Genomic DNA, 72,089 nt, shown 5'->3' on the forward strand with positions numbered 1-72,089 from the left:
ACATCCCTGATGCTCACAATTCAAGAATTCTTTCCTCACCTATTACCGTTTGGCCATGAATTACACTTGTTTGAGGGTAGGAAATTTTCCTCGCTCAGATTTCTTCAGATTTCAAACTCTGGAAATGAGGCACTTTTTTTTCTCTCGTCATATCTTTTTGATTGATTTCAACAGAGACCTGAAAATTTCCATGACTGTTCACCAAAGCCTGCTGTTTCTTACGGTGAAAGAATGATTTTGATGCTCCATATAGATTTAGAGTTACAAAACGTTGTTTGAGGGCAAGTCAAGGCAGTTTTGCTTCGCCTCTACTCAGTTACAGTGTATTACAAGTCATATATCTTCAATAATTTATATTTTATCTCTGAATTATGAAGGCCTGAAGTTTTCCCCATCTCTTCTGAACAAATCGGTGTCAGAATGAGCGTTCTAGCCCCTACGGTTAGGAAATTATGGCCATTTGTTCGAGGGGAATCCTGAATGTGAGAAATACACTGCAGAAAACTCATAGCTGTCTCTGTGTCTGTGTGTGTAAGTGCTGATTACAGCAGGTGCAGCCAATTTAGCTGACCTAGATATACCAAGCCCAGACTCTTAACAGCCCCTGTACACTTTGCTCTATGTGTATGTGTGTGTGTGTATATCAATATTTCTCCCATGTTAAAGTATTACTCCTCCATAATAGTATTTGTGCTAAATCAAAGTACTTCTACTACATCTTAGTACTTCTGCTCAATCATAGTATTTCTGCTAAATCATAGTATTTTTGAAAAATCATGGTATTTGTGCCAAATCATGGTTTGGGGGCAGAACCATAATATTTATTTTATGTTATGAGATTACTACTAAGTGCAGGAATGTCTCTTATGTTATAGTTTATTTGCTGAATATAGTATATCTGCCAAATCATAGTATTTATCTCGAATCATAGTATTTATGCCAAATTACAGTATTTCTGCTAAAAAGCAGAAATAGTACCTTTTAGCAGAAATTTCTGTCAAAAGGTATTAGTTATGTAAAAAAATCGTATTTCTGCTAAATCATAGTATTTCTTCCAAATCACAATTTTTGTACTAAATCATAGTACTTGTGGCTATTCATAGTACTTGTACCCAATTGTATTATTTCTGCGATATCATCATATTCGTGTCAAATCATGGTATTTTTCTGCCAAATCATGGTATTTGTGCCAAATTATAGTATTTGTGCCCAATTAAAATTTCTATTATGTTATAGAATTACTACTAAGTCGTAGAATTTCGGTTATGTTATAGTATATCTGCTGAATATAGTACATGTGCCAAATCATAGTATTTATAGCAAATCATAGTATTTGTGCTAAAACATAGTATTTCTGCCCAATTGTAGTATTTGTGCAAAAACATACTTATGCAAAATCACAGTATATCTGTTATGTTATAGTATTACTACTAAAGCATAGTATTTCTACCAAATCATAGTTTTTGTACTAAATCATAGTACTTGTGCCAAAATATAGTATTCATACCCTATCATAGTATTTCTGCCAAATCATGGTATTTTTTTGCCAAATCATGGTATTTTTGCCAAGTTATAGTATTTGTGCCCAAGTAAAATTTCTGTTATGTTATAGTATTACTTCTAAGGCATAGTATTTCTACCAAATCATAGTATTCCTTCAAAATCATAGTATTACTGCAATTTCATAGTATTTGAGCAAAACTGTAGTATTTGTGCAAAAACATACTATGTCTGCAAAATCACAGTATATCTGTTATGTTATAGTATTACTACTAAGGTATAGTATTTCTGTCAAATCATAGTATTTGTACTAAATCATAGTACTTTTGCCTATTCATAGTATTCATACCCTATCATAGTATTTCTGCCAAGTCATGGTAATTTTTTTGCAAAATCATGGTATTTGTGCCAAGTTATAGTATTTGTGCCCAAGTAAAATTTCTGTTATGTTATAGTATTACTACTAAGTCGTAGAATTTCGGTTATGTTATAATATATCTGCTGAATATAGTATATGTGCCAAATCGTAGTATTTATAGCAAATCATAGTATTTGTGCTAAAACGTAGTATTTCTGCCCAATAGTAGTATTTGTGCAAAAACATACTTATGCAAAATCACAGTATATCTGTTATGTTATAGTATTACTACTAAGGCATAGTATTTCTACCAAATCATAGTATTCCTTCAAAATCATAGTATTACTGCAATTTCATAGTATTTCAGCAAAATCGTAGTATTTGTGCAAAAACATAGAATGTCTGCAAAATCACAGTATATCTGTTATGTTAAAGTATTACTACTAAGTCACAGTATTTCAGCCAATTCGTAGTATTTGTACTAAATCATGATACATGTGCCAAATCATAGTATTTTTTGCAAATCATAGTATTCGAACCAAAACATAGTATTTGTACAAAGTCATAGTATGCCTTCTAAATCATAGTATTTCAATAAAATCTCAGTAGTTTTGCTAAAATGCAGTATTATTGCCAAATCATAGTATTTGTACTGAAACGTAGTATTTCTGCCCAATCATATTATTTGTACTAAATCATAGTACTTGTGCCAAATCATAGTATTTCTGCCACATTGTGCTAGTTGTGCAAAAACATAGACTGTCTGCAAAATAATAGTATATCTATTATGTTATAGTATTACTACTAAGTCGTAGACTTTCTGTTTTGTTATAGTATATGTGTTGAATATAGTATATGTGCCAAATCATAGTATTTATAGCAAATCATAGTATTTGTGCTAAAACATAGTATACTTCCACATTATAGTATTTGTGTAAAACCAGAATGTCTGAAAAATCATCATATATCTGTGATGTTATAGTATTACTACTAAGGCATAGTATTTCTTCAAAATTATACTATTTTTGCAGAAACATTGTACTTCTGGTAAATCATAGTATTTCTACTAAATAATAGTATTTCTGCCAAATCATAGTATTTGTGCCAAAATATTGTATTTGTACAAAGTCATAATATTTCTTCTAAATCATAGTATTTCAATCAAATCTCAGGAGTTGTGCTAAAACGCAGTATTATTGCCAAATCATAGTATTTGTACCCACACATATCAGTTCAACTTATGTAACTCTTCTCAACAGCCCAACACCTCTTCTTCACCCTGTTTCAGCAGAATTGTGAGTGTTTTCACCCCTTTTCAGCACAAATTCCAGCTTTTTCAGGTGTTTTCAACAGAAATCTCTTTTTTAGCAGACATTCTGCTGATTCACCTGTTTTCAGTCCAACGTTCTACTTCTTTACCTCTTTTCAGTAGAAATTCTGCTGATTCACCTATTTTAAGTAGAATTTTCAGCCTTTCACCTCTTATCAATACAAATCTCAGTATCTTCTGCTCATTTCAGAGGAAAACTTTTCACCTCTCCTCTTTTCAGTACAAATTTGAACTTCTGTACCCCTTTGAAGCAGAATTTTTGCCTTTTCACCTCTTTTCAGCAAAAGTTTCTGTTTTTTCACTTGTTTTCAGCATAATTTTTCAGTTTCTTTAGTGCCATACAATTTTTGCAGCTTTTCATCTTTTTCAGTCATTTTCAGCAGACAGCTTAAGCGTTCCGGCATCCACACAGCATTTTCGCAGGAAATGCAAATTTTTCTAGTTGTGTGGATGCCCTAAAGGGCTTCCACACTATTGTTTTCCTGTTTCTCTTTATTCTTTATTATTATTCTTCTAGTTGCTTCCGTACACTTTTTGGCACTTATCTACTCCCTCAGTTTTTGTGCTATTTTCACCGTTCAAATCTTAAAAAATTCTGCTCTTTCTGCTCTTTCCGGCAATGACTTTTGGTGCTCATAACTTCTATACTTTTTGAGATATTGAATTTTTTTTGCAATATTTTTGCCCATTTCTGCCATATTATCAGTGGCCTCACTGATTTTCCTTGCCGGGTTGACCTGTGTTTTAGCTCAGTGAGATGAGCGTCCGTTCTCAGACTGGGAGGCGGGGTTCAAATCCGCTTATGGCAACATTTCTTTCAGTTAACAGTTAAACTTTTTTACTCTTTTCAACACAAATTTCAGCTATACAACCCGTTTTCAGCAGAATCTTCAGTTTTTCACCACTTTTCAGCACAAATCCCAGCTTTTTCAGCTATTTTCAGCAAAACATCTTTTCAGCAGAATTCTGAAAAGTTCTGCAGAACTCTTTTTTCAGCAGAAATTCTGCTGATTGAACTCTTTTCAGCAGAATTTTCACCTCTTTTCAGCCGAAATTCTGCTTATTCACCTCTTCTGCAAAATTTTCAGCCTTTTCACCTCTTATTAGCACAGATCTCAGCTGTTTTCAGAAAAAACTCTTTTGAGCAGAAATTCTGCTGATTCATCTCTTTTCAGCGCAATTTTCTGCTTTTTCACCTCTTTTCAGCAGAAATTCTGCTGATTTACCTCTTTTCTACAAAATTTTCAGCCTTTTCACGTCTTATCAGCACAATTCTCAGCAGCTTCTGCTAATTACAGCAAAATTGTCCGTCTCTCCACCTCTTCTTTGTGAGAATGACTTTGGCTCAGTGAGATGAGTAGCTGCCTTAAGGTCAGGAGGGCCAGGTTCGAATCCTGCACAGGGCAACATTTTTTTTTTTCACCACCATACAACTTTTTGCAACTTTTCATCTTTTTCAGCTTTTCAGCAGACAGCTTCAGCGTTAAGGCATCCACACAGCATTTTCGCAGGAAATGCAAATTTTTCTAGTTCTTTATTGTGTGGATGCCCTAAAGGGCTTCCACACTATTGTTTTCCTGTTTCTCTTTATTCTTTATTATTATTCTTCTAGTTGCTTCCGTACACTTTTTGGCACTTATCTACTCCCTCAGTTTTTGTGCTATTTTCCCGTTCAAATCTTAAAAATTCTGCTCTTTCTGCTCTTTCCGGCAATGACTTTTGGTGCTCATAACTTCTATACTTTTTGAGATATTGAATTTTTTTGCAATATTTTTGCCCATTTCTGCCATATTATCAGTGGCCTCACTGATTTTCCTTGCCGGGTTGACCTGTGTTTTAGCTCAGTGAGATGAGCGTCCGTACTCAGACTGGGAGGCCGGGTTCAAATCCCGCTTATGGCAACATTTCTTTCAGTTAACAGTTAAACTTTTTTACTCTTTTCAACACAAATTTCAGCTTTATAACCCGTTTTCAGCAGAATCTTCAGTTTTTTCACCACTTTTCAGCACAAATCCCAGCTTTTTCAGCTATTTTCAGCAAAACATCTTTTCAGCAGAATTCTGAAAAGTTCTGCAGAACTCTTTTCAGCAGAAATTCTGCTGATTGAACTCTTTTCAGCAGAATTTTCACCTCTTTTCAGCCGAAATTCTGCTGATTTACTTCTTTTCTGCAAAATTTCCAGCCTTTTCACCTCTTATTAGCACAGATCTCAGCTGTTTTCAGGAAAAACTCTTTTCAGCAGAAATTCTGCTGATTCATCTCTTTTCAGCGCAATTTTCTGCTTTTTCACCTCTTTTCAGCAGAAATTCTGCTGATTTACCTCTTTTCTGCAAAATTTTCAGCCTTTTCACCTCTTATCAGCACAATTCTCAACAGCTTCTGCTAATTACAGCAAAATTGTCCGTCTCTCCACCTCTTCTTTGTGAGAATGACTTTGGCTCAGTGAGATGAGTAGCTGCCTTGAGCCCAGGAGGGCCAGGTTCGAATCCTGCACAGGGCAACATTTTTTTTTTCACCACCATACAACTTTTTGAAACTTTTCATCTTTTTCAGCTTTTCAGCAGACAGCTTCAGCGTTAAGGCATCCACACAGCATTTTCGCAGGAAATGCAAATTTTTCTAGTTATTCTTCTAGTTGCTTCCGTACACTTTTTGGCACTTAACTACTTCCACAGTTTTCTGCCGATTTTCTCAGTTCAAACTCTATACTGTTCTGCTCTTTCTGCTCTTTCCGGCAATGACTTTTGGTGTTTATTACTGTTATACTTTCTAAAATATTACACTTTTTCCTTTAATTTGTCCCATTGAAATGAATGGAAAACTTCCACAATTCTGCTAAAACTTGCTTGTCTTTGAAACTTAACTACTTTGTCATACTTTCACCTAGAAACTCCATTCAAACTTTAAAATGTTCTCAGATTATTGGGCTATTCCTGTCTGATTCAGCTTTTTCAGATCTTCTACCGTTTTAATCTTATCTCTCTTTAAGTTTTCAGTTGCAAAATTGTGATTTTTCAGAAAATACATGCGTTGCTATGGTTGCTATGCAATTAACTCAGAGTGTGCACTCGTCCTTTCTGAATTTTCTCTTCATGTCTGAACAACTTCTTGCTACTCGCTCAATTTCCACTCAACCCCCACAAATTATACATCAAAACGTAGGTATTTTTGCTGGCTTTCAGAAAATGTCACTATCATTGTTGTGGGACTTATAGACTTTTTGCAAATCTCCTCAGAGTAACATAAAGTCTCAAAACTCTCCATAGAAAGTCAATGGAGAGTTTGTTCAAAATCAGCGCTGGATTTCTCTAATGAGAGGCATTTTCAAATCGTCATATCTCCTTAACGAAACAAAGTTGAGACATGACGCTTGTGCCAATATATCTTCAGGCATCCCTGATGCTCACAATTCAAGAATTTTTTCCTCACCTATTACCGTTTGGCCATGAATTACACTTGTTTGAGGATAGGAAATTTGTCCTTCGCTCAAATTTCTTCAGATTTCAAACTCTGGAAATGAGGCACTTTTTTCTCTCGTCATATCTTTTTGATGGATTTAAACAGAGACCTGAAAATTTCCATGACTGTTCACCAAAGCCTGCTGTTTCTTACGGTGAAAGAATGATTTTGATGCTCCATATAGATTTAGAGTTAGAAAACGTTGTTTGAGGGCAAGTCAAGGCAGTTTTGCTTCGCCTCTACTCAGTTACAGTGTATTACAAGTCATATATCTTTAATAATTTATATTTTATCTCTGAATTATGAAGACCTCCAGATTCCCCCATCTCTTCTGAACAAAACGGTGTCAGAATGACGGTTCTATCTCCTACGGTTAGCAAATTATGGCCATTTGTTCGAGAGGAATCCTGAATGTGAGAAATACAGTGAAGAAAACCCATAGCACTCTCTGTGTCTGTGTGTGTAAGTGCTGATTACAGCAGGTGCAGCCAATTTAGCTGACCTAGATATACCAAGCCCAGACTCTCAACAGCCTCTGCACACTTTGCTCTCTGTGTATATGTGTGTGAGTATCAATATTTCTCCCATGTTAAAGTATTACTCCTCCATAATAGTATTTGTGCTAAATCAAAGTACTTCTACTACATCTTAGTACTTCTGCTCAATCATAGTATTTCTGCTAAATCATAGTATTTTTGAAAAATCATGGTATTTGTGCCAAATCATGGTTTTGGGGCAGAACCATAATATTTATTTTATGTTATGAGATTACTACTAAGTGGAGGAATGTCTGTTATGTTATAGTATATTTGCTGAATATAGTATATCTGCCAAATCATAGTATTTATCCCAAATCGTAGTGTTTATGCAAAATTACAGTATTTCTGCTAAAAAGCAGAAATAGTACCTTTTAGCAGAAATTTCTGTCAAAAGATATTATTTATGTTAAAACATAGTATTTCTGCTAAATCATAGTATTTCTGCCAAATCATAGTATTTGTAATAATTCATAGTACTTGTGCCAAATCATAGTATTTGTACCCAATCATAGTATTTCTGCAATATCATTGTATTTGTGCCAAATCATGGTATTTTTTTGCCAAATCATGGTTTTGGGGCAAATCATGTTATTTTTGTCCAGTTAAAATTTCTGTTATATTATAGTGTTACTACTAAGTCGTAGAATTTCTGTTATGTTATAGTATATCTGCTGATTATAGTATATGTGCCAAATCATAGTATTTATAGCAAATCATAGTATTACTGCCCAAACATAGTATTTCTGCCAAATTGTAGTATTTGTGCAAAAACATAGAATTTCTGCAAAATCATAGTATATCTGTTATGTTATAGTATTACTACTAAGGCATAGTATTCCTACCAAATCATAGTATTCCAAATCATAGTATTACTGCAATTCCATAGTATTTGAGCGAAATCGTAGTATTTGTGCAAAAACATACTATGTCTGCAAAATCACATTATATCTGCTATGTTATAGTATTATTACTAAGGCATAGTATTTCTACCAAATCATAGTATTCCTTCAAAATCATAGTATCACTGCAATTTCATAGTATTTGAGCGAAACTGTAGTATTTGTACTAAATCATGGTACTTGTGCCAAATCATAGTATTTTTGCAAATCATATTATTTGAACCAAAACATTGTATTTGTACTGAAGTCATAGTATTTCTTCTAAATCATAGTATTTCACCCAAATCTCAGTAGTTGTGCTAAAACCCAGTATTATTGCCAAATCGTAGTATTTGTACTGAAACATAGTATTTGTGCTTTGTCTCTAGGGGCCCCAATATATATTTATATGTAAACATATATAAATAAAGCCATGTTTCTTTTACATTAATAATTCCTTTTGTGCATAATTTTATATTGATAATAAATTAATTAAAGCAACAAAAAAACCTGAAGAGCCGAAAGAGCCGGGTCTCTTTAGTGGGCCTAAAGTGAAAGTGCCAGTTCCCTAAAAAAGAGTCTGAAGAAATCTGCCACAACAAGCCAAAACTTCAAATGTGAATGCAATTTGTTTCTCAGTTTTAACTGAAGCTTTTCATTGAACTACCAAATAAACACATATATAGACACTGTCGCAAAATCAATCAACTGTAGACCAGACAACAAATGATAGAGGCCCCAGAAAAATGCAATCAGACGATGAGTTTATTAACCCAGGAGAGGCAACATCAGCACATGTCTTCCTCTGATGAGAACACAAGGGGTACAGTTTATATAGCAATGAGGATCACGCCCCCACGTCAACAGAATACAAAAATACATAGGTGACAAACAATCAATCATCTTGTACTTTTTTAATGGCTATAAACAGACATATAACTTCTCTATTCTATAATAAACTTAACACCTCAGGGTCCTCTAAGGCCAATAGGGCTAATTATTGACCCTCGTCACCAATCACTAAGTAAAGTACACTGCCGCTGGTCCCAAACATGAAGTAGAAGACGCTTGGGCCTTCGCTCAGGCCTGCTACTAAACTAATGTGTATTGTAAGCATGCATGCAATTAACCAACTATGTTCTCATCTTCCCTCAACATGTATCACCTGGACACTCTCACCAGATGAAGCTTAAAACCCTTTTGGATGGAACATCAACTCTAAACAAGCACAGATATGCAATGTGTATAAAATGAACTGAACCTGTGAATAGAATGAATGTGATAACAAACATATTCAATATAACATAAACCCTGTAAAGTATATTAAATGATAAAATAATACTGTAAAACATGTTATCAACTGCATTTATCATAAGGCAGATTATATGGTAGCAATAAAATCTCTGAATCCCAACAACACTTAGCTCCGTACAGTCATACCAGCAATGTTGTGGATAGGCGTAGCTTTTGGGCACGTGGTGTCGGTAATAGTAGTAGTGATTGCTATATCACCTGTTCTCAGTCCAAGGGAATTTTTGTGAATTAGTGGGTGATGCTGACCGACTTTTGCTGACCGCTCAAGCCTGGAATGTTTTGATCACTGTTTTTTCAATGGATTTTTAAAGATTTTTTTCTTTTTTTAAAGGAGTTTTAAACTGGAACTTTGAGTAACCTTTTAAGCAGCGGGCCGGAATAACCGGCCCGCTGTTTAACATTATTCCCCTATTCAGCTGCTTGGTGACTCGAAGGTTTGACAGTCGCCAATAAGCACTTTTATTTGATGTTTCACACCGTCTGCATGATCAGATACACAGGGCAAACAGCATGGGAAAAATAACTTTGTTCACAGACATATTGTAAAGATGTTAAAGTCAACATTTTCCTGCAACTAGGAAAAAAAAGCAGAAAACAACTTTAGGAATGCTTTAGGAAGTAATAAAAACAAAACATCACAAGGATTGGGGGGCTGTAACCATGAACACTTGTGGTCTATATGTCAAATCTTCTGCAGTTTTGAGATTCACTCAGTTATTCTTCTGTGTACAGTAGTGATGGAAATTCCGTCTCTTTTAGAGAACCAGCTCTTTCGGCTCCTAACCTGCTCTTCAGGTTGTTTTGTTATTATCAACAACAATATAAAATTATGCACAAAATGAATTGCTGTATGCAATGTAAAGGAAAATTTTTTTTATTTCTGTATGTTTATTATATAAATATGCTCTTATTTATTTACTGCAAATAACATTTAAAAATGATAAAATACAAAACCCAACTATGTACAATTCTACTTTTAACTATTTAAATTTTCAGCTTTTTTTCCTTTTAAACTAATTTAAAGTGAAACAACACTAAACCCTGCAAACCACTTACCAAAAATTATAAATTAATATGCAAAACAAAAAGAAAATGCACGTTCTCTGTCATATAGGCCTGGCATAATTTTTTGGGAGTGTTGTCCTGCTTGGAATTGCATACATAGGATTCAATGCATAAATAAACTTTCTGATTCCTTTAACATCCACAACTGAAAATAGTTGGAAATTATGTGCAATCATTTTTGTCAGCTCTTTATTAACTGAGTTCTGTCTTGCTGGGGTCACAGACTAATGCAAAATCTGTCTCATATAGCTCTGGGTTGGTTTAGGTGGTTGTGGTTGTATACTGCATGATGCTGTAGAGGCAGCAGCAGCAGCAACAGTTGCAGGAGGCACACTGCCATCTTCATTAAAATTACACTCAACTGACTGTGTTTTATCTTCCCATTGCACTGATGGGTGGACCCTGGGTGCAGGTTGTTTGTGGAGCTGGCTCTATATGATATCCTTTTCTTGCACACTCTTGCTTAATATTGTCAATAAAATTGAAATGGTTCCAGATTTTGCTTCTTTTCTTGATGTCAATCATTTTCATTACTATACCTTTCTAGTGTGATGATGTTGTCTCTTGTTGTTGCTCCTGGCTCACTCTCTCCATCGTGCTCTGTTCCTGTGCGACTGTGAGTGTAACTACCGCCCGTCCCCCCTCTGCTGGGCAAAGTTAAGGCTGTGTTTGCGCCCCTCCACCCTCTGCTCAGCGCAAACACAAGGCTCACGTGAGGCGTTAAGTGAAAAAAAAGTGAGAGAGTGTGAGACAAAAAAAAAAAAACACAGCTCCCAACAATGGTCCCGTCGTTCACGGTTCTAAGAGCTGTTTCATTTGCGACTGACACATCACTAGTGTACAGGAGGAGCACGGTTTCCTCTCAGAATATTTAGTTTAAGTTTGCAGCTCTCAGCAGAAGCCAACTTCAGCACCCAAGATGAACACCTTCTTGCCAAAATTTGCCATCAAAAAATACAGCATGTATGTCGCAATGATTGTGATTTTTGTTCACAATTATGTGCTTGACGAGGATTTAAACTGTACTTGTGATGCTGAGGGATCCTGCAATTCATACATGTGTCTACCTTTTTTTATTTTATTTGCTTTACAACTCTGGACCGACGAGCTTTTCAAGAGAGTCTGGAAATACTCATGTCCTATATATCGAAGCCCTATTTGCTGCAAATTTTTTGTGTTTTTTTGCATTCACTTTATGAAAGCAGTTTGCATTGGTCTGCTTTGGGTAGTGTCTGTGTTCATTGATGGAGACTGGTTTGTTTGCTGTTGGAATACATACAAAGAACATCCACAGTTAGGCTGCAAAGACAAAAAAAACATCACAGCTGAGGAGCAAGTTCTGATTGCTAAGCTGAAAAACAAATCCATGGTGAGTAAAGTTGCTATTCTTCATACATTATACAGTACCACTCTGTGCTGCTCTGTTGAGTTATTGTTGTCGAGAAGCTTCTTCAGTTCTAAGTCCCTTAGAACTGAAGAAACTTCTCGGATGAGAGGTGAAACGTCTTCAAGCAACTCAAAGAAGTCCAGACGCTTTTCTTTCCAAGCTCCTTAGAATATAGTGAGGTTGTATTAAGTTTAATTTGCTTAAATTTTAGTTTTATGGGTGTGGGTTTTTTGGGGTTTTTTTTGTAAATTACAAGTATATACGGAAGCGTAGAGCTGCCACCCAGACAAAAGAAAAAAAGAAGTATATCACGTTGTAACGTGAAAAATTTATTGTTCTAACAAGATACTTTTCATGTTTGTACAATATACTATCATGTACAAACATGATAGTATATACTATATACTTTTATACTATATACTTTTCACGTTTGAACAACATAATATCACGTTATTACAATATACATAATTATCACATTCGTACAATATAATATTTATATTGTACAAACATGAAAGGTATCTTGTTAGAACAATAAATTTTTCACGTTACAACGTGATATACTTCTTTTTTTCTTTTGCCTGGGTGGCAGCTCTACACTTCTGTAAGTATAAACTCATAGATGGTTAAAGTAGAATTCAGAATAGAATTCAACTTTATTGTCATTACACAATTACAAGTACAAAGGTACCGAAATGCAGTTACATCTATGGTTACATCTATGGTTACAAGCACAGATAATTACAGAATCAAGTGACCAATACAGGGAACTGGATGGTTTCACAGTTCTCTGATGTAATGTTTGGGATAACACAAGCAAATTTTGTTCCTATACAGTACACCCAATGAGTTGTTTTCTGTTTGATTTTCATATAACTGTAGTCCAAATTCCCGGTCCACTCTTCTTTACAACATTGCTTCAGTTTCCTGAGGCTCACAGATATTTGTCCATGAACAGCTCTCTAGGGGCAATTCAGTCTGGTTGAGGTCTAGAGTTTGACTGGGCAATGTTGGCTCTTTTTGTTTTCAGCCAATCTGTTGGAAATTTGCTGCTGTGCTTGGAACATTTTTCCTGTTGTTTGACCCAATTTGGGCGGACCTTTAGCTGTCAGCCAGACAGCCTCACATAAAGAGGGTTAGCTCCCTGATACCTTTCTGATCTTTTAAATTGGTACACTCCTGCAAGATAACTTAAATCTGTGGACCAGATGGTCCTGGCTGTCCCAGATTAAAGCAGATCGGGCCTTTGCTGTGACTACTCCTAAATTGTGGAACAAACTGTCCCTTCACATCAGGACCTCCGCAACACTGGAAACTTGTAAAACTCATCTGAAACCCCACTTTTATTCCTTGGCTTTTAAATCAGAATGAGTTTATATTACTTTTTATTTATCTTATTTCTTACTGAAATCTTCTAATTTTATGATTCTTTTTCTTAATTTTTATCATGTCTTTATATTTTTTATTTCTTTTGATTATTAAGTGTACATCACCTTGGTCAACACTGTTTTAAATGTGCTATATAAATAAATTTGACTTTGAATTCAGGATACTGTAACATACAGAGGAATTCCCGGTTCAGTCAAAGCAAGGAGCCAGTCAGGGTGCTAAACAGCCTCAAACCATCACACCTTCACCACCATGCCTGGTAATTGGTTTCAGGTGTTCACTAAATGTGGTGCTGTACATTACACCAGAGATCTTGACTTTGGTCTCATTTGTTCAAAGGATGTTGTTCCAGAAGTCTTTAGTCATCATTACCTGACGAGTTTGTTGCATTCTATTCTGGTCCACTTCCATTTTTTTCTCTCTCCTCTCACTTCTCACCTTCGCAACTTTATAGGTAGGACTTCATTAGCTGATGCACACCAGGTATGCTGGCTTTTGTAATTTTACTGTTATGAACTTTATCATTTGATATGCTAACTCAGGCCTCTAGAGTATGAGATTTAGTACTTGTGTATTTGTACAGTTTCGGTGAGTGTTAAACGTCTGAATTTGGGGTGAATTTGCTTGGACGATTGTAGCATTGTCTAAAACACATCTAAATGCTCCAGACCAAACTTACAAACAAAATTTTAAAGTCGAGCTCACACTTTATCACTTGACAAATTAAAACCTGAAGACAGTAACACAGCTCATAAATTAATATTTTCATACCTTTTAAACTGTCTATTGCTTTACTTAATTGTAAAGGTAGAATCTCACCAAGAAATTACAATGGATAAGATATCACTCACTCATATCACTCACAGGTGGAGAATGGTCAGGTGGAGCAACCAAGTCAAAAGAGGGAGAAACAGATGCGTTAAAAGAAATGGATACAGACAGCAATTCTTTCACATTTCACCTGTTTAACTAAATACATCCTCTTTTACAGTTTGTGATTTCAGAATATGAGTTTAAAATATCACATTTGTTCCTTCTCCTTCAGATTATTGGCTTGGGTATACTCTTGGCTGGCTTTTTGGTGGTTAGCCTTGTGTTGCCACTTGGATGGAAGAAATGCTGTGAAAAGAACAAGAAATGCTCAAGTTGCTGTGACAGAAAACTGCTATATGACCAAATGATTTTGGAGGAGGAAGAAAATGTATTCACAGAGATGATGAGAAAAGCAGCAAAAGATAAACTGACAGAAGAAATACAGAAAACACTCAACAGTGAACGTTGGGGAATCTTTTGATGTTGCTGATCATCTGATTACAAGCAGAACTCCACCAGGACGCAGGGTAACATCATGTTGCTTTTTGTTGAGTCCAGTGACTTTAAAAAAAATATGTACACCACTTTAGTCCAGATTTGACTGAAGAACAATCATCTGCTTTTTCTGTCTCTGTAGGAAGACATTTCTATGGAAAATCGGCAGCCAGAGGTAAATATATCATTCTGTTGTTCACCTGTTCAGGTTTGATTTTAATAATTTTGTTTTGGACCTACAAAAGTAGTTTTACATTCTGTATTATTTAAGCTCGTGGTTTAGGGTCCTAATTAGATTTGCACAGGAACATAATTTCTTATCATCACTTTGTCTCTTCTGTGCTGACTTTGCTTTGTTTGTATTCTATTCAAACTTAAGTAATCTAAGTTGTGTGTGTGTTTTATACGTAAACAGGGGGGGGCCCTAATGGATGAGCATGTTTGACAAAGATGCACAACAACAATGTGAGGAAAGTATCGCCACTGCGATTCTTATCAGAATTCAAGTTTCATTTTCAGTTTATAACAAAAAAATATGTATGTACATCACAAGTGAAAATATATTTTCACAAGTGAAAATATATTTTCACTTGTAATATCTTAAAGATTATAGTAAAATTTTTATGTTATCCTTATAAATACCATGTTACGGTGATACATGTATGTTTTTCTATAATTCAAAGCTTTTTATATGTCACATGAGTGTAGATTTTTAATGGTGCTTATTTTAACGTGTGAACTTGTTATAAGAATCATCTACAGAAAGCTTTTGAGTCACGCATGACTTTGTAGTTGACAACTTGCCTCTAGGCGTCTTTGCAGCCTTTCGTTGCCTTGGGAACCCCTTAAGATATTTACCATCCTTTTATATTTGAATCAACTGTAGTCTTCACTCTTGCTGGTGGCCTATCACTCTGTTTAGACCCCAAAGTTTAACTTTTGACCTGCTTACTTCACACTGACGTTGGCTATTTTGCTTCGTGTTGCTTTCTGTGTGACCATATCTTTAAACTCATGTCACGCTTTTTAACTGAGTAGTCCAAAATCAGTCAAATCCGCAGTAATCTGTCATTCAAGGTCAAGTAAGAACAAATATTTGAGAATCTAGTCTCGTTGGGTTAAGTTAGGATCGTAAGGAGACTGGCAGTGGTAACTCAACTTAAAGAATAAAAAAACCTCCACTCAGAATGAGACACTAACAACAACTTAAAGGGAAAAAAAGTGATTTGAGTGTATTCAACATTTAAATGGTCCAAAACATAGATGTGAACAAAACATTTAAATCATTTCAACATGTAATCTTCAACAATGTGCAATATATCACTTACAATGTCCATAAATGTATTAGGTAGACTGTCCATTCAGTTCAGTGCACTTAGTATTCAGTGTTCTTAATAAGTTTTAATTGTCTTTAGTCACTGGTTTGCTACGGAAACTAAGGAATTGTTAGCAGCTTCTACGACAAACATCACATCTTTGACAAACATATCCTGACTGGTTTTATACTCAGAAACTGGACTGTGAATCACAACTTAATCTGCAACTGTGAGACTCACCAGGATATTCTTCAAAGAAAGCGGTGTTCCTCAGGGCTCTGTGCTGGGCCCTAAATTATCCATATTATATATAAATGACATATGTAGTGTTTGCAAGCTGTTAAAATGTGCATTATTTGCTGATGATACCACTCTGTATTGCTCAGGTAAAAAAAAATAGAACAGCTTCTGAGTACAGTGGAAAAGGAGTTAAATATATTTTAAAAAACTGGTTTGATATAACTAAGTTATTGTTAAATATAAACAAAGCAAAATTTATTATTTTTGGCACTAGACAAATGAAAAATGTCTCTAAAATCAAAGTTGATGGAATTAAAATTGAAAGAGTGTATGAGAATAAATTTCTTGGAGTGATAATTAATGGTAAGCTAAGCTGAAAGTCTCATAAAAACCATGTGAAAACAAAAATGTCAAAAACTATTTTCATTCTCTACAAAACAAAGTATGTTCTCAACAACAAATCAGTATACACACTTTATTGTACTCTGTTGCTTCCATATATAACTTATTGTCTGGAGATATGGGGTAATGCATATAAAACAAATACTCTTCCTATTTTCAAGTCACAAAAAAGAGCTATAAGAATTATAAATCAATCAAACTATATAGAACCAACTTACATTTTGTTTATTAATCTAAATACCCTGAAATTGTATGATTTATTGAATATAAAATGGCACAGATAATGTATAAAGCACAAAATAACTTACTTTGTCGCAGTACTCAGAAGCTGTTTAAAGTCAGACAGAGTCTCAGTGATTTGAAATGATGTTGATGTGATGATGAGATGATGAAATGTGTTTCTGTTAGAGGAGTTAACCTGTGGAATAGTTATGACAGTGAATTTAAAAGGTGTAGTTAATGGTTTAAAAACATGTTTAAAAATAGAGTATTAGAAAAAATATAAATGAAGAATGAAAAGAGCAAAAATAATAATGCTGAAACTCTTGGTTGTTTTTTGCGTTGATTTAGTTACTTATCTAAGGTGGGAAGTTTTTGTTTTGTTGTTGTTTTTTTTTTTTGTTTGTTTGTTTGTTTGTTTGTTTTTGCATTGCTTTGTTTTATTCTTTGCTTCGAGCCCTGTGTACAGGAGCTGCATGCTAAAAGATCTTTTGTTAAAATGGTTGGCGTAATATGCACATGCTTCAGCCAATACCTTTTGATTAGCCTTGTCTATAGAAAACAATATGAAATGAAATAAAATTAAAATAATCATTCTTAGTGAGTGTGATCAAATGACTTTATGATTCTAAAAATGATTTGTGTTTAGATTACTAGTGACATTTGTAATCTTGACAGCCTCTAAATGTGTTATTCAATTTTCATTGCAATTTAATTAGCATGACGCCAAATTAGAGCAACAGTTTCCTTAAGGCACTTAATACTGTAAGGTAAAGACTTTTCAATAATAGGGAATCAAGAAAAGAAGCAAGTTAGGGCAGAGCAAGAATGAAATTGTCAAAGTTGAAAAAAGAAGAATGTTGTGTTACATTCAGTTAGAACAGGCTCCGGGCTGAGGACAGGCTGAGACAGGCTCTGGGTGGAAGGGAAGGAGTTATCAGATGAATGGGAAAGTACAGCTGAAGTGGTTATGGAAACTGTTACTGTCAGGTTGCTGGGTCATTGTCCCAGCATTTTGAGTTCATTTTGTATTTATGATTCCCCTTTGCTCCTTTTTGGAAGTGTTTAAGTTCCAGCTTTTACAGCTAGTGCTCTGGAATGCACACAAAGCCTTTTACAGCCTACTGAAGATCACACATCCTATCACTACACAATCGATTATACACCTCTAAGCATATATGGGTAGATATTTCTAAGCATAAATGACAATCACATTACAAATCCAACATAAACTAGCATTTATTATAATGTTTTGCAAAAGTGAAGGACATTTTTAGTCTTCTTTTGCGGCTGGCTTGGTGAATTGGTGAGGACAACGACATTTACAGTTTTGGAATCTGTGAGATCTCTATTTCAAACCAGGTGTAGTTTGTTCGGTTAGCTGTGACACCGTGCTAACGAGGCTCCGTTGTGTTGGTTTACTGAAATTTTGCGAAGTGACGTAACTGCTCTTTTAACTGTTTAGTGTCTTCGCTTTGTTTGGTGGTTTTAGAAATGGTTTAGATGAGGTTTTACATGAGATTCAGAGGTTTCTGTGGATACTACACATGTTGGGGATTAAATTTTCGGACCCCATGTTATAACCGATTAAACGCAATGGCATCGCTTTTGCCCCCGGTACCAGGCGTGGGGCTTAAGTGCTTAAGAGGTGTGGGTAAGTTACTTTAAAATAGCAACTTAGTTACATTACTAGTTACTTCTATCAAAAGTAAATCAGTTACTTCAAGTTATTTGTTACCTCTTCCCCAGTGAGCCAAATTGTGAGTAGGCCTTCTGATCCATTCTCCTCTGACCAATTTAATGCAAGCAAACAAATTGCTTTAGTGCCACCTTTCACAGAAAGTGAGGTTGATTCTTACTTTAATGCCTTTGAACGCATCGCAGCACTTTAAAATGGCCCAAGGATGTGTGGAGTTTGTTTCTGCAGTGTAAATCGGTGGGGAAAGCACAGGAAGTGTGTGCGAGCTTATCCATAGATGACAGTCTGGATTATGAAATTGTGAAATCCACTATTTTACGGGCTTATGAGCTAGTCCCTGAGGCATATCACCAAAAGTTTCGGTCATGTGAAAAATCTGCCAACCAAACACATGTAGAGTTTGCCAGGGAGAAGACTCTCTTGTTTGATAAGTGGTTAGCTGCAAGTAAAGTGAAGGACTTTGCTCAGCTAAGAGAATTGGTCCTGCTGGAAGAATTCAAAATGTGTCTTCCAGAGAATGCTGTTGTGTATCTCAATGAGCAAAAGGTGGATTCGTTGTCTAAAGCTGCTGTTCTCGCAGATGAGTTTGTGTTGACCCATCACGCTACGTTTTCAACTGTGCGCCGTGAATGTGCTCCGTTGTCTAAACCTGCGAGGAGTTTGAGGGTTTCTCCTAAGCATCAACCGCGCCCTGATCAGGTTCCCATGACTGTCCGTGAATTCTTTTATTGCCATGATACTGGCCATCTCATTGCCAATTGCCCGTCTCTTCGTCGCAAGGAGCAAACTCACACATGGAAAAAGCCAAAAAGTGTTGGTTTCATTCGGTCAGTCTCTACTCCTAACCCTGTCAGTGATGAACCAGGACATGACAGTCTTGACAGCAGTTACTGACCTTTCATTTCACAAGGGTTCGCTTCACTGACTGGAAAGGAGGAGGATCGCGTGCCGATTGTAATTTTGTGCGACACTGGGGCTGCCCAGTCTCTCATTTTGGAAAGCGCGCTGCCTTTTTCAAGTAACTCGTTTTGTGGTGCTGATGCTCTCGTGTGGGGAGTGAAAATGAGTGTGTTACGAGCTCTGCTGCACAGAGTTTTCCTACCGTCACCTCTCGTTTCGGGCCCGGTAACAGTTGGGGTGCGCGCTCGCTTACCCGTGCAGGGGGTTACTATGATTCTGGGGAATGATCTAGCCAACGGAAAGGTTTTCCCAATCCCTGAAGTAATTGAAAACCCCGTCGATGATTTTGTTTTTGTTTCTGAACCTGCTGCTGACAGTCTGCCCTCTGTTTTTCCTGCCTGTGTTGTCACGCGCGCCCACAAGCGCAAATACGGTGATGTTGACTTGTCTGACTCTTTTCTTTGTTCTGAAGCTGTTCCTGAGAAAGCTGAACTGCCTGTGGAAAAAGCTGAAAAATGTGTGTCTGATAAAATGCTACCTGCTACACCTGACCTGTCTTTTGAGGTAAACAAAACAGATTTTACTCATGCGCAACAGAATGACCCGACTTTGGCCAATTGTTTACTTGCCGCAAATTCCAGCGATCAGAGTCCCCGTGTTTACAGCGTTGAAAATGATGTGTTAATGCGTAAATGGCATCCTCCATCATCTAGTGATCTAGGCTGGAACATATTTCAACAAGTAGTTGTACCACAAAAATTCCGACCCCAAGTACTCAGCCTCGCACATGACAGTTTCTCTGGACATTTAGGAATTAGGAAAACTTTCCATCGTATTCTGCGTCACTTTTTCTGGCCAGGTTTGATGTCTGATGTGACTAAGTATTGCCGTTCCTGCCATGTTTGCCAGGTCAGTGGAAAACAGTGTTGGGAAGGTTACTTTTAAAATGTATTCCATTACAGAATACTGAATACATGCCCCAAAATGTATTCTGTAACGTATTCCGTTACGTTACTCAATGAGGGTAACGTATTCTGAATACTTTGGATTACTTAATATATTATCGTGCTGTTTACAACTACGTGAATGTACTATTGCTGTGATTTATTACTGTTACTGAAGGTCCGCGGCTCCGAACCGTAGTAAAGGGACCTCTGGCTAATACGGTGGGTTCCGTGTCGGGCTGGTAGCCGAAAACTAGCTTTACTTTGTTGTCTGGGTCAACTTTGCTTGCGGGAGACAGAGAGGCGTTGAAAGGCTGCTCCAACGGAACTTATTTTTTCCGAGGAAAACACGAACACAGTGTACAGTTGAGTCTTAATAGCTTACTTACAGCTGGGCTCGTCAGGCACTCTTCTTGGCTGCAGTGGTTATTATTATATTTACATGCTTCCAGCTCCTGTTTTTGCTCCGTGACAGCTTGGACTTTTCCTTTCTCTCCCTCCCTCGCTCACAGACACATAACGTGTATGGCAGTCCATTCTCCCTGCAGCACGGACTACACTGCCCATGATGCTACATTCTTAAGGGCCATGCCTGTAGCATTCTGCCTTTTAGCTTAGCACAACAACAACAACAAAAAAGCGCTCTCTCACCCAGGAAACACGCAGAGAGAGAGCGCGTCACCCTGTAACCATGGCAACCGTAACGCTGCCGCCTGGAACAACAGAACACAGCTGTCAAACAAACCCAAACAGTCCTGACCCGCGACAATATGAAACAGGGAAGTACCGCCGTGTAATCCATTTATTTCAACAAAGTAACTGTATTCTGAATACCACCTTTTTAAACGGTAACTGTAACGGAATACAGTTACTCATATTTTGTATTCTAAATACGTAACGGCGGTACATGTATTCCGTTACTCCCCAACACTGGTGGAAAACCCAACCAGGTTATTCCTCCCGCTCCATTGCATCCAATCCCGGCTTTAGGGGAACCATTTGAGCAAATAATCATTGATTGTGTAGGTCCGCTTCCAAAAACAAAGTCAGGACATCAGTACATCTTGACTTTGATGTGCGCCGCCACACGCTTCCCCGAGGCTATTCCGTTACGCACTATCAAAGTCAAAGCCATCGTCAGAGCATTAGTAAACTTTTTCTCCACCTTCGGTTTGCCAAAATCAGTCCAAACAGACCAGGGGTCCAACTTCATGTCCAAAATTTTCGCTCAGGTATTAAAATCGCTGTCCAGCATCAAACATCCAGTGCGTATCATCCCGAATGACAGGGTGCGCTTGAGCGTTTCCACCAAACTTTAAAAGCCATGATGAGGAAGTTCTGCCTTGAGTCAGGCAGAGAGTGGGACGAGGGTCTGCCACTTCTCCTCCTAGCGGTGAGAGAGAGTGTGCAGGAGTCCACGGGTTTCAGTCCCGCAGAGCTGGTGTTTGGACACACAGTGCGTGGTCCCTTGCGGCTGCTTAAAGAAAAATATGTCCGACACAGCTATCTCCGAGCAGAGCGTATTAGATTACGTAAGTTGTTTTAGGGAGCGTCTGCAAAAAGCATGCGAAATTGCACGCGAGGCTCTTTCTGCGTCTCAGGAAAAAATGAAAAGAAAATTTGATAAAAGTCTGTGCAGAGAAAATTTGGAGTGGGTGACAAAGTGTTGACTCTCCTACCCGTTCCTGGATCCTCTCTCCAGGCGAAGTTCTGTGGGCCCTATACTGTTGAAGAGAAACTGAGTGACACAGATTATGTTTTAGGTACCCCAGACCGTAGGAGAAAACGTCGCGTGTGTCATGTTAATCTGATGAAGCCTTATTTTGTTCGTGATGCAGGTGTAAGCTCCTCTTCATCCCCCGCCGCGCCGTCTGCCGTGCCAGTAGTTGTGCCAGCATCTCTGTCGCAGTACAGCCCAGAAAGTGATGGCTTAGTTTTCGTTCGTGCTGAGGGTTGCTCCCGACTCAGAAACTCAGAAATATTGGATAATTTAAAACCCCACCTAAAACATTTAGACGAGGCTGCCCAGAACGATGTGTGTTCTCTGATCAATACTTAGCCATCTCTGTTTGCTGACACTTGCTGACACGCTTATCGTGTGAATCCTACCACACACTTTTTCAGCAGGAAGTTTCCTACTTGCTGGAAAATGGTCTAGCTGTCCCTAGTTCGAGTGCCTGGAGTTCCCCATGCCTTCTTGTGCCGAAGGAAGACAAAACGCCACGTTTTTGTACTGATTTTTGAAAAGTGAACAGTGTGACCAAACCCGACTCCTATCCTCTTCCCCGCATGGAAGATTGTGGTGATAGGGTTGGCTCCGCAAAGTTTGTCACCAAGCTGGATTTATTAAAGGGTTATTGGCAAGTTCCCCTCACTCCACATGCATCTGAAATCTCCGCTTTTGTCACTCCTGATCACTTCCTCCAATACACCGTCATGCCTTTTGGTCTTCGAAATGCCCCTGCCACATTCCAACGCCTTATGCACATTGTCTTAGGTGGTGTCACAAACTGTGAAGTGTACTTGGATGACATTGTAGCTTATTCAGAGACTTGGTCAGAACACCTTGGAACACTCACTGAGACAACCAGCAGTTGTCCCGGGGCAGCCACTGACAGCAGCAGCAGACCTGACCCTGGCCTCCAAAACCCATGACATTTGTGCCTGTGACTTTTTGCGGTTTTCTCAGTTTTGTATATAGTGTGTACATTAGTTTTCAGTGTAAATAGCACTTTGTAAATAGCACTGGAACAGAAGGGGTGAGCTGCCTATTGTTTCCTTGCACTGTTTTCTCCTTTTTATCACAGTTAGGGAGTTAGGTGTAGCGCTTGTCTTTTGTTTGGTTTTTGGTTTCACATAGGGTTTAGATAGCACCTCCTCCTGACTTAGCTTGTTTTGTTTGTTATTTTGGCCTTTGTTCACCCCGGAGCTTCATTTTATTCCAGTGTAGCAAAAATAAACCACCATTCATTAAGAAATTGGTTTCCCCTGTGTATAGTTTTGGGGACCAGGGCGGGGCAATCTTTTCAAACTTATGTTGCGTTCCTGTACCCCTAGACTGGGGCGTAACAGTTACTTTCAAAGTAACCAGTTACTAGGGAAAGAAACTTTGGCTTTACTCAGATTTCTCTTATTAATGTGTTGCTTCCCCAACTGGATACCCAGCAAGTTTGCCAGTCTTCTAGCTTGCTTACATAACCTGCCACAAGTGCACTGTGCCACCTACCAATAGTAAGGAAAAAATAATGTGCATGTTTCCATGAGAGAAATTTCACGCCTGGACTGTCATCGACTGCCGTTATGGTTCTAGCCTACATCACAGTGTCACATGCGCTTTTTATATCCAACACGGAAACTACAGTCGTGGTGATTTCGGTTGTGATATTTTCATAAACTATTTATTTACCACATCAATAAAAAGCATGGCAGGGCTACATATTGACAACCTTTAAAAAGTGAAAGGAGACAGAAAGACAGGTGAGAAAGAATAGAACTTAATTGACTTTTTGATGGCATTTTACACACAGTACTGGTACAGAATCTAGAAAATGTGGGAAAATACTGGCATCATATACAACACTTACTTCTGAAGAAATTATGATGGGACCCTGAAAAAAATTACTATGCACAATAATGGATTTCTATCAGATGAAAATGTTTGTTGTAAGATTCAGATAATTATTTATTAAAAGCGAGACATTTTAAATGAGAATAAGAACGAAAAGTATGTCTTTGTGCCCCCCTCTCCCTGTTAATGCCCTACCTGGGCCCCTGGCAAAACTTTGCTAGACCCGCCCCTGCACAGTTACCAGCTGTCAGCTACACAGAAAAGGATCCTGGTGTTATTTGTCTCTCAGAAACAGCTCATAACTTCCCTTCAACTCATTCATGTCACCTAAAAGGTAAACCTGTTTCTCCATCACCTGTTCAGCTCTGATGATTCATCTTCATGTTTCCCTCTCACCACATATCCAAACTGATATCATGACCAGCAGCTTTTACAGATGTGGCTCCAGCAAACATAGGTTGATACTAGAAAGTAATATTAAATACATTCGAACAACAGCTGATCAAGCTTAAACCTGCTGCTGTTGTTTAGCGTGACATCTGCTATTTTTTTCTTTCTGGCGCAAAGTGAGCGATAAACAAACAAGAGAGAAAAGCCGATCAGCTGATCTTTGATCAGTTTTATGATTGAAGTAGCAACAGGAGAGGAGAGAATAAGAAAAGAAGATGCAGCTGTGCAGCGTAAAGACACAGGAAAAACTCCAGCTTTGTGTCTTTTTCATTCTAGCTGAAATCCTTCTCAGCTCAATACGAAACGCGTAATATTTTCTCTGAATACGAGACGATTACGTTTTTTACTGGACGGTAAAAAGGCCAGCCTCCACCACTTGCTTATGTTACTAAATCTGTGGAAGCTCCGCCATAGCCACCACCAAACAATTTTACACATCTGCTAACCAGAACGCCGTTTACTAACGTGTGACATCATTCCCAGGTCCGTGTTCCGATTTCCGAGGTAAGTCGAATGTAACACACGAAGTAACGAATAACGACCCTATCTAAATCCCAGTAACGATTAACGCATTCCTGATTTTGGCATAATAGCTAGTTACCGTGCTCATTACCACCATAACATAGTTACTGTAACGCATTACTTAATAACGCGATAGTTCCAACACTGCTTTTAACAAAACAATACTAGAATGCCAGACATCAAGCTGTAGTTCTTAAGGAACGTCTATTGCTCTGTGCTATTCTAGGGTGGTTTGGGGGTCCTCAATACTCAGGTTACCAGCCTAGGACCCCAGACGCTGCTGGTCCGACGCTGCTTCCAGCCATCAGTGGGTGAACTAACCCCAGGACAAAATTTGTACCCTTAGACATCAACCTGCAGTTCTTAACAAAAGTCTCTTGCTCTAGTGCCCAGACACTGGAATAATTTTGCATGAGTGCTGTTTAAATTAGCGAACAGATGATTTAGGGTTTGTCCAATATGCACACTTGGATGTAACAGGTGGTGCTTACCTTTAAAATTCTGTTAGACCTGTCCTCTGTTCGCCTCATTTCACGACCTCATGATTACGCCTAATTCGTCTCTCTCAGCCAATTTGGATCCGGGTCACAGGCACCAATTATCGACCCCAATTCCTTTGTCCTCAGGCTTTTCAGAGAAGACGCAAACTCAGTGTAATCAAAACATATGCATTCACTTTATTCAATACAACCTTCTTCAATAACACCTTCAGGAAGGGAGATGTGCACAGCGTGAAAGCCTTCTGCAGATCTACTGCATTACTGACAGGATGAGTGTGATATACTCTGCACCCCCACTCCTCACAGTTTCATTTCTCCAGACAGTCTGACCTTAAGCACAGTATACTGTGCTTTTTAGGTCATTTAAGTATATATATATATATATATATATATATATATATATATATATAACCCTTAAAGCTGACCTTTAATATTAATACCTTTAATATTACCCTTTAATATAAATGGTGAATGGCCTGTATTTGTATAGTGCTTTACTAGTCCCACCTAGGGACCCCAAGGTGCTTTACACATCCAGTCATCCACTCATTCACACACTGGTGGAGGCAGCTACAGCTGTAGCTGTAGCCACAGCTGCCCTGGGGCAGACTGACAGAAGCGAGGCTGCCATATCGCGCCATCGGCCCCTCTGGCCAACACCAGTAGGCGGTAGGTGAAGTGTCTTGCCCAAGGACACAACGACCGAGACTGTCCGAGCCGGGGCTCGAACCGGCAATCTTCCGATTGCAAGGCGAACTGCCAACTCTTGAGCCACGATCGCCCCCCTGATATACTCTTTAATATATAGTTATGAAATAGGCACTTGGATTGTATTTTATAACAGTTCCCAATAATATTTCAGTGTATTAGCTGCACTGTAATTTACTTATATTCAGTTTCCCCCCTGATAATGCAGGATTTTATCTGAGGGTTTTTTCTTTTCCTTTTGTTTGTTTGTGTGTTTGTTTAATAAAATGACTCATGTGTTAATCAAATCAGAATACTGTTAAAACATGTTGTGAAATTCTTTATTTCTAATATTGTAAACTTGTGCCTAAACTTGACATTTCTGAAATTTTCCCCAATAACATCTGTTGAATTTATCTCTTTGGGCTTAAAAAAGCAGGAACTCCAGCAACACTTGAGAAACGAAGAACAGCTTTAATAATTGACCAACGCGTTTCAGCTTGTGGCCTTCATCAGGGTCATAACGCGTTGGTCAATTATTAAAGCTGTTCTTCGTTTCTCAAGTGTTGCTGGAGTTCCTGCTTTTCTTTCATCTTCTCCATGCACCTTGGAAGCAGGTGAAGTTGTGCCAGGATTTTTTGCTGTGATTTACCTCTCTTTGGGCTTGCCAGAGATTTTTTTTTCTTTTATGAACATGCACACAAGGAAACTTAATTTGTCATTAATTACTGAACTCCATTTGTCATAGAGGATCTTAGCTCTATCCCCATGCAAGTTTTTGGTTCTCTGAAAAAATGCAAATGTTAAGATATTTTGTAATGCAAGCTAAAATTACTCAATAAATTTATAACTTAAATTTATGTTGTCTGTCTTATGTTTTTACAAGTGTAATTGTTTATTTCTAACACATTTTCTTTTAATATCCAAGTTTGGGGCGTATTTTGAAGCTTTGAGTCCTATTAGCTTAAAATGCTTAACATTTTAAAACTAATTATTAATTCCTAAAATGTATTGAGGTAGATTTGTACTTGAAAGTCAAAATATGAAGTAGAGAGTACCTGTCATGGGCTGGGTCTGTGACCCAGTGTTTGAGTTTTTATATATTTTGGTATTCATTTGTGCCCTAGTTTAGTTCATCTAGTTAATTCTGAGGTTGCTGTTTAGTCCTTTGTTTCTTAGTTGTTTATGTCATCTCCTCCTGTACTCAGTCTCCCTGGTCCGTGTGTCTACCTCTCATGAGTCATGTTTTGAGTATTGGGTTTTACAGTGTGGATTTTCAGCTACTTTCTTGTTGCAATTTTTTTTATCAGTGACAGAATAAAAAATCATAGCATCAAATTCCAGGAAGGATATTACTGAAATCAGATTGGATGTGAAGGAACGTACTAAGATGTAGAAAAACTAGAAGTACAAATATCTTACGCCCACAAATAAACTGAATCTAACAAAGGGTCCAGTATTTTATTTGTTTCTAACAGCTGGCAGTGCATATAAAACACCAGGACACCACCACAAGGTAATAGCGGTGATGTACTGATGTAGGTTATCGTCGACTCTACAACTATTCAGCACAGAATTTTAAATCAGGCCTAACTCCCAGCATGTGTAGGGTTTGATCTCTGTTCTGGAAACACAACTGTGACATGACTGTGTTTGATTTTCTGCTGTCAATATGAGATAATGGCAATTAAAACACATAAAGAAACTAATTCTGCTGCTTTAATCATCTATTTATTATGATATATTATTATAATGAACTGACAAAATGGAATCAAATTGAATTTTGAAATCAGAAGCGAGAGAGAGATCCAAATGACATTATTGTTTAGTGTATCTGGATTTTGGATTTACAGACAGATGAAAAATAAGAAAACAGTTTCACTGGTCCCAGCAGGTGATTTACTTCCTGTTTTACTTCTGAAAAGAATAAAGAAAAAGCTACAAGACAACCCAAACAGGAAGTTTGCAGCTGGTACACCTTTCACATGGTGAAAAGCAGATGACCTCTGAAGGTGGTATGATGATTGTAATCATCAAATATCCTTGCACCAGGCCAGAGGCGCACATACACCTGATCTTGAGCATCTAGAAGCAGTGAGCCACCATTAGAGGCACTTGGAGAATGTGTTGCCTGATGTTCCCATGCCGTAAAAATGAGCTCTTTATTCATGAACAACCTAGCAGATGTAGGATATGCATTGTCTCCGTGTCCATGCAGGGTCAACTCAAAGTTGTAGACTCCTCTCACTGGTGCAGTGAAAATACCTGTGGGACATTTGTTTTTGCCATATTACATGAAAAATCAGCTGTTAGAACATCTCGAACATCATCCTGACATCAACAAAGCAGAGAAGTGACATTCAGTGTTATTACCTGTGGATGGGTTGTAGGCATTTCCAATGTTTGTGACAACGCGTTTGAAGATCAGAGTAGTCTCTGTGTTAAATGGTCCAGTATAAGGTCCACCACCTTGCTCCACCAGAGAGGCTGAGAAAGCCACCTTTTGGGCTGAGAGAGAGACAAATGTCATTATTTTAAACTTTATGTTTTACAGTTAGACTCTTCCCAAAAAAGTGACCTTGACAAAAACTTTAATCTCCAATGAAAGAAATGTTTGACACCTGAAAGCATTTCATTGTCACAGAAGAAATCAGACTCTGTGATTGGAAACTGAAATTTGATTGAATCTATTTTTGAGGATCCCAAACTCGTCCTTTAGATCAGAGAGGAAGTTATTTTGTAGCTTCTGCCAAGACAACAAACTGTGTTATTCAGTGTTTCAGTTGCATCTTGGTTTGTGCTTCAGACAAACATGAACTCAGTTTAATGTCAATCAGTAAATTAGATCCAATAATGAACTTAATGTGTGTTCTGAAGCTTAAAAAGCACTTTGACTTTAATGACCTGCACACAGTGGGGATACATCTGTAAACAACACCTCTGTTACTCACAGATAACAATCACACTAATCCTCTACTCGCTCTTTTGCCCTCTGATATCATGTGGAAGAAAAAAAATACATTGTTGGTACTAAAGTTGCCCCTGTGAATGAAATAAAGCTATTCAAACACTGTAGCTCCACCTTATGGACAGATTTATAGCACTGACATATGTTGATTCACCAGAGTTGCTGAATTCTGTCTGCAGGTGGTGCTACAGCACAAATACAGCTTCAATTGTTCGCAGAAATGAGAGTTTGAGCAGCATTGTGTCTTCAAACTGTAACACATTCTAGTCAGCTCGTGATGTTGAGCTGATCAGAGCAGGTTTTACTTTCAGTGTCTAGCATTGGTACATTTAAACAGAAATGATTAATGTAATTTTTGATTTAATGTCAAACATTAATTATATAAATATGGTCGTGTCAGATCTGGAGATTTAACACATTTTTATAGAAAATGTTTCCACACAGTACCTTGTAGTTCGTGCTTCAACTGGTCAATCTCAGCTTTCTGACTCTCCAGTTTTGCTACTTGTTCTGAAAAAGGTGCAAATTGAAGGGAATAATTATTTTCACACAGTGATTCACATGTTTTTATGTGTAAGTCAGAAAGTAACTGTGACTCTCATTCTGTTCATGCTACACTGAGCGGTGGTCTCCCCCACGTCCCCTCATCCTCCACCTCACATACTACAGAGCCACAGGACCACACCTCCTACAGGTGCTGGGTGGAGAACGGTTGAAGAAGCAGACTTGTTTGACTGGATCACTAAACAAACTGACTCTCATTTGAAATCTGTGCAGTTAAACTCTGTCATCTTTATAAAGTGTGTGTACTCTCCACTCTGTGTTTCCCTCACTCCATCACTTAGACTTGACAGTAGACTGTATGTAAAAGATGGATCTAACCACTTGTGTGCTCACGTTTTAGAGCAGGACACCAAGGTAACCCACAGCAATTGCTGTGAACATTCTAGCACAGGTGGATCAAACAATATATATAACAAATATATTAATATTTCTATAGAAGGAATCCACACAATACCTTCTGACTGCAGCTTCAGCTGGTCAATCTCAGTATCCAGCTTTCTTGCTTGTTCTGAGAAAATTGAAAGAGTTAATGACAGCACAGTGATTCACATGTTTTTGCTATTTTTTAAAACAAAATCATTTTAATGGTTGAAAAAGCAGACTTATTTTACTACATTACTAAACAAACTGATTCTCATTTGTAATATTTGCAGTTAAACTCTGTCATCTTTATCCAACGTCTGTGAACTCTGGCACAAGAAGAGGGGGAAATACAGAGTGGAGAAGCAAAGAGTGTATTAAAAGATGGACATAAGCTGTGACACTATACCTCAATGTGTTCAGCATGTGACCCATATGGACCAGTACTTTTATAACATTACTGTATTCAGTTGTGCACGCAAGACATTTTCTTTTACAACTCTCATTCAAACATCCACACAAATTGTTTTATGTAAACATTTTATGTGCGATCCACCAAACTTCCAGTTGGTTGATGAGCTGCTACCACCTGAGCCACAGCTGCCCCGTATGCTGAAAGACTGCAGTGCAGCTCATTACCCCTCGCTCTCTACCTGCTTTACCACAAATAAAAACATTGTTGGTGGTCAAGTTGCCTCTGTGAATGAACTACAGATGTTCTTACACAATAGCGCCACCTGGTGGACAGATTTATAGCTGTGACATATACATTATAAACACATTCCAGTCAGTTCCTGATGCTGAGATGAGACGTTTTTGGCTCCAGTGTCTGATTAAAGACAGGCGGAAAGTAATGAATTACAAATACTTCATTGTTGTACTGCTATTTGTACTTTACTTGAGTAGTTTTTTTCTGACAACTTTTTACTTTTACTCCCTACATTTTTAAATACATATCTTTTCTTTCTACGTCTTACATTTTCAGACAGTCATTATTTCATCACTGCAACCCTTCAAACATTAAACTAATTAAACAGAAGCCTAAAGCTAAGCCCAAACAGAAACACATGAAAGGCAGTCCGATTTGTTTATTTCTTTTATTTTTTTGAGTCATGAGGTGTACCAAACTCAGAGGTTCAAGTGAGCCCACTCACATCCTGGGCCTTTTGACCTCAGGAAATCACATAACAGGGTGGGGCTAGATTTCACAATGGGTTTACCCGAAACCTTTGCTGATTGTGACCTACACCCGTTTTCACACCTTGTCTCCTGTGATTAGGTAGATGATCATTAGGGGGTCTATTGTCCCTCTTGGGGGACACTCCCACTGGGTTTAAATCTGCGACCCTCCACCATTTGACCCTAGAACTGAAGAAGCTTCTCGGATGAGAGGTAAAAACGTCTTCAAGAAACTTAAAGAAGTCCAGATGCTTTTCTTTCCAAGCTCCTTGGACTACGATGACCTGGATGACTGAGAACCTTCACAGACTTAAAGTGGGCATTTTTCCCCCCTTTTTTTGCCTGACACCATAAGGACTACAGGTGTTCATAAGTTGCAACTGGGTTATTTCAGCATCTAGCTTTCCCTACAAATGATGAATGAGCATAAAGGGAGTAACTGCTTGAAAAAATACTGTGGAAGATAGAAATACTGCATTGAAACTATCAGCTAAACAAACTTTAGCAAACACACAAACTGTTTGTGTGCAGTTTGTCTCATAGTGTGTTGTAGCTAAAGGTCCAGCTGCTGTATTTCACCACTAGAGAAAAGAAAGAGCTAACTTCACTCAGAGATGGAGAAACATAAGAAAGACAGGAGAGGAGAGGCAAAAGAGAGCTCAGATTTAAAGGTAAGTGCTGCTCATTTAAAGCTCACCTGTAAGTTCTCATGTTTTTAAACCAGATTTGGGTGATATTATGTTTTTTTCAAATTGTGAAACATACTAGAAAAGAAACTGAGGTAGACTAAGTGTTATTACAAGACTACATAGTAATACATAAAAAATATGAATTTTATGATACTGAGATTCATTCGCTGAATTCCACCTTCATACCAACTGTATAGTGTCGAGGATGGAAATCAGCCAGAACAATTAAACATCTGAGATCTGAACTCTCCATAGAAATTATTTTGAGTTGTGATTATTCCCCATGCTGAGCTACTACAACTAATTTTAGGGTTCCTCCACCTGCTGAATCCACTTTAACCCCCGACTGTACCTGTTTAGAGGCAAAGTCACAACGTCTTTTTCTTCTGATTCAAGCTACAATTAGAATTCAAAGTCAGACTAAAGTTCACATTCCCACCTTCTAATGTTATTTTATTGTTACATTAATACCACAAGGCTCAGTTAGCTTTGCACAAAAATAGCTAATACCAAAGAGCAACTTTTACTTTATTACTTTTAGTTCATTTCAATACCTTCTGACTGCAGCTGCAGCTGGTTAATCTCAGTCTCCAGCTTTGCTGCTTGTTCTGAGAAAAAAAAATCGCAAACACAGACTTTAAATGATTTTTAGAATTGTTGTATCAGCAAGTATTCGGTTTGAAAGTGTTTGCAATGAAGAGGATCTGTGAGCTGTTTCATTATAAACACATTCCACTCACTTCCAGATGCTGAGATAAAAAGAGACATTTTTGGCTCCAGTGTCTATTAAGATGTTTTAAAATGAAAAAAAATCTGGAAGATTACATTTCATACTTTACCATCAAAAATGTGCCAGAAACAGATTTCATCATTTCTATAGAAGTGATCAGATTTCCACACCATACCTTTGGACTGCAGCTTCAGTTGGTCAGTCTCAGTGTTCTGTCTCTCCAGCTTTGCTGCCTGATCTGAAATAAATGCAAAATAACTTTTTCATTTCATTGATTCAATTCAATTCAATTTTATTCATACAGCGCCAAATCAAAACAAAAGTCGCCTCAAGGCGCTTTATATTGTACAGTAGATACAGAGAAAAGCCCAACAATCATATGACCCCCTATGAGCAAGCACTTTGGCGACAGTGGGAAGGAAAACTCCCTTTTAACAGGAAGAGACCTCCGGCAGAACCAGGCTCAGGGAGGGGCGGGGCCGTCTGCTGTGATTGGTTGGGGTGAAAGAAGGAAAACAGGATAAAGACATGCTGTGGAAGAGAGACAGAGATTAATAACAGGTATGATTTGATGCAGAGAGGTCTATTAACACATAGTGAGTGAGAAGGTGACTGGAAAGGAAAAACTCAATGCATCATGGGAATCCCCAGCAGCCTACGTCTATTGCAGCATAACTAAGGGAGGATTCAGGGTCACCTGGTCCAGCCCTAACTATATGCTTTAGCAAAAAGGAAAGTTTGAAGCCTAATCTTGAAAGTAGAGATAGTGTCTGTCTCCCGAATCCAAACTGGAAGCTGGTTCCACAGAAGAGGGGCCTGAAAACTGAAGGATCTGCCTCCCATTCTACTTTTAAATACTCTAGGAACAACAAGTAGGCCTGCAGAGCGAGAGTGAAGTGCTCTAATAGGGTGATATGGTACTACAAGGTCATTAAGATAAGATGGGGCCTGATTATTTAAGACCTTGTAAGTGAGGAGCAGGATTTTGAATTCAATTCTGGATTTAACAGGAAGCCAATGAAGGGAAGCCAAAACAGGAGAAATATGTTCTCTCTTCCTAGTCCCTGTCAGGACTCAGCATCACTCTGAGACAGGATATTTCTAATTTTAGAGATGTTGCGCAAATGGAAGAAAGCGTGCGTTGAAGGACATGTCCTGGTCAAAAATGACTCCAAGGTTCCTCACAGCATTACTGGAGTTACTTATTATGCTATCATATATTACCTTATATCTGTAATCAAAGTAGTTGAATTATGATACTGCTGTAGGTCATATTATATCCTTTAGTCTAGATTGTGTGATGTGTATGTAGTTTAGTTTCCATTATACTTCTGAGTTAAAAGAATGTGACAATTATTGGATTTGTTAGATAGGTGTGTATTATCCTGTACCATTGATCTGCTGTGAATGTGTTACACTGTTTCTTGACATTTCATACTGCTGAATCATGAAGAGAATGTTGGGTGCAGAGGGCCTTGTTGTAGAAAAGACAGACCACATTCCATACCCCCACCTTTACAGAGAGCAGAAACACAGGGAGCTGGAAGGCCGTCGCTTAGGCACCGTAAGAGAGAAAGAATGTGAATGTTTAGGTTTTTACGACTAGGTGGGGGCCACTAGAGGCTATAAGAGGCTGAGTAACCCTCCACCATTTTGAGATTTGCTGTGACCCTCTTCATGCATGTCTCCCGATCCGGATAGTTTATGCTCATATAGTGTTGAATTGTATGGAATAAAATAATTGTTGATTGAGCATTTATACACTGAGTATTGTCCTTCCTTCAGCCCAAAGATTAAAAGAATTGGAAGATTTTAACAATGTCTTTAAGACATTCCTGCAGTTTAACTAATTGGTGTGTGTTACTTGGCTTCATGGATAGATAGAGCTGCGTGTCATCTGCATAGCAGTGAAAATTTATGCTATGTCTTCTAATGATGCTGCCTAGGGGAAGCATGTATAATGTAAACAGAATTGGTCCTAGCACTGAACCCTGTGGAACTCCATAATTGACCTTAGTGTGTGAAGAGGACTCTCCATTTACTTGAACAAATTGGAGTCTATTAGATAGATATGATACAAACCACTGCAGCGCAGTACCTGTAATACCTACAGCATGTTCTAATCGCTCTAATAGGATATTATGATCAACAGTATCGAACGCAGCACTGAGGTCTAGCAGGACAAGCACAGAGATGAGTCCACTGTCAGAGGCCATAAGAAGATCATTTGTAACCTTCACTAAAGCTGTTTCTGTGCTGTGATGAGCTCTGAAACCTGACTGAAACTCTTCAAATAAGCCATTCCTCTGCAGATGATCTGTTAGCTGTTTGACAACTACTCTTTCAAGGATGTTTGATATGAAAGGAAGGTTGGAGATTGGCCTATAATTAGCTAAGACAGCTGGGTCTAGAGATGCTTTTTGAGTAAAGGTTTAGCTACTGCCAGCTTGAAGGCCTGTGGTACATAGCTGATTATTAGAGATAGGTTGTTGTATTTAATATTGAAGCATTAATTAATGGCATTAATAATGATCAGTATCTAAGGTTTGACTCTCATCATCCACTGGAGCACAAACTGGGTGTCATCAGGACGCTACAACACAGAGCGAACACCATCCCCACAGACACAGCGGCCAGGGAGGCAGAAGAACATCAAGAAGGCCCTGAGTAAATGTGATTATCCCAGCTGGACTTTTGTCAAAGCGGGAAAGACACCTAAAGAAAGCTCCAGCCGATCCAGGAGAAAAGGACTACCGCTGTCTAAGCAAAAACCTGTAGTGATCTCATATGTGTCAGGAGTATCGGAACAGTTGAGATGCATTTTTTCTAAACACCGGGTCTCTGTGGCTTTTAAACCCCAAAACACGCTGTGCCAAAAACTGGTCCACCCCAAGGATCGGGTCCCCCGACACAAACAGAGTAACATAGTGTACGCTGTTAAGTGCCAGGAGGATTGCCAGGATTTATACATCGGGGAAACCAAACAACCTCTGGCAAAGCGGATGGCACAACACAGAAGAGCTACCTCATCAGGCCAGGACTCTGCAGTTTATTTACACCTACAGGCCAGTGGACACTCTTTCAATGATGAGGATGTACACATCCTGGACAGGGAGGAACGCTGGTTTGAGGGCGGAGTCAAGGAGGCCATTTACGTGAAAAGGGAAAGACCATCTCTGAATCGAGGAGGGGGCCTAAGGGTACATCTGTCATCATCTTACAATGCTGTGATTGCAGCCATTCCCCAACTCTCTGTGAATGGGACTCATGGCCATTGATCAGTGTTCTTTGATCAGTGGGTTTTGGTCAGTGGTTGTTGGTCAATGGTCATGAGAATTTGCATAATTATGATGAAGGAACTGACCTCCTAGCCCATTGTTCCTTCAGTGGGCTGGTTTCAGTCATTATGCAAATGTACTGTTTATAAGATTGAAACCTGCAGTCAGCTGAGACTGAAGAAGTAACCTGGATGAGTGACAAAACGTTACTCCCAAAAAACGCTACGTCCAGATGAACAGAATTAACTTTTGGATATTTGTTAAGAAGTTCATGAAGTCATTACTAGTTAACATTAAAGGGATTGTTGGCTCAGTAGAGCTCTGACTTTTTGTCAGCCTGGCTACAGTGCTGAAGAGAAACCTGGGGTTGTTCTTATTTTCTTCAGTCAGTGACGAATAGTAAGATGTTCTGGCTTTGCGGAGGACTTTCTTATAAAGCAGCAAACTATTTCTCCAGGCTAAATGATGATCCTCTAAATTTGTGACACGCCATTTCCTCTCCAGCTTACGAGTTATCTCCTTATTCTACGTGTTTGAGAATTATACCACGGAGTCACGTACTTCTGATTTGAGGCCTTAGTTTTCACTGCAGCTACAGTATCCAGAGTCATACGTAGTGAGGAGGTAAAATTTTTAACAAGATAATCGACCTCTGTTGGAGTAGCGTTCAGATAGCTGCTCTGCTCTATGTTGGTACAGGGCATTGAAGATGATTTGTAACCTTCACTAAAGCTGTTTCTGTGCTGTGATGAGCTCTGAAACCTGACTGAAACTCTTCAAATAAGCCATTCCTCTGCAGATGATCTGTTAGCTGTTTGACAACTACTCTTTCAAGGATGTTTGATATGAAAGGAAGGTTGGAGATTGGCCTATAATTAGCTAAGACAGCTGGGTCTAGAGATGCTTTTTGAGTAAAGGTTTAACTACAGCCACCTTGAAGGCCTGTGGTACATAGCCGATTATTAGAGATAGGTTGATCATATTTAAGATTGAAGAATTAATTAATGGCAGGACTTCTTTGAGCAGTTTAGTAGGAATGGGGTCTAAAAGACACGTTGATGGTTTGGAGGAAGTAATTATTGAAGTTAACTCAGAAAGATCAATTGGAGAAAAGAGTCTAACTTAACATCGATGGTACTAAAAGTAGCTGTAGATAATATTACATCTGTGGGATGATTATTGGTAATTTTTTCTCTAATGATAAGAATTTTATTTGTGAAGAAGTTCATGAAGTCATTACTAGTTAACGTTAAAGGGATTGTTGGCTCAGTAGAGCTCTGACTGTTTGTCAGCCTGGCTACAGTGCTGAAGAGAAACCTGGGGTTGTTCTTATTTTCTTCAATCAGTGACGAATAGTAAGATGTTCTGGCTTTGCGGAGGGCTTTCTCATAAAGCAGCAAACTATTTCTCCAGGCTAAATGATGATCCTCTAAATTTGTGACACGCCATTTCCTCTCCAGCTTACGAGTTATCTGCTTTAGGCTACGTGTTTGAGAATTATACCACGGAGTCAGGTACTTCGGATTTGAGGCCTTAGTTTTCACAGGAGCTACAGTATCCAGAGTCGTACGTAGTGAGGAGGTAAAATTATTAACAAGATAATCGACCTCTGTTGGAGTAGCGTTCAGATAGCTGCTCTGCTCTATGTTGGTACAGGGCATTGAAGATGATAACAGTGGGTGGATTATATTCTTAAACTTAGTTACAGCACTTTCAGAAAGACATCTACTGTGATAAGGTCTACTCTCCACTGCTGTGTAATCAATTATTGTAAATGTAAATGTTATCAGGAAATGATCAGACAGCAGAGGGTTTTCAGGAAACACTGTTAAATGTTCAGTTTCTATGCCATATGTTAAAACAACATCTAGAGTGTGATTAAAGTGGTGGGTGGGTTCTTTTACATTTTGAGAGAAGCCAATTGAGTCTAATAACAGATTAAATGCGATGTTGAGGCTGTCATTTTAGCATCTACATGGATGTTAAAATCACCCACAATAATTATTTTATCTGAGCTGAGCACTAAATCAGATAAAAGTCTGAGAAATCAGAGAGAAACTCTGTGTAAGGCCCAGGTGGACGATAGATGATAACAAGTAAGACTGGTTTCTGAGTTTTACAGCTGGGGTGGACGAGGCTAAGCATCAGGCTTTCAAATCAATTAAAAGTCTGTCTTGGTCTTTCGTTAATTAATAGGCTGGTGTGAAAAACTGCTGCCACACCGCCCCCTCGGCCTGTGCTTCGAGGTTTCTGGTAGTTAGAATGACTCGGGGGTGTTGATTCATTTAAACTAACATAATCATTCTGCTGCAACCAGGTTTCTGTAAGGCAGAGTAAATCGATTTGTTGATCAATTATTAAGTCATGTACTAACAGAGACTTGGAGGAGAGAGACCTAATATTTAATAATCCACATTTCACTGTTTTACTCTTTGGTTCAGATGTGGATACTGTATTGTTCTTTCTTTGTGATTTTTTATGTTTAAGTTGTTTATTGCTGGTTTTTGGTTTGTTTTTTGTCTGTTTGGGAGCTGACACAGTCTCTATGGAGATGGGTTTTTGGGGAAGTGGCAGGAGGAGAGAAGCTGCAGAGAGGCGTGTAAGACTGCAACTCTGCTTCCTGCTCCCAACTCTGGATTGGATTATTAATTGCTCTGAAAAGAAATAGTTTTGAAAATTATTCAATTTCAAAAGAAAACGCAGAATCATGAATGATTGTCTTTCCTCATTTCTGTCATTCTGAATATTTAGTGACATTGATATCTCTGTAACGCAACAGTGTATTATATGATGGTTTCCTAATGCTGTTATTTCTCTCACTACGTGACATGATACTGTACCTTGATTCTCATTTTCCAGAAATGTGATCCTCACTTTCTGTTCAGCCACTGATGCGGTCAGCTCTCTGAGCACAGCATGGATGTCCTGTGAACACGGTTGTTCGTTTGAAATCTGCTGGTCAAGAATTTCATTATCTGCCTCTGACTGATTTGTGGAAACAGAGCAGACCAGAAGCAACAGCGAGAAAAACACCATGATCTCCATTCTGTCAGTGAAAACTCAACAGTGTCTGTGTCACCTGCAAACCTGACTGACTTTTATATTACACAGTACAAAGGGGAGGTCACTGTATCGTTTGATTCAGTAATCCTATGATAACTGAGGGCATAAGTAATTCTAGTAAATCAGTGACTAATGTAATCTTTATGACTTCAATACAGTTACTTGTTGTTTTCCTTGTAGTCTGCCAATGATTGTTAACTGACAGTAAATCAGGTCAACACGGTTTCAGGGTGTGGGTCCCAATCAGCCAGGGTCTTTATTTATATACATCGGTGGGTGCATTTGTTCATTACATTGGGATGTGGATTCGTATATGTGTGTGTGTGTATGAATGTTTTATTTATTTATTTATCCCCTTCAATATGAACGTTTTATTTGCTAACAACCAAGCGTTAACAAGGGCGATCCTGGTCCATCAGACCGGTGACAGCCATCCAGGGAACCTGTTTCAATGGCCGCAGATTCCACGGATTCACCGCAGCGAAGATGAGGTGAGAGAAGGCGGGGATGCTGGATCAGCCGAGCCGACCACAGGTACCAGCCAGGTGCCGATAGGTTCCAGGAAGTGACGTGAGACGAAACGCCGGTGCAAAGGTCGGATTTCCGCCAGAGTGCATTGGAAACTGTTCTGTCTGCCAGATGAAAGAGCTAAATATGATTTCAGTTTCACTAACAGCCCGCTGTGTTTAAAGTGCTTCTTCTTATGAGATGGGGTCAGGCTGTAATCCAGGTGATGCGGGACTCCAGATAGTAGCGCAGGTGGAAAAAAGTCCATCAGCGCTAGTCCGAATATTTAACAGAGTTTCACGATCGTAGGTCAGTAGAGAGTCAGCGTGGTTCAATAAAAGTGACAAAAACAATAAAAACACCCAGAGCAAAAATGGATCCGACAGCCGTGGACGGCGAGCCATGCACACCGGCGCCATCTTACACCATCTTATAATAGCAATCCGATCCGACAGCCGTGCACATGGACTCTTCCCATCCAGAGGGATGTTGTTGGGTCCCGAGTCATGGGGACAGCAAATGACTTGTCAAAGCATCTGCAGGAGAAGAAAGCTGAACTTTATTAAGCAGCAAAAGGACATAACAGCAGTAGATGTGAGTAAAGAGCTGCTCCTCGGCCCCATCATCGTGTGTGAGGTCTGAGGTCTGGTCCTTCTAATAAAGATGCATTTCCTCCAGTATATCCATGAACTCGTGGGGCTGAATGATGTTATCACAGTGATCATGAGGCTCAATGTAAAAAGTTCAAATAGACTGAAACACTGTAGATAAAGGTCAGAGGTCACGTTGATGCCTTCATGTTTGACCACAGAACAGTCAGTCTGTGTAACAGACTCTGTGATCAGTGATCAGTTCTGTGGGTCCAGATCAGAGGACATGTTGGATCTCTTCTTCTCTCACGTCCATATTAAACAGCTGCTGCGATGAACTGTGACTGTTAGCAGTAACTCATTAATAATAATAATAATGCATTGGATTTATATAGCACTTTTCAAGGCACCCAAAGCGCTTTACAATGACATTATTCATTCACGCTCACATTCACACACTGGTGGAGGCAGCTACAGTTGTAGCCACAGCTGCCCTGGGGCAGACTGACAGAAGCGAGGCTGCCATATCGCGCCATCAGCCCCTCTGGCCAAGACCAGTAGGCGTTAGGGTAAAGTGTCTTGCCCAAGGACACAACGACGAGGACAGAGAGGCCGGGAATCGAACCGGCGACCTTCCGGTTACAGGTGCCCTTCCCAACCCCCTGAGCCACAGTCGCCCGCCAAAATATCTGCACACTGTGAGAGAGCCGTCCTCCATCAGTGAGGCTGACAAACGCTCACACTGGGAACAGGAAGCAGATTTCTGTCTGACTGTCCTGATGGACAAAGGATGAAATCCTCTGTAACACAGTCAGCCTGTTACAGCCCATAATAACAGTGAACACTTATTAAAATATGAAAGGATCACGTTAGATAAAACTGTTTTTAATAAAATATGTAAACAGATCCAACAACATTCACACAATTAAGATCAGAATCATTAGTTCCAGCTGACATGGACTGGAGTGAGGACACCAGTGACTGAAAGAACCAGTGTTCCCATCACAGACTCATCATCATGTGTTATGTTAGTGTCTCATTCAGCACAGACACATTATTTCTGTTAGGTCCTGTCAGCTGTCAGCACTCTGTACAAGCACGACTGTGAACAACACAGACTTCTTTTAAATGTGTCACATAAACATTCAGTGTGGATTTGATCCAGATGTTTCTGCGTATGGAAGTTACTCAGGCATCAAATAGATTTGAAGTCTTTATGATCCTGAGCTGACTTCAAACAAGGAGCTTCTCAGACTAACAGCACGAGCACAAAACTGAAATGATGAGAAACAAAAGTTTGATTTTAATGCTTCACAGAAAATCCATTTGAATACGCTGGAGACTCATTTAGGTCACTGCTGTTATCTTTCACTCAGTGCAGCGTTTCTGAAATGTCTTTGTATTATAGTGAAGTTTGAGCTTTGCAGGATAAAAGAAGAAGAAATCAAAGATGTGCACACAGCAGGTAGTTGTACAGAGGACGTCAGCTGATGGAGCAGAGGGAGGCAGACTGTGGATGAATGAGGAGGTGAAGGCCTGCAGGCAGGTGGAGACAGAGGAGGTGATGGTCACAAATGACTTCAGACCAGCTTTCACCTTATTAACATAGTTGTTTGGTCACGTTGTGTTTCAATGAGACACGTACAGTTTGTGGAGTGGACCCGGGGCTTTGTGTGTTTGTGATCAGTCTTGGTGTTGAGGATTTCTCATGTTCAGCTCCCAACCAACAAAGTTTGAGCTAAAACTCTTCTTGTAGAAACGTGTGCTTTGCATTCTGCAGCAAAGTTCTACAGATGTGCAAAGATCTGGGCGAGCAATGAGCTGTGACATCAACATTAACTTCTGTTTCCTCCAAAAGTCCACAGCACTTCCTGTTGTTGCTCAGACGTGACTGATAACTAGAATTGAACAGAACTATTTGAAATGACTTAGCTTTAGCTGTATGCTAGCTACACTCTACAGTGACTTTCAGCTTCTTTTGCCACCAGGATGTTTCCCTCAAAGATGCTTGTAGGTGGATCTGACTGTGGCCTCGCTCTTCTGACAGCAACATACATTAGCATACTATGGTCATATGGTTATATGTCTCTCTCTCCTGTCTCTCACCTGTCTGCCTGGGCGGAGCTCAGCTGGGCTCCGCCCTTGGCCCATGCACCTGCCGTGAATCTACCTGATGACCTGGACTCCTCGGCTGTTTAAGCTGAGGCTCAGAAGGCTTCTTTGCTGGGTGGTGGACTTACTCTCGTCAGTACAGCCCTGATAAACCCCGTTTGTCGTGTAATTACTCTGTTTATGCTCACCGCAGTTCTCTTGTGCTCAGGTTCTCGGACTCGTCCGTGACCCCGATCTGTTTCCCTGGTGGCGTGGAGTGGAGTGAGAGTGAGTGTGCTGAAAACAAATACGAGAGGAGCGAGTGAGCGCAGTGAGTGTTGGACTTTGTCCCTTTTCCCTGGACCATTGCACATCCTGCCCTGTACACGTGGGGTTTGTAAATAAATGTACGACTGCTGTTCTAGTTCAGCTGCTCTGCGCCTGCTGACAGCTGCAGTTATTATATGACATTTTATTATTGTATTATCCATCCATTCACCTCTACTGTTCTTGCATCACATCACATAGTCAGCATAAATATGTTTTTAATGAATGATGAAAGTGGGATGAATTTAATGAGCCCTTGTTGAGAGAGGTGGGACAGAGAGAGACAGAAGTCCCCCCCTCACCTCTTATTGGCTCTGAGAGAAATAAAAGGTTTTAACATTTAGGCTGTTGTGTTTACAATGATATGAAGTGCTGTTAGTAAATCATCTTCATTCTGAATCAGAAGTTTAATGAATATGTTGAATGAGAATAATTGACATGATTTAAATGTGTAGATGTTGTGTGTGTAGACTCAGCTTTGAGAGATTAGTGTGTGTGTGGCTGCAGGAATGTTGGAAGATAAGAAATGTGCCAGAACTCCATCCTGATAAAAGACATTAAGAGTTAACAATAGAGTCATAATTCATATGTGACTGTGCTGATAGTTAATCCTGCTTAACTGACTGAAACTGTTTAGAATACAATCAGGTAGAAGTTTAACCAAAGCAACGAATAAGAAACTATGATAATAACTCTGTAGGCCCCACACTGAGAGTCTGTGTGGAAAGGATGGAGGAGCCACTAATCTAACATTAACATGGAAATCAAATCAATTATACTGAATATATTTGTTTCTGGGAAGAAAGTTTTCCTGTGTGTTTGAATCAAAAAGACATTATGTGGATGTTGATGTGAAAATGAGCTGATGGTGAATCTAACTGAAGATGAACTGCATGGGTTGATGCTTCATAAAGTGAAGTATATTCATATGCAGCCAAATGTTCATAATGGAATTTTCTATGTTAAGAAGAAAAGAAGAAAATGAAATGAAGTGATTTTGAAGCTAAAAGTCAGACACAGAGAGGATGAACATTTATGGTTAGTTGCTCGAGTTCTTGCGATGAGCAGAGACGTCATCTGAAGACTCGTCCCGTGAGTCCACAGTTTGACAGAGATTCATAGAAATTCTATCAGGATAAGATAGAAGATCTTTATTGTCACTGTTACCAGAACAATGAGGAGTTTCTCTCCACTGGCAGCTTGTATCTGTTTACATTCAGATTCTCAGGATAATAGAAGAAGACAAATAAAGATAAGAACAAGTTTCAGAGGTACCTACACAGGGAATGTGTGTAATGCACAATAAATGAAGTAAACAAAAGGATCTGCACAAGTTCTATACAGAAACAAATCTATAGATATATCTGCAGGTGTAAAGAGGAGGATCAGGTCAGTATAAGGTGCTCTGTGATTGGTGGGATTGCACATTGAGTAAGCGGTAGGAATGCTGGTTGCTGCTGTAAAAGAATACAGTTCTATAAATAGAGGCAGGAATTCTACTGTAATGAATACTGGTTAGAAATAAATCTAGTGCAAGTGTCCATGAGTGTTAACAGCACAGTTAACCTTCAATCAGGGTGGAGGTAGAAACTTCTACTGAGTCTGTTTGTCTTTGTTGGACCTGTAGAGTTTACCAGAGGGAAGGTGGGAAAGTGAGTGTCCAGGGTGGAGGGGTCCTTGATGATGATGCTTCCTGCTGAAGGCTGCCAGTATAGATGTCTCTGAGGGGGGTTAGTGAAGTGCCGATTGGCCGCTCTGCTGCCCTCAGCACGCGCTGCAGTTTCCTCTTGTCCTCCACAGTGCAGCAGTTGAAGCAGAGGGTGCAGCAGGAGGTCAGAAGGCTCTCGATGGTGGAGCAGTAGAAATGAATTAGCAGGCTTTGGGGCTTGACATTGCTTCCTGAGGAAGTACAGCCTTTGTTGTGCTTTCCCTACCTGGTGGGAGATGTTTGTGGACCAGGTAAGGTCGGCCGAGATGTGGACTCCGAGGAACTTGAAGCTCTCCACCCTTTCTACCTCCTCCATCAATGTAGAGGGTGGAGTGCTCAGATCCTTTGTTCTGCTGAAGTCGATCATCATGTCCTTGGTCTTGGCTGTGTTCAGATGCAGGTTGTTGTGGTCACACCATTGCTTCAGATGCTGAACCTCCTCTGTAGCTGAATCATCGTTGTTGTCCATCAGTCCTATGATGGTGGTGTCATCAGCACATTTATAATGGTGTTACTGGTGTGGAGAACAGTCATGGGTGAAAAGTGAGTATAAGAGGGGACTGAGGACACACGTTCAGAGTGAGGGTGGAGGAGGTGTGGCTCCCATCCTGACGTTCTGGGGTGTGTTGCTCAGGAAGTCCAGTATCCAGCTGCACAGTGAGCTGCTGGGTCCTAAGTTGCTGAGTTTATGAACCAGTTTGTGGGCTTGAACTGTGTTGAAGGTAAAGTCCACAAACAGCATTCTCACGTACGTGTTTCCTACTGTCCAGATGTGTGAGGGTTGTGTGAAGAGCTGTAATGATGGCGTCCTCTGTCCACCTGTTTGCCTTCTACAGACTGTAGCAGTGAGAGGTTGAAGATGGTGGTGAAACCTCTGCTAGTTAGTCTGCACATGCTTTAAGCACTCCACCGGCTGCACCGTCAGCACCAGCTGCTTTCCTCGCATAGACTCTGCGCAGTGTGGCTCTGACCTGATGCTGCTCCAGCTGGATGGGGGCGTCGTCCCTCTCTGTAACGCAGGATAGGTGTTGGTGTCACTGTTTTGTTGGTCAAAGCGGGCGAAGAACTGCTTCATGGTGTCAGGTGATGTGCAGGAGTTTGTTTGTGTGCGATTGTCCTTGTAGCCAGTGAGTGTCTTGATCCCTGCCACATGTTTCTGGAGTGGTTTGTGTTAAAGTGTTCCTCGATGCGCTGTTTGAATCTGCGTTTGGATTCTTTGATGCCTTTAGATCAGACGCCTCTTTGTAGGTTTGTTGGTCTCCTGATCTGAAGGCGCTGCTCTCAGTAGAGCTTGCACCTCACTGTTGAGCCATGGCTTCTGCTTTGGGAACACTTTGTCTTTGTTGTTGTTACACTCTCAGTGCAGATGTATGAGAGTACAGCAGATGTGTGGCCCTCCAAGTCTGATCCTTCTGTGAATACACTCCAGACCATATTGTCCAAACAGTCCTGCAGGGCTGTGGTGGATCCACAGTCTAGTGTAGACTGTGTTACTTCTGGGTCTTAGAGACAAGGTTTGGATTTCTGAGGATGTTTCTGGGGGATCTAGTTTTGGTTAAATTATAGTTCTGCATTCTTCATCATCATTTCACTTATTTCTTGGTGTTCACATCTCATTTATTTCCCTTTCCTGACACAACTGTTAGTTCATGCTGGTTTAAATGAGTCCTCAACTTCATTGTATGTGAGATTAAACATCTTAAATGTAACTTTCTGTAGCAAAGAAAGCTGCAGGAGCCCAGGTTTCATCTTCACACACATCAGGAGCAGCTGCTCCATCACAAACACCACAGAAGAAGAACAACACTGGATCAGATTTAATGTAACCGGCTGTTTTTATCTGGATTTATCTGACAGGGACAGAGTGAATAACGTGACTGAAAACATTCACACAGCTTAAGTGTGAGAATTTTAAATCAAATCTAAAACTAACCAGGAGCCAAAGTAAGAAAATAAAACAGGGCTAATGTGAGCTCGCTCCCCAGAGGCTGTCAGGAGTCTGTTTCATGGAGGCGTCACACACATGATTTGTGGTTTTCCTCGGTCAGAAGCAGAGACTGAGTTGCATAAATGCAGTTTATTCATATTCAGCATGCTGTGGTTTATGTAACAGGAAAATATGACAGTCTAAATAAAGACAAAGTGTTCATGTCACTGCCCCACAAACCCTCTACAGTCTGTCACGGAGGTGCATCAGTCTAATTTAGCTTTATAAGAACAGCAGTTCTTAAACCTGCCACAAGGTGGAGCTCCGACACAAGGGATGAAGTATCTCTGCTGTCCACAGTGTGACACACACACAGACACACTGTTCACAGTCACATAAAGCATTGAAGGAAACACTTGTATGTAAGTTCAAAGTAGAAACAACATGTGCATCAGTGTGTCTAAGTCCAATCATCTTAAACATGATATGGTCAAACCCCGTCCATGTGATGCACAGTCAGAACAGTAGGGGGTGTTTTTTTCTTTAGTCCCTCACAGGGGTCATCACTGCAGTCAGCCAGGGTGACCATCTCCCCGACTGCTCCTGCTGCCCTCCAACATCTCCAGCTTCAACAGACTTTAGGATTATTATCCAACTGTTAATTATCCAAGCCATTTCCTGTCATATTTGATATATTACACTGACATGTTTTTCACCTTATTTATCCTCGTTTTCAAACTTGTGAGATAAATAAAGCATTTCTTATGTTAAGTAATGATTAATTATGATGTCACAAAGGAATAATCCTATTATCACATCCTGATGAGTGTTAGATTTGTATTGTTTATTGTCATTTATGCTTAGAAATATTTACTCATATATGCTTAGAAGTATATAATCATTTGTAGATTGAAAGAATGTCTCATCCCAGGAGGCCTGTAACAACTCTGTGTAGCATGAAGAGGGGAGTGCGTTCACTCCTCTTCAGAGTGTTCTGGCATAGATCACACACCTCCTAGGAGAGGTCGTATCTTCTCTTGCTGATATATGGTATAGCAAACATACGTATATCTGTTTGAGTCTAAGAGCCTTTTGTTTAGATGGACCGCTAGACTCCTGGCACCAGCTTTGGGGAGTCTTCACGGGGTCATATCTCGACCCCACACACACACACACACACACACGCTTACACAAAATCACAGGCAAGGTACTCTTTGTGTGTATGTATACGTCATATGTTAAAGAACCTATGCATATTCATGTAACCACAATAAAAGAGCAGTGTTACGGGAGAGCGGACGAGAGCAACTGGGGTCAAGCGAAGGAACGGCGCCTGTCCAGTTCTCTCCCGTGCACGTAAAACATAAAGAATGTTGCCTACTTCGTGTCTTGCTTGCTGTGTAATTACATTGCCTTCAACGTTCCAGCGGATAGGTTCAAGCTACAAACCTATCAATGAGTTTGATCCTGAAGCAGCTTTTATGTCAAACTTGCTGCCTGTTTGACACCCGTCAGAGTCTCTGGAGAGGTTTTAGTTGCAGGCTGATGCTGCGGTGATGTGCTGCCACCTGCTGGCAGCTTCCTGTAACTACACAGTCTGTGTGAACAGCTCCACAGGCGTTCAGATGTAGTCCCTGTAGTGTCTACTCCACAGTGGGAGCTTGTGCACTCTGTGTGCTGGTGCGAAAACTGAGCCAGCTGAGAGCATCAGCGACCATAACCATCCATTTCTTAAACACAGAGGTCTCTGCTGTGGTTTCTCTCACTCACCACCAGGTGAGGATTTGCTGTCATTGACACTCACTGGACCCAAACAGGTAATTATAGTGTAAAAAGCTGTTTGTCTACAAGCTTGTCTCTCACCCTATCGTGCGATTTTCTGAGGTAAGATGGCCCAGGATGTGAGTGGGCGTTAAGGCGTCTGGGAAGGGATCTTAGAATGAAGTTCATAGTCTTTGTTTTCTTTGTGAACAACATCTGGAGCTTTTTGACTCATAGAAACATCATTTTGTTCTTTAGATGACAGCAGATTGGGACTGAATAATCAATCAATATCAAACCAATAAAGATGCTGATTTTACAGGAACTTTGTTGGAGAAGCTGGAAAGACATGAAACTGGTGGAGATCCCAAACCAGTTGATAGTGCTGATTATTCCAAATAAAGCTGTTTTCCATTTGAGATGAAATGACTTTCTGTCCTGATATATAATAAAGATGTTGGTTGTTTTTGAGCCCCTGTATTAAAAGTAGATCCAGTTTAAAGTCAGCTTGAGTTTGATGTCTTTATGTCAAAGCTGCTCATGATGTTGAGCTGCTGATGGAATAAAAACAGGTAAAAATCTGCCTCAATATAAAAGCATGTAGTCCAGACTTAAATGTGTAGCCTATTGTTAGCTGAGGTCCACACACAGTGTTTGACAGTGTAAACTGTGTGAAAGGGCTGCTGGTGGAGCTCACTAGGATGAGCAGGTGACCATGTGCCACCAGGTGGAGAGCAGCTGGCCTGGCTTTGATTCTGACCACGCCCCTTTCTCTCTCCCTCTGCTTTGCTGTCACTTATCTTCACTGCTCTGTCCAATAAAGCTGAAAAAGGCCCCAAATCAAAGAAATCTGCTGCAGCCTCTGAAATGTCTTCTGTTTCCTTCCCGACGGCTTTTTCACCGTCAGCCCATCAGACAGTCCAGCAGCATTTATGATGATGTCATGATGTTGAAGAGACTGCTATGGTGGCCTCCCATGACCCCCAGCCTCATCTACACTGAGATGCAGACATTTGAAAAGCAGACAACTGAATAATAGTCCAACACAACAGTCTGTGTACAGACACACACTGAGCTTTCATAGAGTCAAAGGAGTCAATCAAACACAGCTAGTTGAGTCATTTCTTGTGTGAGTCTAAAGTGAATCTAGTATTTGAAAGTCCACTTCCTGTATTTGTTGTTGAAGACTTCTTCAGCTTCTTCTCAAGGACATCAGCTGCTTGTTTGGCAGCAGAGGCAGTTAAGAAGCTTCCTGAAAAACACTGAACAGTGAGTTCACTGTGGCATATGACAAATTCAGCTTTCTATGTGCAAATGTGTCTGTGTCAACCTTTCAAATGCTGTTGAATCCAAAACATCAGCGGCTCCTTGGCTGCTCACTTCATGCACTTCTGTCTTTGTGACAGTCCAATGACATCACAGCTGTTTCCACCCCCAGTGTCTCAGGACTGGACACCTTTAAACATGTAGAGGATCAAACAGCCGTCCACAAATTCTAAAGATCAACAACTACTGACCAACCAGAGTCCTGGCCTGACGAGGTAGCTCTTCTGTGTTATGCCATCTGCTTTGCCAGAGGTTGTTTGGTTTCCCCGATGTATAAATCCTGGTAATTTTGTTCTCAGGTTTAGAGTAGGTTTAGGTCTAAGTCTAGTATGCATTTTTGTGTGTGGTTTCTTTTTTCCTGTTTTATTATGAAAGTCCGTGTCTTATGTGAGTGTATTCAGTTTTGCCTCCCTTGTCTGGTCTCGTCACTTACTTCCTTCGCTGGTCTGTCTGTGAATCTACCGTGTTTCATTCCGTGTGTTCTCCCTGCTATCTCATCCACCTTCATGTTCATGTTCTGGTTTACTGTTTTGTAGTTTAGTTTTGTCCCAGTTTAGTTTAGCTTTTGTTTGGTTTTGCCATTTTTCCCTTTGTGCTTTATTTTCAATAAACCACCTCCACATCCCAGCGAGTGTCTGCACTTGGATCCTCCTTTATCTTTCCAGTTCAATTCAATTCAATTTTATTTATATAGCACCAAATCAAAACAAAAGTCACCTCAAGGCCATACGGCTCTTCTCACTCGCTGTGACATTCTAGTTCCTCCAGAATTAAAAACTGTACAAAAAAATGGAGAGACATTTCTGAGTCCATTTCAAAGTTGCCGCACTGTGGCACTAACGACCAGAAAAACACCAAAGTAGGGGCGGACTTGAAGGAAGGCAGGCTGTCCACAGGCTGTTTATATGTTGCCTACTCATTGTTTCTTCAATAATATTTCTATGGGAAAAAAAAGGGGGGGGGGCTGTGCACAGCCACTCACTTCCTGCCTACCCGTCTGTCGAAGGATACTACCTACAAAAAGACATTGGTAGGTAGGTAGAATCCTTCAGAGCATCCTACCCCTGAATTCGGACACAGCTAGAGGAGACCTAAGACGTGGGAAAGGAAGGCCCAGAGTAGACCTAACACAGAACACAGGGGAGGCATATAAACAAAACCTATAGACTAGAAATCAGGAAATACTGGAGAACATAGGGAGCTAGAAATTCAAAACATCAATCAAAAGACTAGCAGTGATGAATCATGATGAAATCAAAGATTAATAATAACACAAAAAACTGGGTTACAGTTTTTTTTGTTAAAGTTGCAGCAGTTTCTTTGATCTGATATGCTGACATCGATTAACATGGATATCTACCTGATCGTAATCCTATTAACATTTTCATTGAATGGACATGTTACACACCAATCTGCACAAAACAAACATTTAAATGAAAACAAGAACTGAAGGACAAAAAACAATTAGAGAAAAACTGTTAGATTAGTTTAGTTCTCAATTTTGCTGCCGTGCACACAAGGTTACATGAGGGCCTGTAATTACAAATCCTCCTCTCAACATGACCTGTAATAACTCTGCATGTTTTTGACCAACAGGGGGGTTTGTCTGCACATGAAGCTTTGAGGAATTAAGCACTTAGCTTGAAGCTTCAAAGCGTCATGAAGCTTCTTCTGAACATCACTAACAGAAACACCAACTCACACACGATGAACACAGTGTTTATAGACTGCTGTGGGATTCTTTATTTCTTAATCACACAATCTGAACTGCTTTGTTTTCACATTACTGCCTGCTCCACTCTGGAAATTCACATTTAAATGATGATGAACCAGCAAACTCCCCCTGCAGCTGAGCAAACAACCCCACCCTGTAACCACATTTGAATGAAGCTCAGGTGTTGATGCTGCTCACTGATTGGACAGTTGGTTTCAGCTCTGCTCTCAGTGTTTACTGCACAGGTGAAGGAAAGTGTGACTGGATATTGTAGAATTATAGGAATTATTTTAGGGTTACTGTTCATAACCATCATCTTTATCATTGCATTAATTATCATTTCATCCAAGCATATATTGAAGTTGTTGGCATTATGTTATAATTTGTATTACAGGGGTTATCATAATCTAATATTAACATGTTTATTACAGGTGCAGTTACAACCACTTAAATCGTTGAGTTAAATCTATAATCTTAAAAGCTTATAGGCTGAGTATATTGTTACAGTAAAATAGTAGCTGAGCAAAGGCCTGAATGTATTCAGCTTCTTGTGGTATTTGAGTTTGCTTAGTTACAGGTGACGGAAGGATGTCCAGTCCATGGTGACCTCAAAGGCCGTAGGTCATCACTATATTCGGAAGAGTATGCCACAAGGAGGAACCTCTATGTTGCATTTAATTCTTAAAATACATGAATGTTCTGTACATGCAAATTATGTGCTTGTAAACGCAAGAAGGGGCGTTACAATACCCTGATGTTATAAAAGCAATCTAGAGTGTATTTTGGGTAGAGATGTACAACTGTTTGGCAGTTTACACCTCTCCACGCTGCGTGCATTCATTAAAATCAAATGTTTGATCGACCTCTTCTGGACTATCATTGTTTTACTCTCGTCCTCAATTTCGGACCCGTAACAATATGTAGACTGGAAACAGAGAAACTCACTGCGTTTGAATGTTTGATTATATTCCAAATAAAGCAAACAGTGAGTGTGAGAGCTGATCTGGGATCAGTGTGTTGACACTGGCAGCTACAACAAGGTTTCGTGTAACAAAGTGAACTTTACTCTGAACTAGTCAGAGGTTGTAAGTTAAACACACATTAACACTGAAATTAAAAAGAAAAACATCCAGATGCATTAGTAAACATTCAGTCTGCACAGTGATCAACATCTATGAAAATGTTGGTCTGGTTGATCTGTGATTAAAGGAACACTTTTCGTCTTTCCATAAATCATTGATCAAATTACATATTGTAGCTAAAAAATGATTATGAATTATGATTTGTTTATGTTTTTAACATCAGCTTGTAGAGGAGCAACAATTACTTCTGTCCAGTATTTTCTTTGTTCATTTTTTTGTTTTTTTGTTCTTTGTCCTGTTTTTATGTGTGAGCTGCATCTCTGAGGGATAATGTCAAATTAGTAAAGATGATAACGTGTGCATAACAAACAGGTCTGCAGTACACGTCACATCTGGACACAGAGACACACACGGGGACATAAAATGCTAATTTAAAGCAAATAAAACAGGAAGAAAAGAGACAAATTTTCCAGTGTTCAGTCAAATGAGCTCAGCTGCTCCTGTTGAGCCCCTCCCACCTGTGCTGAGTTTCAGGTGGAGTCCCGCCTCCTTCCAGGAAGCAGCTCACCTGTGTGTCTGTGTTTAATGTCCAGGTGTGGAGTGGAGCTTGTTGTTGGTGTGTGAAGAAACTGTAAGTTTGCTTTGTTTCCTCCTTTAACAGTTTGTCTTTAGGAACTGTTTGTTCAGCTCATGTTTGATTTCTTCACACAACAAACTGTGTGTGTTTGCATTTCCAGTCTCTCTAAATTCTCTAAAATCTCATTAAATTCTTATCATCCCTGTCAGTATCATACATGTGCTGTATGTGATAAATGTAGAGGTGCTGGCTGTTCTCTCACTCTGCTGTTTAGCTGTAAAGGACGCCTCCCTGCCTTTGTCTCATTCATGACCTTTAATAGTCTCTTCTAACATGCAGAGATCGGTGTGATCTGTTTCATAGAGTCTAACCAGCCTGTACAGGTAACATTAACAGTCACTGCATCACTGACACACAGACTTCATCTCTGTCAATAACAACATTCATACATGGAATAAAAACACATCAGTGGATCATTGCTGGAGCTGCCTGGACTTCAGTCTTCAGGATCTCCACCAACAGCATCGACATGCTGCTCCAGATGTCTGTGCTCCAGATGTTTGTGCTTCAGATGTTTGTGCTCCAGATGTTTGTGCTCCTGGTGAACAGGCTCTCAGTTTCCTCCTTGAAATAACAGGATCAATAGTGGGTCAGCGACATGCTTTCTTTCCCTCTCAGGTTTAAATATCTGGGACTCTCCACTGTTTGGTTTTAGAACTGAAGAAGCTTCTCGGATGAAACGTCTTCGAGAAACTGAAGTCTCTCTTTTCTTTCAGAGCTCCTTAGATCACATGACCTGGATGACTGAGAACCTACAGACTTATTAACCTGGTCTCTAGGTTACATGACAGGTCAGAGGTCAGTGACTGTAACTCAGTTACTCCTGTTAATGTGAACTCACTGAGTGTTTGTGGTTTACCTCTCAGACTGACTGAAGATGATGATGGAGGAAGAGGAGGACAGAGCAGAGTCTGCAGGGTCCAGCTGTCCGTCTGTGAGGAGTGACCGGTCCAAAGATCAACCTCCAAAGTTCAGTGCTGAACCTGGACCAACGAGGTCAGAGAGCTGAACTCCCTGAGTAACAGAAATAATTCTGCACTGACATTATAATCAGTGTTGATTCTGGTTGATTTTCTGTGTTTGTGAGCTGAGAGGAAATGAAAATGAGTTTGTAACAAAAATCAGTTTTGTCCAGTTTTCCTGTAAAAAGCTGAACTCTAATCTAAGAGGATGTTACTGACAGGAAACAGCTGCATTATCTGCAGTCTGTGTGATCACAGCTGCTTCAATCATGTTTGTGTCTGCAGAGGTCAGAGGTCACAGTCTGCAGTGTCCAGCTGTCCGTCTCTGAGGAGTGACTGGTCCAAAGATCCACCTCCATTCTTCAGTGGTGAACCTGCACCAACGAGGTCAGAGAGCTGTGATGACTCCTTTACATGTTTGTGTTTCCTGGATAAATCTGACCTGAAACATCCTCAGATTGTTACAAAGATTCATTAAAAAGAAAACAATGAAAGAGAAAAGATCCAAATGTTAGACTTGGTCATTTGCTGTTTGAGGACAGTGATGCTCATATCTGTGGGGAAAGTGTGACCTGAGTGGGTTCATGTTTGTCTTTAAAGAGCTGCTCTGATTCTCTTTGTGTCTGATCTGTTAAACAGTCTGAGAGGTCACACAGAGACCCAGCAGCTAAAGCCTGGATCATACTGGCTGCTGTTACTCCATCAGGACAACACTGAACCACAGAGGTGTTCATGGAAATCAATCAGTGCAACTTTACACTGTATTACCAAAAGTACTGACTCGTCTGCCTTCACACATGTAAACTTGAGTGACATCAGATTCAGAATCCACAGCATTTAATATGATGTCAGCCAAGTGTTGATGACAACTTTATTTTTGGCACAATGCAGTCATACAAGTACCGTTGCCCTGGCAACCACCAAACCTATAGTTGTCAATCAGATTGTCAGATGGAGAAGCGTGATTGGTCCAGTTAACACGTCTCCACTGCTCTAGAGTCCAGTGGCCGTGTGCTTAACACCACTGCGCCATCGTGCTTAGGCTTGGATGCAGCTGGTCGCCATGGAAACCCATTTAATGAAGCTCTGTTCTTGAGCTCATCTGAAGGCCAAATGAAGTTGTGATCGGCTCTGCAGAAACTCTGCACTTCATCATCCACTGAGCCCACTCTGTGTTTTCCACTTCATGGCTGAGCTGCTGTCGTTCCCAGTCACTTCCACTCTGTTATAATCCCACTAACAGCTGACTGTGGAATATATGTTCAACATAAAACAGCTTAAAGTGTTTTAAAAAGGTTTTTCACAGGTTTAAAAGTGTTTACAGGAATTTTTAACAGTTCTTTCAGAAGCACATACATGAGGTGAGACACAGGGAAGCAGCAACACTGATTGAACACAGATTTTAGAGGCTAAATTCACATTTTAATAATGAAAGTGTGTGTGTGTGTGTGTGTGTGTGTCCATGGTTCCTCCACAGAGTGGACCAGCAGAGCTCAGAGGTTCCCATTGGTCAGTCTGCCCAGCAGCATCAAACACAGCTGGACTCCATATTTATGGTCTGTACATGTACAACAACTACTTTATTATTAATATTAATAATAATGCATGTATTTATAGGTCCCTTTCAGAACACCAAGGACTCTGTGGACTAAATGACCAAAAGAAAACAAACTTTGAAATCAGACGGTTCAGATGTGATGACAGGGAAACGTTTTAAACATCGAGGCTTTAAACAGAAACCAAAGTGAAACAGTTTGTAGTCGAGATCAGTGGGAATGAAGCTGAATAACTGTTTCTTCAATAACTTTGAGAAATAAATGACAAATATGATGGAAATTAGCAGCATTAACACTTACTAATGATGTAAGTCGACACTCAGCTGTATTGAGACGACCACATTAGGTGGTCCTCAACTGTAATGGAAACCAATGGATCCAGTCCAGTGGTGGCGACCTGTGGAGAGTCGATCTGAGCAGGTACTAATGGAAACGGGGCCATAGATGTGTTTGTGCTTAATAACAATGAATCACAGGATTTTTACATCACTGTTAAAATCCCATGTTGTGTGTTAAAGTGTGCAGTTCAGGGTGTGTTACTAAAACTATGGTTTGCTCACTTTCCAAAGACCCAGCCCCCATAAAAAGCAGCCAATCAGCTTCTAAGAGTTACACAGCCACACATATCTACCAAGTTAACTCTGGTCTAACACACTTGGACTTAGCTTGAAGAATGTTCCTGTACGAGGACTGAAAATGATTTAAAAAGCAGCCAAAGAACAACTTTGACACACCTTCATAAAGCCTGCAGAGCAAAAGAAAAACTAGCTGAAAGTCTGGCTGCTCTTATGAAAAGTACAGAGAAATGATGGGTCGCTCAACACTTGTGCACAATATAAGAGTTTAAATAAATCTAAAGAATAAGACCTACAGTCATACTGAGAAAATCATCTACAGCAGACTATCCAAGTGGATTTATTTAAGACAGCTCCATCTGCTGGTGGCCCTTTGCAGGTGCATGAAAGGGGCGTGTTTATAGTGAGAGTAGTAGAGAAAGTAAACCCCATGGGAAGGAAGAGGACTCTCAGCAGCTTCCAGCTCATATTCAGACATTTGACTTCTCACTAAAAGCAGCAAGTTTGAGTGTCTGTACCTTAATTAGAAGAGATAACATGGCCATAGTAATTAGAGTTGATTGAGCAATGCTGTCCTTGTAATGTAGTTTATGATTTTTATACATCTGTTTGTGGACAAGTCCAGTTTTCCTGTAGAGCCTCTCAAGTTGGTGAAAGCAGTCAAAGTTCACGTGTAAACCAGAGCAGCAAATCAGGTCCAAATGTGTTGTTCACAGTGAGTGGGATCATCAGTGTGCTGCTATGTTAACATCCTGCAGCAGGATGTGTTTGGTCAGAGAATGGATAGATCACTAAGTCATTGTTGAGTTTAGGGGGACAGTAGACAGCTGGAGTCGGTTCAGCCAGTTGACACACAGTAGAAGACTTCCTTTGAAGACTTCCAGGTTGTGTTCATCTTTGATGGTCTGGATGAGTGTCGACTTCCTCTGGACTTCCACAAAACTACAATCCTAACTGACCCTAGAAAGTCCACCTCAGTGGATGTGCTGCTGATAAACCTCATCAGGGGGAAACTGCTTCCCTCTGCTCACCTCTGGATAACCACACGACCTGCAGCAGCCAATCAGATCCCTCCTGACTGTGTTGACATGGTGACAGAGGTCAGAGGGTTCACTGACCCACAGAAGGAGGAGTACTTCAGGAAGAGATTCAGAGATGAGCAGGCCAGCAGGATCATCTCCCACATCAAGACATCACGAAGCCTCCACATCATGTGCCACATCCCAGTCTTCTGCTGGATCACTGCTACAGTTCTGGAGGATGTACTGGAAACCAGAGAGGGAGGACAGCTGCCCAAGACCCTGACTGAGATGTACATCCACTTCCTGGTGGTTCAGGCCAAAGTGAAGAAGGTCAAGTATGATGGAGGAGCTGAGACAGATCCACACTGGAGTCCAGAGAGCAGGAAGATGATGGAGTCTCTGGGAAAACTGGCTTTTGATCAGCTGCAGAAAGGAAACCTGATCTTCTATGAATCAGACCTGACAGAGTGTGGCATCGATATCAGAGCAGCCTCAGTGTACTCAGGAGTGTTCACACAGATCTTTAAAGAGGAGAGAGGACTGTACCAGGACAAGGTGTTCTGCTTCATCCATCTGAGTGTTCAGGAGTTTCTGGCTGCTCTTCATGTCCATCTGACCTTCATCAACTCTGGACTCAATCTGCTGGAAGAACAACAAACAACCTCCCAGAAGTCTGAAACAAGAGAATCTGCAGAGACACACTTCTACCAGTGTGCTGTGAACAAGGCCTTACAGAGTCCAAATGGACACCTGGACTTGTTCCTCCGCTTCCTCCTGGGTCTTTCACTGCAGACCAATCAGACTCTCCTACGAGGTCTGCTGACACAGACAGGAAGTAGCTCACAGACCAATCAGGAAACAGTCCAGTACATCAAGAAGAAGCTCAATGAGAATCTGTCAGCAGAGAAAAGCATCAATCTGTTCCACTGTCTGAATGAACTGAATGATCGTTCTCTAGTGGAGGAGATCCAACAGTCCCTGAGATCAGGAAGTCTCTCCACAGATAAACTGTCTCCTGCTCAGTGGTCAGCTCTGGTCTTCATCTTACTGTCATCAGAAAAAGATCTGGATGAGTTTGACCTGAAGAAATACTCTGCTTCAGAGGAGGCTCTTCTGAGGCTGCTGCCAGTGGTCAAAGCCTCCAACAAAGCTCTGTGAGTAAATGTGTGGTAATGTTTATTTTTAAAATGTTGATTAAAAAGTGGTCACAGATTTCTTCCATGACAGATCCATGACAATGGAGCATGTAATGATCACCGTAACGCAAACCGAAATTTTATCTGAGCTAAAAGTTTAAATCACCGTCAATTTCAGTCTTTTATGTGAGAAATAGATTCAGAGTTTGCCGACATTCCTTATCATACAGAGGTCTGTTGGCTGAGTTGGGATAAAAATTCTTTAATTAATCTCAATAGAGTTTTTGAGCTCAGCAAGGAAATCTGTCATGAGCATGACATGTATGATGCGGTGAAGGCATTTCAAGTGAAGCTGTCACTAATGCATCAGTGCAACCTGCCTCACTTTCCCTGTTGCAGTAATGTTGAACCAAGTCAGTGGACTTTGCTGAACTGCACCTGTGCAGATTCAGATGGAGCTGCAGTGTAATGATACACTCAAGGGAAAGTACGACACTGAATGGCCCGCACAGTTTATTAGTTCCATTCCTGAAGCAATGCCCAGCTCCGTCTACATGCGGCTCCAACCTTGTGTATACTTTCATTTATTTTTTCTGGGGGTTTTGGCAGCATGTTCATATTTCTAACTTACATAATTTTGACAGGATATATTTTTATGAAGAGCAAAATATTTAAAGTTAAAGTTTATTTTTTTAAGTTTATTTAATCTGGAATTATATTCCTGTCTGTTTTAATTCATATTTATGTTTAAAAAACATTGTTGTAGTGGGTTCAATAAATGTTTATCTTGTTTGGCCCGCGAAGTGTGCCTTGAGTTTTGGCCCCCTGTGCAATTGACTTTGACACCCCTGTTGTATAGTATAAAAGAAAAAAGGAGAACGTTTGACCACAATATTGTAACTTGAATGAACTTTTGATACAGCCTTTAAACACTTAAGGAGTTTAAAATGTTTTGATCTATGAACCCACATTAAACACTCTAGTTAAACTCTAAAAACAGAACATTAAAATCTGTATGTCTGCAAATGTATGTGCATTGATGTGAGCATGCATGGAGATCCTCTCTTTCGGCTCTCGGTGAAGGCGGTTGCACTTTTTTTTCCTCCTCCTCTCCTCTCCCTTATCTTCCCTGCTTAGCCTCTTGTGTCCTTGTCTAGTCTCGTGTTTTTCATATTACTTTTCCCTGGAACACTCTCTCACAGTCTGTTCTCTAAAACCTAAAAGAGGAATTATGGATTTGATCAACTGGTCACTGAATGCAGTTGACACCCTTTTCTCAATGAGAAGTTTGGGCTTGGGTGAGCCTGACTGCTGAAGATATCTACCTATTCGGGACCATGATAACAGGGTTCTTGCTGTTTGGAGCTGGCTTGGCCCTGACTTATCGAAGAATTAAGGAAGCGGAACCGGCTGTTCAAACCCCCACAAGGCTGCCCGCTGGGATTGAAACGATGGAACGAGGCGTGAGTTTCTCAAAATGGGCTCATTGAGTGCAGCACGGATAAGATCTTGGAGAACCGCACGGCTGCCGTGAATACTCAGAACAAGACGTCTGAGTGCAAACTGATTACATCTGGAGGGGCTCGCTTGGAATAACACCTCTGAGCGCAAATTGGATTACATCTTGGGAAGTGCACTGCGGGCGTGAGTTCTCAGAATCTGCTCTTTGAGCACAAGAATGACAACATCACGGAGCGTAAGGCTGATAACATCATGGAGAAGCTCACGGCTCTCCAATGGGAGGCTAAGAGACCAGTGTTGGACTGTTAGAACAGCTTTGAAATTCAAATAAGTTGTTTGCACTAAAGTAAAAACCACCATCACTTCATGCGGATACCCCTTCGGCGCCAACTGCGGTCTCAAGGCTGGAGCTGAACAACAACACCCTGATAACGACTGTGTTGAGACTGTTCCTTCCCATTCCATGCAAGGCCACCTGGGTTGGCTGGAAGACTGTTTACTTAGCCTGGCAGGGCGAAGGACACTGTCTCAGCTGAACTCTGGACACACACACACATACATATACACTGATATGCACTCACTCATCCCCCCCCCCTTTCCAAATGCCTTCGATGCTTGTGCCCTCCTGGAGAACACGGCGGGTGTGAGCTGGAATTGTAGCTACGGGCAGGGCGGTTGCTGTTTCTGCTTCGGATTACTCCTACCCCCTACCCATCCCTGTGGCTTGTCACGTGTTTCATAATCTTGTGTTGTGGACATTTATGTCCTTTTGTGCAGAGGAGTTTTTTTGTTTCCTGTTCTCATGCTGTCCTCCCATAGGAGCCCAGCATAAGTAGAGGTCTCTTTTTTTCCTCTTGTACTTTCCCATTGCAGTGTATATTTCAATGTTTTTTTTCTGTAACACTACCGATCTCCGACTTGTATCCCGATGTAATATCTGTGTTGTGTGTGTAAGGTCGGGGTTGATTGAGTGAGTGATTGATTGATCTGAGGTTGGTTGGTAGGATGGACCCATGTGCAGAATCGCATGTGTGCTAATATTTCTGTGTTTGGATTTTTGAGAATTTGATTCTTTTGTCGTTTCTCTCGGTATGTAGCCTTGGGCTGGTTCACCTGAATCAGGGGTGTCCAGGCTGCTGGGTGTGGCGTGTTGATTGTTATTTATTGATATATATTATTTCTGTTGTAGAGTTTATTAAAATATGAACATTTTAGTAATTTGGGGTATTTTTTTTGTTTATTATGAACAGAAGCACAGTTGAAAGTAACTACATTGTTGGGACTGACTAAATGATTAGTAGGAACTACTTCTTCCACCTGTCACAGTAATGTGTGAAATACAGCTGTAAAAATGCTTCACAGCTGACGTGTGCTCGCTCACTCAGGTGATGATCATAAGCGAGTCATGTGTGAAGATATTTCAGCTCCACAAACTGCCAAGATGCTAGTTGTGAGAAATGTGGCAGGGGTGAAAACCTCGTCCAACACAAATAAAAGTAAATCTTAATACACATCCAGTCATTCACACTGGTGATGGCAAGCTACGTTATAGCCACAGCCACCCTGGGGCACACTGACAGAGGCGAGGCTGACCATCACCTCTGACCACCACCAGTAGGCAACAGGTAAAGTGTCTTGCCCAAGGACACAACAACCGAGACTTTCCAAGCCGGGGCTCGAACCGGCAACCTTCCGATTACAAGGCGAACTCCCAACTCTTGAGCCACGATCGCCCTTAACACAGAGTAGTGCTGCAGGCAGGTACTATCCCTGTACAGAGGGAGGAAATATGGAGCTGGCAGTGTTGTATAGCACGGTTGCTAAACTGTGACTAAAAAGTTACTAAAATCCAGGCTCCGGGTTTTTGTGTCTATGTTTACATGATGGGAATTCACTGCATCTTTAAAACTGCAAATCCCATTTGTTCAAATTGTAGAGCATTTAAAGTTGACTATAGACTAGCTATTTTAAAAATGTACCGTGTACTGGGAGTAAAATAGCAGCTGTTGGCTTTAAGCAACAAAAATACAATTCAAAATATTTAATATAGGAAAGAGAGAGAAAATAACTCCATCCATCCATCCATCCATTTTCGTCCGCTTATCCAGGGCCGGGTCGTGGGGGCAGCAGCCCAAGCAGAGAAGCCCAGACCCGCCTCTCCCCAGCCACCTCCTTCAGCTTGTCCGGGGGAACATCAAGGCATTCCCAGGCCAGCTGAAAGATATAATCTCTCCAGCGTGTCCTTGGCCTGCCCTGGGGCCTCCTCCCGATGGGACATGCCCAGAACACCTTGCCCAGGAGGCATCCTTGTCAGATGCCCGAACCACCTCAACTGACTCCTTTCAATGGCCTTTCCGGATGGTTGAACTCCTCTCCCTATCTCTAAGGGAGAGGCCAGCCACCCTTCGGAGGAAGCCTATTTCCGCCGCTTGTATCCATGATCTCGTTCTTTCGGTCACTACCCACAGCTCGCGACCATAGGTGAGGGTAGGGACATAGATCGATGGGTAAATTGAGAGCTTCGCTTTTACGCTCAGCTCTCTTTTCACCACGATGGATCGGTGCATGGTCCGCATCACTGCAGCCACAGCACCAATCCACCTATTGTTCTCCCGCCTCCTTCTCCCATTGCTTGTGAACAAGACCCCGAGATACTTAAACTCCTCCACTTGGGGCAGGAACTTGTCAAATGGCCCGTAGCAGTGGCCATAAAATGTTTCCCAGCTTTATTATTTTCAGTCACATCTGTTTTTCATTATTAATTGAATATTTTAAAATTCAGGCTTTTTATGTTACGCAAACCATCATATTTTCTTATGATGTTTTGTATTGATTCTGAAGGAATAGTTTTCATCAGTATCTCAGGTACCAGCCTGAATTTTACTTTGTATTGGATCAGAAAGGAAATCAGTGGAATCACACATCACTTACAACTTCAGTACCACTTCATTTTAATAAACTGGGGGGAGGTGCACCAAGATTCAGTATGACATAAAGAATTATTTTTTAACTGTAAGGTTGAAGAAATCTGTTGTTGGAAATTGGAAGAACAGGTCATCTTAAAAATCACTGCATTGTAGTTTTATTCAGACCCCTTAAATCTGTGATCACTGTTGCGTTGCATTATAAATTATAAATGCTATTATTACAAAAGTTACAAATATTAGTGTATGTGTGTGTTGTTGGGTAATAAACCAAAAATACAGAATCTACCAGCACCTCATTGATTTCTACTTAAAAACAACAAAAAAGCAATAAAGCTGTGATTTGTTTTGTTGATCTTGTCTCCCTTCCCGCTTGATTTCAGACTGAGTCGCTGTAACCTGTCAGACAGAAGCTGTGAAGCTCTGTCCTCAGTCCTGAGCTCCCAATCCTCCCGTCTGACAGAGCTGGATCTGGGTAACAACAACCTGCAGGATTCAGGAGTGAAGCTTCTGTCTGCTGGGATGAAGAGTCAGTACTGTAAACTGGAAACGCTAAGGTCAGATCAAGTGCTATCGATTTTTTTTCATCAATTAACGTCATTTAATCAATTTCATTTGGAAAAAAATAACATTGTGTGTATGTTTTTTTTTAATGAATCCATCCAAGTCACAGTAAGCTGCCACATTTGTCTTTTGTAACATGAGGCAATAAGGATTCCAGCATGTCCTGAAACAGTGTTGAAATATTGTAAATGTAGTAGCTCCTTGTGGCACCATGAATATACTTTAACACAAGTGTTTCATGTCTTCTTGTCATCATTTTTTCAGACTGAGTGGCTGTAACCTGTCAGACAGAAGCTGTGAAGCTCTGTCCTTAGTCCTGAGCTCCCAGTCCTCTAGTCTGACAGAGTTGGACCTGGGTAACAACAACCTGCAGGATTCAGGACTGAAGCTTCTATTTTCTGCAGTGGAAAGTCCAAAGTGTACACTTGGAATTCTCAGGTCAGGATTCAGTCTTTTCTGACGATGATTTAAAACCTGAGTCACATCGATAAATGGCTTACTCATTTACAACAGACATGATTTGTAAAATCACCTTATAACTAACCCAAAGGTCCTGTGTTTTACTACTTTGATTTTGTAGTACAACACAGGACCTCTTAATATAACCCAATGGAGAAAGTGAAGAGAAAAATAAAAGATTAAGAAGAAGAAAATGGCAGAGGTAGTTTCTCTTGGACTGCCTGCAGATGAGGCAAGACTCTAGAAGCAGGGATGATTGGAGAAGGAGATGAATACTCAGGTATTCTGGGGATAGTGGGAGTGAGAGGGAGAGATGCCAGTAAATGATTTCAAGGATAAATTTCAGAGAATCAGAGCTAAGAAACCAAAGCAAGTGGGGAACTAAAAACATGTGGACAGACTCATAATTAGGCCAAAGACACATTAAAGGAATTATTACAGGTTTAGAAACAGGGATGGATATGAAGCAGCTTAGCATGAATTTCCATTGAGGAAAAAATAGCAACGAGCATCAGAGGTGAGGAAACAGTTAGGAAAACTAAAAGGATGTACTGGCAGGAATACTGCAGTACTTTAGGAAGAACTACACCAATTCAGAATGTGTGGAGTACAGTTAAGAACATGAACGCAGACAGGAAACAACAGCAGTTGTCGTAAAGTAAATTCAGACTCCTTCATTAAATGTAGCTGGTTGAGTTGGAAACAATGGAGAATGATTCTGTTAAGTTGTTTATAGAAATGGAGCAGAAGGAGTGCATGCAGAGCTGGACGTGGGCTGTATATACATATAATACCTATTAAACAATTACTATGATAATGATACTGTTAGCTTCAACAACAACTCCTCTCGACACACATTAACAGGCCGTGCAATAAACTAATAACCACAAAGGTCCTGACAGGTAATAAACCTGTTATTACTGACAGTGGCTTCATAAACGCACTGACGGAAATGTCCAGTGTATCATAAGCCAGCCAGTCCTGTTACTGCAGTTAACTTCTTCACCATAAAGTGTCACCATCAGACTTCAACAGCAGTTTCCAATATTAATAGTATTAATGAGCTACAGGAAGTATGGATGGGAAATGCAGAGATGCTGGGCAAACAATCTGATCAAATCCACAGTGGGAATAATTGAAGTGATGACGGCAGATGTGAGAGAACAAAAATGAATCATATTGAAATGTTAAATCAGGAAAATCCTGGAGAGGAGGATAGTTCTAATGTTCAGTTTGTAATGTTTGAATTCAAAGCAGCTCTTAAATGCATAAAAATGACTTCAGCTGGGAAGGATCAGGTGTGTTACATCATGATGAAGCAGTTAGAGGATGCTTCCCCACTAAGACCACAGGTTATAGGCCTGCAGCTCTAACATCTCATCCAGGGAAAGTCATGGAAAGACTGTCAGTGGACAGACTGATGCATGTGACTGAAAGAAGGCAGCTGTTTGCACCTTCTCAGCAGGGGGAGGAACACCATGGACCCAGCAGTCTGTTAGAGTCAGAGATGAGGAAAGCTGAGTGCATTAGGAGATGAGGTGTGGTTTGTATTAGCCAACTTAAATGATGGAAATGAAAGAGCTGTTCCTGGTTAATATTCTGTGTTTGCTCACAGTATTACAGACCCAGGCCTAATCTGTCATCTGTTAACACGTCCAACATCTCCTCATTTATTGGTGGATAATCCACTAACATGTTTTAATGCACAAGTTCATGTGATTTCTGTGTGCTGATAACATCCAGTCTGTTCTGTGTGGAAATAAAATAACTCAGTCAAACCAGACGAGGTCATTTCTGGAGAAGCTGTGGTGGGATTGTTGCTCCTGCCGGACTCAGTCTGTGACTCGCTGCTGCTGATACAAAGTTGGAGGTAAACAGGTCGACTAAAAAAGCTGAAGGGAGATGGCTCAAAAACAAGTGACTCGTCACTTTATTAGGTCACAGGTGTACTGTACCTGAGACAGTGGCCACTGTGTACCTAATAAAGTGTCAGCCGTGTTAAATGTGTTTCCAAGAGGAGAAAAGCAGCTGGCAGCAAAGACAGGGAGGGGTCCTTTCCACCTAAACACAAGAGGAATATAAAGATGATGAAGGTCACAGTTTGAATCAGTCATGTTTCATTCAACACAGTGATGAACTGATCAGTCCAATCATCAGCAGTTTGATCCACGGATGGATTGAAGTGTATCTGTGAAAATGTTGGACTGTTCCTGTATCAGTGTGTAACAGTGTGTGTATGAGAGCCATGTAATGTCCATGTGTGCATGCTGACTGTGCTGCTCTGACCCCTCCTCCTTTCAGGGTGGAGCCTGCTGGAGTCCGATGGTTGAGACCAGGTCTGAGGAAGTGTAAGTGTGTTTTTAATGGGATTCATGAAAACAAAGCAGCACACATTCAACCATCTTCATCATGTCAGGAGTCATCATCAAAGTGTCAATCAATGAACAGATGATGGATCAATAACTGCAGCTGGATTGTGTTTGTTCTCTCCATCAGATTCCTGTCAACTCACAATCGACACAAACACAGTGAACACAAAGCTCCAACTGTCTGACAACAACAGGAAGGTGACACGTGTGGAGGAGGTTCAGTCATATCCTGATCATCCAGACAGATTTGATGTTTGGCCTCAGCTGCTGTGTAGAAATGGTCTGACTGGTCGCTGTTACTGGGAGGTCGAGTGGAGAGGAGACGTTTTTATATCAGTGAGTTACAGAAGCATCAGAAGGAAAGGAGCCAGAGACTGTGTGTTTGGATACAATGATCAGTCCTGGAGTCTGAGCTGCTTTAATGATGGTCCTCAGTCTGTCTGGCACAATAAGAGACAAACATCCATCTCCTCCTCCTCCTCCTCTTCCTCCTCCTCTGTCTCTAACAGAGCAGCAGTGTATGTGGACTGTCCTGCTGGCACTCTGTCCTTCTACAGAGTCTCCTCTGACACTCTGATCCACCTCCACACCTTCAACACCACATTCACTCAAACTCTTTATCCTGGGTTTTGGTTCTGGTCTCCTGGTTCCTCAGTGTCCCTGTGCTGAGTGTAAAGAGTGTCTCCTGTTAGAGAAACACTCTGACTGTTGAACAGATAGTTCAGTCTGTACATGTCTGTCTCTTTCACTCACAAACACGTTTTCACATTCATGGATTCAATCAGTTGATGTTTGAAACTCTTCTCAATGATTCCTTGTAAACTTCTTCCTCTTCAGTCACAAACAAACAGGAAGTGATGTCACATGTGTTCCTGTCCACACAGCAGAATGAGTCTATTGCTGACAGTGATGTACAAACAGAGTGAGCATTTCTGAGGCCCAAAATAAACTGAGTAGTTCACTGAATGAACACTGTGAGCTCAGTTCCTTCATCATTAGTATGGATTATATATGTATATGTATTATATTAGTATCATATATATCAGGTGCTGCTGGTTTCAGTCATTGTGCAAATGTGCTGTTTGTAAGGTTGTAAAGCTGCAGTCAGCTGAGACTGAAGAAGTCACCTGATCAGTGAGCAAACGTTTCTGAAAACGTCCAGATGAACAGAATCAACCTTTTGGGATCAGCCAGCAATGCAGCATCATTGTTGTTCAGGTTCAGAGGTTTGCAGGAATGAACTGATGACCAGAAACAGCTGCAAAGTCCAATCAAATACCAGCTGGAGTTCAGCTGCATTTGAAGAAGTCAAAGAAAAGTAAGGATGGCAAAGGCGATGTTTTCTTCCAAAGAACTGAAAACATGGTCGACGCCTCATTAGAAGAATAATCTGGACATTTGTGAGGAACTCTAACCAAGAAAGCAACACAAGAAAGCAACGTCACACAGATCCAACAGACAGTTTCCATGACTGGAAGTGTTCAGTGTAAAATGCTACATTGCATTATTGCATCCTCTCACCACAGGAGGTGCTGTTGGCACCACTGATTGCTGATCAGCTGTTCTCTGATGATCTGATTGATCCTGTGAATAACGGGACTCACTGAACTCTGTGACACAGTGAAGATTACAGAGTTTAACATCTGACTGACGTCACACAGACAGAAGGATGAACCAGTGAGGCACAGAACACAGTTACTGGAGATACTGGATCAGCTCCATGTGAACCTCTGATGGAGAAGCTGCTGACCCAGAGAAACATCAGGACATGACAGGCAGCTGCACTGATCTAACAACATGTAGCAGAGCTGATCTATGTTAGAGGATCTATGACAGCAGCTGAAAGTCCAACACTGGATACCAGCTGAGCCTGTGCTGAGTGTTACAGGAAAAGAAACACTGACACTGGTAGACACAGTGTTTCAGTCTGACTGACAGAGAAACCTGTAGCTGCATCTACATGTGAGGCAGAGGCCACACAAGCAGCTTTCTATGTTTCACAGTGACTGAGATCTTCAGTGGGGTGGACATGCTCCTGTACAGACCTCTGAGGAGAACCAAGGTGCAGTCAAAGAGTCCAGTCTGTCCTCACAGATGTCAACATGTGGTTTCATCAGGTCTGCTGTCAGCTAGCAGGCTCACATCAGAATCACTGTTCCTGAAAAACACAGTCTGTGTGACATCATCAGTCAGCTGATGGTCCCAGATCTGAATGGTTTCTGTCTCTACTGAGGAAGTCAGAGAATCTCACTGAGGTGTGGATCAGGTCTGAGTGACCTGTGGAGGGACAGCTTTAAACAGTCCACAGGTCTCACGTCCTGCTCAGTCTGGTAGCAGATACCTCGTATTGTTCCAGATGTGCTGACATCACCAGCAGCAGCAGCAGCACAGCTGTGTGATACCATGAATCTCAGTTATTGATCCAACACACAGTAAATACAAAGATCAGGATTTATGAGAGTAATCATTATGAGTCTGAACACATGATCACTGAATGTTAGTCTCCACAATAATAAGCTAACACAAGCAAACACAGCTTTCAGCTCTTATTTTGAAACTTCTTTAGAGAGCTGTGATGTGGCGTGCCTGGCTCTGAGGCACTTGGGTCAGCCTCTGTTGTTTAGAAGTGTTACAGACTGTGAATGACACAGACCTGTCAGTTTCATGTTTGTCTGTAACACAGCTCAGGGCTCCATGCTGAACGCATCCATCCAGTGTTATTGATCCAGGACTAATACCAGCATTGGGATCAATACTACACAATCACATGTGTCCACGTGATGGATTTGACCAGCTTTATTCATTAATGATCAATCAACTTATTTACTGCATCTGAGTCCAGCTTCATTTAAATGATCCAACCATGAAAATGACATCAGTCCTACAGAAGCACTTAATGCTAACAGGAAGTCATTTATTAAGGTGGAATAACACAGAGACACAACCACTCACAGTTAACCTGACCCCACTAACTGCATGTGTTTGGACTGTGGGAGGAAGCCGGAGTACCGGAGAGGACGCACACAAACACGGGAGAACATGAAGCTCAGCACTGAAACAAAGATGGTGGATTTGACCTCAGGACCAGGTGCGTCATTTCCAGGGGGGTTACGGGGGTCACGACCCCCCAACAATCAGATCCAGCCAATATAATTTCATCATTCCTGTTTATAAAATTATGAATTATCTTGATTTTCTTTAATTATTTCAATTATTATCAGCAAAATATTTCCATGTTTAATCATCTAGTAATGTAACCCCGCCTCCTCCGCTGCATACTTGGTATTACCCAACCAGCTTTCTCTACAAACCTTCACTGTTTGCTGTATGTTTGTTAGCGCAGTCGCTGGTGCCAGAGGCTGCCAGTGACTTCAGTCTGAGGGTTTGAAGTTTCCATGTCTGTGTGATGTGTGGTGTGAAGGCTGCTGGTTAAACTGGGACTCACTGTTTAAAGCACTGAGTGCTCATAGAGAGATGCTCCATGAGTCCCAGTACAGACTACAAACATGGTGGAAACTTAGCTTTGATATCCACACACTCTGCGTCTGTGAGTAACTGTGATGAAGATGTGCAGAGATCTGTGTACAAACAGGAGAAAGACTGTAAAGACTCTGTGCTTCTAACAGCCTCTGTTAACATATGTGAGGCTGTTTGTTGTTGTTGCCATGGAGCTTTTCACTGTTTGGGTCAGCAGGTCATGTGATCAGGTTTGTTCTGTGAAAGCTGGACGATGGTTCAGTGTCAGGGTTTGTTTGCATTCATCAATAAATATCTAAATAAATCAAAGACTCCATGTTTGTTCTTTCATCATGTGACCTCTGCTCATCCATCTCTGTGTGTATCAGGATACATTTAGTTCATAATACACAGAAAAATCAGAGTTATTACCTGTAATAAATGTGAAAGTAAAGATTCCTGCAGTGATAACCAGGCAGGACTGAAACACATCCAAGCTGTCACCACGGTAACAGCACCGCCCATCCACAGGTGAGGGAGGAGCAAAAAGAGGACTTTCACCATTTTATACTAAAACACTCAACTAATGTTTCTAATATGAAACAAATAAGCCCACATTAATGTGAGCATTTATTAAATAATAATAATAATGATTTCCTCCTGATCTCATTTCCATAGCAGAGAAAACTGTGGTGTATATTGAGGTGGAGGGTGTGGTCTATGGCTCAGGTGTAGAGTGAGGTGGGGTGCACCACAGCAGCATGCTGGGACTGCTGAGGGTGGAGGAGGGAGTGATGATGACATCAGAGCTGCAGCAAAGCAGTCAGCAGCACAGAGACCAGTGAACACACAGTCTGTTCATCTTTGCATAGATACAATATATAGCACAATATTGAATGACAGAGACGCTGTGTGAGCTTCCACAGATACACTGACGTCAGTATCCAGAGTCCTCCTGGTGCTCCCCCTCAGAGCCCCGTGATCAGCACCAACACATTCAGTTAGATGACAGAGTCCAGCTGCAGCTAGAATCAGCTCCCCTCTGTCAACAACAGCACAGCGTCAGTGTTTCACACTCAGTGAAAGGAGGAAACAGCAGAAGAACACCATGTGTGCTACGTTTCCCAGGACACACTACAAACTGCACAAATACAGAGCAGCACGTGGAAGGACCTGGAGCTGCATTTAAAGAGAAAAGACAGCGTGATGTCCTGTATGGACAGGTGGAAGGAACCAAGTCCTCAGCTGAAACACTCGTGTTTGTCCACAGACAGGAAACACAGCAGGAAACAAAGAAGCTCATGGATAACACACTTCCTGTCAGTCAGAATGAGGCTGGAGCCAAACACAGAAAGGTGTTTTTGTCCAGATGAGCCCAGAGAAGAAACACGAGTGTTCACAGACATCAGAAGCTCAGAGAGGTGAAACATATAACTGTGTGCAGTTAGACTTCATACATAATCTGCATTTATTTCCATCAGACATGCTGTCAGTAAATGATTGGTTTCTATTGATTCTACTTCCTGTTGACTAGTTTGATGACAGTGAAACAATCACAGCTGATTGTGTGATGATGTAAACTGTCACTGTTACATTCAGTGTGTGTGACATCATGTTAGTGCAGCTGATAACAGCCTGGTTATGATGCTGTTAGAAACACATGAACGTGTCCATAGATCAGTGTGTGTTTAACATGAGAGCTTCAGCCCTGCTGATGTGTTCAATAAAGACATGCAGGAAAACTGATGAGACTCTGAAATAACTCTTTATATTTATAATGTAACTCTGCATCCAAAGAACAACAAAGGATCCCAGACAGGTTTATGTCAACAAAGACGATTCTGATGTTTCTGTGTTTCTAACAGTTTGACATTATTAGTAAACAGACTGCAGTGAACAGGATTTATAAAGAGCTTATATATAAAGATATGACAGCTGTTTGTTGATCACTCTGTGTTTGGACCTGATCAGTCCAGCTGTTTACTTGAAATATGTTCATTTACCTGTGACGTTATATTTATGTTCTTGTCTCTGTTGAAAACACATTTTAATGTCCCTCAGATTTTCTCCCAGATGAATAAATATAAAAATGACACAAACTGACTGCAGCTACTTTTTGTCCTTTCTGTCAGAAACCTTCATGTGACTCATGAGAGACACGTTTCAGCTGTTTGTGACAGATCAGAGGCCAACAAGTCATTTATAACACTTTCCATCATTGTTTAGCACAAACACATGTTGACACAGCAGCGGGGCCGCAGTGAGAGTCAGAGCCAGGAGATAAAAACTCCTGTTTGACCACAGCCTCAGTTTGTTCCTGCACTTCAAACACTTCCTGTTGTTGACTGGGTGGAGTCAGGAAGCCAGCGAGGCCCTGCAGGACTGAGACTGCAGACTGGGACGTGCTCTGTGATGGAGATCAACAGCATCACTGTTTCTGTGAGGACACCATCATCCCAGCAGGGCTGTTTCCCAACAACAAGCCCTGGACCATCAGAGACCTGAAGCTGCTGCTGAATGAAAGAAGAGGATCTTCAGGTCTGGAACAAGGACGAGCTGAGAGTGTTAATAACGTTACTAATGTTCAGTTACACTTTACTAGGTCACATCTGTGACACACGTCACTTAAATAAAGAAGGAAATATTGGCTCTGTTTTATCTGCTGGGCCCAAAAGTGACTCCCGTATTTAAACTGCTATGAATAACTTGTTGGTCTATAATATGTGAAACATGTGTCAAATGTCTCCATCATGAAAGATATCAGGTCATCTTGAGCCACAAAAACATTCCTATCATGAGGTAGAAGCTGGAATCAGTTTGTTGCAGAGGACGTTTATATATCCCATATTTATCCAGTTAAAGTCACATTGAAATTCAAAATGTCTTTTCAAGAGTCGTCTGTCCAAGAGGAGCAGAAACAAATATAACAACAGTTATTTAAGCTGTTTTAAAGGCCACAAAGGAGCAGATTGGTTATAATGCAGCTGCTTCAGAGGAATAAAGATGAAACACTGTTTTTATTTCATGTGTAACACCTTTCAATCATGTGTTGACTAAAGTCTATTGACCAGTATAAGTAAAGACATCACACACACACATGGAAACACTGAAACCTGTTTTTGGTGCAGCAGCG

At 40.5% G+C, this 72,089-nt stretch overlaps 1 protein-coding gene and 1 long non-coding RNA gene across 2 annotated transcripts; one reads left to right on the forward strand and one right to left on the reverse strand.

Annotated features, from left to right (window-relative positions):
- Window positions 1-27,686: 27,686 nt before the first annotated feature.
- On the reverse strand, window positions 27,687-42,364 carry LOC120435349 (heavy metal-binding protein HIP-like). The gene is made up of 8 exons (XM_039604779.1): window positions 42,200-42,364; window positions 38,580-38,664; window positions 32,637-32,699; window positions 32,286-32,339; window positions 29,958-30,011; window positions 29,387-29,449; window positions 28,345-28,479; window positions 27,687-28,236 (listed from the first exon to the last, which is right to left on the reverse strand). Exons 1-8 carry the CDS (start codon window positions 42,362-42,364, stop codon window positions 27,953-27,955), a joined length of 903 nt encoding a protein of 300 aa, XP_039460713.1. The 3' UTR covers window positions 27,687-27,952.
- A 20,624-nt stretch (window positions 42,365-62,988) lies between these two features.
- LOC120438132 lies at window positions 62,989-65,641 on the forward strand. The gene is made up of 3 exons (XR_005611685.1): window positions 62,989-63,110; window positions 65,433-65,479; window positions 65,628-65,641. It is a non-coding gene; the product is annotated as an uncharacterized LOC120438132 (long non-coding RNA).
- Window positions 65,642-72,089: the final 6,448 nt, after the last annotated feature.

Source organism: Oreochromis aureus, linkage group 3 (genome assembly GCF_013358895.1).
Source record: "Oreochromis aureus strain Israel breed Guangdong linkage group 3, ZZ_aureus, whole genome shotgun sequence".
NCBI classification, from domain to species: Eukaryota; Metazoa; Chordata; class Actinopteri; order Cichliformes; family Cichlidae; genus Oreochromis; species Oreochromis aureus.

Excerpts from the sequence above, each read along its gene's own strand:
- LOC120435349 (XM_039604779.1), bottom strand. The coding sequence starts at position 42,364 with ATGTGCAATGGTCCAGGGAAAAGGGACAAAGTCCAACACTCACTGCGC. Across the intron at positions 30,012-32,285 it reads GCTGCAGCTGCAGTCAGAAG|AACAAGCAAGAAAGCTGGAT; the intron begins GTATTGAAATGA and ends CAATTTTCTCAG. Across the intron at positions 29,450-29,957 it reads GCTGAAGCTGCAGTCAGAAG|AACAAGTAGCAAAACTGGAG; the intron begins GTATTGTGTGGA and ends CACCTTTTTCAG.